This window comes from Carassius carassius, chromosome 7 (genome assembly GCF_963082965.1).
Source record: "Carassius carassius chromosome 7, fCarCar2.1, whole genome shotgun sequence".
NCBI classification, from domain to species: domain Eukaryota; kingdom Metazoa; phylum Chordata; class Actinopteri; order Cypriniformes; family Cyprinidae; genus Carassius; species Carassius carassius.
Window position 1 is genome coordinate 6,468,547 of NC_081761.1, and position 72,089 is coordinate 6,540,635.

At 36.3% G+C, this 72,089-nt stretch overlaps 4 protein-coding genes and 1 long non-coding RNA gene across 11 annotated transcripts; 2 read left to right on the forward strand and 3 right to left on the reverse strand.

Moving 5' to 3' along the window:
• Positions 1-11,219: 11,219 nt before the first annotated feature.
• Positions 11,220-13,867, forward strand: LOC132143004 (uncharacterized). Its single transcript, XR_009434153.1, has 2 exons — positions 11,220-11,536; positions 13,578-13,867. It is a non-coding gene; the product is annotated as an uncharacterized LOC132143004 (long non-coding RNA).
• Positions 13,868-13,996: 129 nt separating this feature from the next.
• Positions 13,997-14,733, reverse strand: LOC132143003 (guanine nucleotide-binding protein G(I)/G(S)/G(O) subunit gamma-13-like). 2 transcript variants are annotated; one of them, XM_059553170.1, is made up of 3 exons: positions 14,712-14,733; positions 14,484-14,581; positions 13,997-14,206 (listed from the first exon to the last, which is right to left on the reverse strand). In XM_059553170.1, the coding sequence occupies exons 2-3, from the start codon at positions 14,579-14,581 to the stop codon at positions 14,101-14,103; spliced, it is 204 nt and encodes a 67-aa protein (XP_059409153.1). In that variant the 5' UTR covers positions 14,712-14,733; the 3' UTR covers positions 13,997-14,100. The 2 variants fall into 2 exon arrangements, with proteins under 2 accessions (XP_059409153.1, XP_059409152.1); XM_059553169.1 differs by lacking the exon at positions 14,712-14,733 and having other exon boundaries at positions 14,484-14,699.
• A 1,419-nt stretch (positions 14,734-16,152) lies between these two features.
• LOC132143266 (proline-rich protein 18) lies at positions 16,153-17,025 on the reverse strand. The gene has a single exon (XM_059553388.1). It carries the CDS (start codon positions 17,023-17,025, stop codon positions 16,153-16,155), a length of 873 nt encoding a protein of 290 aa, XP_059409371.1.
• Positions 17,026-28,024: 10,999 nt separating this feature from the next.
• LOC132143431 (ubinuclein-1-like) lies at positions 28,025-38,396 on the reverse strand. 5 transcript variants are annotated; one of them, XM_059553626.1, is made up of 17 exons: positions 37,991-38,396; positions 36,616-36,919; positions 36,052-36,153; positions 35,753-35,851; positions 35,546-35,674; positions 35,335-35,423; positions 34,815-35,238; positions 34,661-34,731; positions 34,439-34,568; positions 33,345-33,463; positions 33,116-33,229; positions 32,775-32,918; positions 32,255-32,305; positions 31,482-32,086; positions 29,970-30,207; positions 29,585-29,683; positions 28,025-28,319 (listed from the first exon to the last, which is right to left on the reverse strand). In XM_059553626.1, exons 2-14 carry the CDS (start codon positions 36,847-36,849, stop codon positions 31,984-31,986), a joined length of 1,809 nt encoding a protein of 602 aa, XP_059409609.1. In that variant the 5' UTR covers positions 36,850-36,919; positions 37,991-38,396; the 3' UTR covers positions 28,025-28,319; positions 29,585-29,683; positions 29,970-30,207; positions 31,482-31,983. The 5 variants fall into 5 exon arrangements, with proteins under 5 accessions (XP_059409609.1, XP_059409611.1, XP_059409613.1 ...); XM_059553628.1 differs by having other exon boundaries at positions 29,931-30,207; XM_059553630.1 differs by lacking the exon at positions 32,775-32,918.
• A 7,651-nt stretch (positions 38,397-46,047) lies between these two features.
• Positions 46,048-50,799, forward strand: uncx4.1 (Unc4.1 homeobox (C. elegans)). Of its 2 annotated transcripts, none has more exons than XM_059553631.1 (3): positions 46,048-47,088; positions 47,746-47,936; positions 49,503-50,799. In XM_059553631.1, the coding sequence occupies exons 1-3, from the start codon at positions 46,827-46,829 to the stop codon at positions 50,469-50,471; spliced, it is 1,422 nt and encodes a 473-aa protein (XP_059409614.1). In that variant the 5' UTR covers positions 46,048-46,826; the 3' UTR covers positions 50,472-50,799. The 2 variants fall into 2 exon arrangements, with proteins under 2 accessions (XP_059409614.1, XP_059409615.1); XM_059553632.1 differs by having other exon boundaries at positions 46,164-47,088; positions 47,761-47,936.
• The last annotated feature ends 21,290 nt before the right edge of the window (positions 50,800-72,089 follow it).

Sequence of the window (72,089 nt, forward strand, 5' to 3'; positions counted from 1 at the left end):
AAAACGTAAAAGGCGCTACAGTCAATTGCAGCAGTAAAATTGTTGATTTGAGCCATTTTGCAAGTTTCCATCATGTACAAAAGTCGAGCCCTTTAAAGATAGTCAGTCATCTCTAGTGTTCTAGGAAGAAAAGAAAGTTAAGAAGAAAAAAAAGGGCCAATTTTAAAGCACATTCAGATAACTAGCCAATCAGAAACACTATAACAGGATAAATGATTTTGTGTGTCAGGGTTAGCTGATATCAGATAGGATGACATCTTTATATAATGATAATAAACTTTTAACATTTATCATTTTTATTGTAAAATGAAAGTGGTAATATAAATGTCATATGAATTAATATAAATTAATTTTTAGGCTTTCACCAAAAGTCAGCACACCAGGAATGCCCTGCTTGCCATGTTGAATGACAGCCCACCTGCTGTACAGAGCCGAATTTTTATGAGCAGTCTCTGTTTGGACATCCTCAGCCTTCTCCTGGAGCTCATCTCCCCCAAACTGAGGCCGGTGAGTGATTTTGAACCCTGCAGTGTAAAAGAACAAGAAGGTGGCTAGCCGCACACACTGAATCCAATACAGACTGGAAAAAGCCTACAAAAACGTTTTTATATATATGTTATAAATTGCATCGTGCAAAAAGTGCAGAGTGACTGCAGTGTAAAAAATGATTTTTCAAAGTTGTAAATAAAACCCGACTATTGCAGAATGTTTTACAATAAAATACTATTTATATTTCAGAATTTCATGTCTGGGTTACTTGCCGTTTCTTTGTAATTATTTGTGAAATTTAGTAGCAATTTCTGAGGTCAAATTGTTTTAACAAAAAATATTTTTCAGTGTGTGTGCAAACAAGGTAAAAATAACCAAATTAGCCAAAATACTTAGCATCACGGTAGTGAACACAACAGGAAGTATACTTCTATATTCATTATAATTATGCTTCCTTGTAAGGTACTCAGCTGTTCAAAAGTTTGGAGTCAGATTTGTTTTTATTTTCTTTTTGAAAAACAAACAAACAAACAAATAATAAAATAAATTAAGCAGGAACACATGAAATTGACTGAAGGTGATCAAGACATTTATAATGTTACAAAATGTTTCCATTTGTTTCCAAAAATACTGTTCTTTTAAACTCTCTATTCATCAGAGCATAGTGAAAAATGTGTGTTTATTTATAAGCATATTGCAATATAAAATACACTAAATGCAATAGTATTTAGCTAAGTGTAATATTACTTAATTTTTTGCTGTAGAGATTTGTCAACATGTTTTTGCAGGGATTCATTGAAACAAACAGTACAAAATAACCGCTTTTTGGAAATGAATCAAACTGAACGAGTTCTGAAAAAAAAGTATCACCATTTCCACAAAAATATTAAGCAGCACAACCGTTTTCAACACTTCACAACTGTTTTCAACTTGAACAACAGATTGCAGCATATTAGAATGATTTCTGAAAAATCATGTGACACTGAAGACTGGAGTAATGATGCTGAAAATTCAGCTTCATCATCACAGGAATAACTTACATTTTAAAATAACAGAAAAAGGTTATTTTAAAATGAAATTAAATTTCACAATATTACCATTTTTACTGTATTTTTTAGTTTTACAAATAATTGCAGCCTTGGTGAATCGTGATATTTTTCTTACAGGTCAACCCTTATGGAATTACATTTGTTTCAATAATAATGAACGAAACTTTATAAAACTGAACGTAACTTTTTCAGAAACTATCAAAAATATGCCATTACAAAAGAAGAAAAACACTATGAAAATGAAAAAAATGAACTCGCACAAATTTAACAGGCTCTTCAAATATGCTTCATTCTTTGTTAATGTATTTCAAAGATTCGTTTTCGCTAATCGTGGATTCTAAATTCATTGCCACAGATTTCGCTTACGTTTCGCAGTTTTTCGTTTGGTGTTTTGACACAAAACCTCTCGTGGGGGCGGGGTTAACAGTGATGTACTCTGATTGGATAGTGAGCTTTTGATGGACAGGTGCTCTCTGACTGGGAAGTACAGACGCCACCCAGTGGCGCACATATTGGAAAGCTCTCGCGATGATTAAATCTGGTCTCCACCGCAAAAAATTCTTTTTCACAGATAAAGTGAAAGACATTTATTTTAAGCTCATACACTACCCTGTAAAGAAGTGTATACAAAGATTTAAATCTGACATTGATCTTACATGCTCTTTTTGTTCGAGTTCTGAAGAAACTGTCATGTCACTACACTCAGAAACTTTGGGATGATATTAGTGTGTTTGTCAACTGTAAGATTTTTCCAGGCTTCTCAGCACATATGAAAAACATTATATTTGGGTAAGCAAGCAAGCAAGCAAATTTTTATTTATATAGCACTTTTCTAAACAAGTTAATGCAATTCAAAGTGCTTGACAAGGAAACAATAGTAACAGCAATTAATAAAATTAAAAGAACAAAAAAAAAAAAAAAAAAAAAAAAGTAACATAAACCCATTAAGATACATGATAAAAATTGAATTTATAAAAATCAAAGTATGAGTAAAAATAAATAAAAATACATCATTACAACAAAGCAAAGCACAATATAGAAAGGTTTCATAAGATTTTATAGGAAGGCCTGACTAAGAAAATATGTTTTTAATTTACATTTAAAGCTATTAATGTTTTCAGCACATCTTATGTTCTCTGGAAGGTTGTTCCAGAGGTGAGGAGCATAACGGCTAAAAGCAGCATTACCAAATTTTTTTGTTCTACTATAAGGTACATTTAAAAGAAAAGAATCTGAAGATCTCAGAGTCCTTCTCGGTTCATATACTGTAATCATATTTGAAAGATAGTCAGGAGCAAGTCCGTGCAATGCCTTATAAACTAATAAAAGATTTTTAAATTCAATTCGAAATCTAATAGGTAACCAGTGTAATGACTTTAATACTGGTGTAATATGATCTCTTTTTTTGACTTTTGTCAATATGCGAGCAGCGGTATTTTGGATTAATTGTAATTGGTTAATTGTATTCTTTGGTAGACCTGTAAGAAGGGCATTACAATAGTCAAGTCTGCTAGTAATAAATGCATGCATTAATTTTTCTGTATTGCTCAGAGAGAGAAATGATCTTACTTTAGCAATGTTCTTGAGATTATAAAATGCTGTTTTAGTAATATTGCGCACATGTGCTTTAAAATTCAAATCAGAATCAAAGACAACTCCTAAGTTTTTTGCCACTTGGCTTGGGTTTAATCCGAGTACATTTAATTTAGGGATCACTTTCTCTCTCTGCATTTTTGATCCAATAAGCAAAACTTCTGTTTTATCTTGGTTGAGTTGTAAGAAGTTTTGTGACATCCAATCATTTATGTCTTTAATGCAATTTACTAGGGAATCAATTTGTACAGGGTTGTCTGGAGACACAGCTACATACAGCTGTGTGTCATCTGCATAACTATGAAAAGAGATACCATGCTTCCTGATGAGTTGACCAAGAGGTAACATATATAAATTAAAAAGTAGTGGTCCTTAAACTGATCCCTGAGGAACCCCACATGGTACTTTATAATATTCAGACAAGGTATTATTAATGGATACTACAAATGTTCTTCCACTAAGATATGATACAAACCAATTTAAAACTGTTCCAGATAGACCAACAAAGTCACTTAATCTATTTAAAAGAATCTGGTGATCTATTGTATCAAATGCTGCACTCAAGTCAAGAAGCACCAGAACTGAAGGCCAATTTCTGTCAAGGTTTATGTTTATATAATTTACTACTTTAATAAGAGCGGTCTCTGTACTATGATATTTTCTAAACCCAGACTGAAACATCTCTAGTTTCGAATTATCATTTAAGAATGTACTCAACTGATTAAAAACTATTTTCTCTAGTATTTTACTTAAAAATGTAAGATTTGAAATGGGTCTATAACTACTAGGAGTTAAAATATCTAAACTCCCTTTTTTGTACACAGGTTTTACTAGGGCAGATTTAAGGTCAAAAGGGAAAATGCCAAGCTGCAGGGAGTGATTAACTATCTCAAGGATATCAATAGATATAGAATCAAATATACTTTTAAAAAGAAAGGTAGGAATAGGATCAAAGGAGCAAGTAGATGGTCTCAAGTCTGTTACAACCTTTCTTAGTGTCTCAACATCAACCAAAGTAAAACTTTCCATTTTGATAATATTCTCTACACTTAATAATGAAGGGAACATAATTGACTTATTATTATGTATTGAACAGATTCCTGATCTAATATTTATAATTTTATCTCTGAAGTACCCGGCGAACTGTTCACATTTCCCGTTTAGTAACTCAGAGCTATCAATTTTATGATTTATTAGTGAGTCTATTGTGTTAAATAATAATCAGGGGTTATTAATGTTTGCATTTATAAGGTTTGCAAAATAAGCTTGGCGCGTTATAAGAATTTCTTTATTATAAGTGTTAAGATTTTCAATTAATTTATTTAAGTGAACTTCTAATTTAGTTTTACGCCATCTTCGTTCAGCACTTCTACAGTCTCTTTTAAGTTTCATAGTCTGATTTGTCTTCCAAGGAATTTTCTTTTTTGTAGTTAACTTTTTAGTTTTAAGTGGAGCAACAGTATCAAGGGCTGATCTCATTCTATTATTAAACTCATTTACTAAATCATCACAGGATGCTGGTAAAATGTTCCTTTCATAACTATTATAATGCATTGTGAGATTTTCAGCCGTTTCAGAAGTAATATAACGTTTTTTAACAATGCGTTCAGTTGCATTTAGTGCAAGATGATCAATACTCTTAAAAAAGACACAAAAGTGATCAGATAATGCAAGATCAATGACAGATGTTATATTGATATCTAATCCATATGTTACAACTAAATCTAAAGTGTGTCCACATTTATGGGTGGGTACATTTACATGCTGTTTAAAAGACATGCACTCCAATAGTTCCAAAAATTTTTTAGCTCTAATGTCTGATGAATTGTCAACATGTATGTTAAAATCCCCAATTAAAACACAGTTGTCATAATTCATATGAATGACAGACAGCATATCAGAGAAATCCTTTATGAAGGCGGAGATGGGTAATTTTGGTGATCTATATATTGTCACTGCACTGAAGACACTCCACTGTAGACGAGGTTGAAAGTTTAGAAAAATAGCATTATATTCAAAGGTATTAAATGTACCAAGGTCAATGTCCCTTCCCTTGAGGGTTTCTCTGTAAATAGCTGCTGTTCCTCCACCCTTTTTTCCTTTTCTAGTTGAAAATGTATAGGTATAGTTAGGTGGACATGTCTCAATCAGTGTGGCAGGTGCATCTGTGCCGAGCCAGGTCTCAGTAAGAAAAACACAGTCCAAATTATAATCACTAATAAGATCATTGATACAAAATGATTTGTTTGTTAATGCTCTTACATTAAAGAGAGCCATGTTAATTTCTGTTGATTTAATTACCATGTGTGTTGATGGACTAGACGTGCGAATTTTCAATAAATTATGCATATTTGTTCCCACTGTGTTTCCTTAGCAGTGTAGTGACGAACTGAAATAATAGGTTTTATGAATTCAACAGTAGTACATTGGGTAGGTAGTCATGATAAAATATGTTGTTCAATATGACGTGCAAGCATCTGGGCGCCCCTGTGATTTGGGTGCAGGGCATCTCTCTTAAAGAGCGCAGGACGGCCCCAAAACAGATCAAAATTATCTATAAAAATGACTTTGAATTTATCACATGTAGATTTTAACCAAGTGTTTAGGGAAAACAGACGACTGAATTTTTCAATTCCCTTGTTGTAAGTAGGCAGTGGACCTGAGATAGCAATATTTTTCCCTGTGTTAGTGAGAGAAGTGAGCATAGATGTAAAATGTTCCTTTAAAGTTTCAGATTCACGGCATGAGGTATCGTTGCTACCGACATGTACTATAACAGTGTTTGCAGTTACGTGTTTCCCAAGCACATCAGAAAGTTTTGCGTTTATGTCCAGTACCTTAGCTCCGGGAAAACAATGGACTGCTGCTTTAGCTCCGTGAGAAGGGAGTGAAAGACCTCGGACGATGGAATCACCGATTACCACGGTGGAGGCAGGCATTGTTGTTGAAGATGAAAAAGATGTAGAAGGTAGAGCGATGGGAGTTTGATCAGGAGGTGAGTCCTGACCCAGCACGCCAAAACGATTTGCCAACTTCAGTTCCTGAGGTGGCCGAGTTTTGTATGCCCATGCCGGCTGATCCAATCAGTACAGTAGAATTAGTATCTTGAATTTTTAACGTCGCGTTTAAAACGCCGTTTAGTTCATTCATTCGCTGCAGCTTCGCGTGCATTTCAATAAGTTTTTCTTGCAATTCTTTGATTTTGTCACATTTTGAGCAAATGAAGTTTTCCACAAAATCCTCTGCTCTAATGATTAAAAACATCTCACAGAGTTCACATTTTTGAGCCCTCTTGTCCTCACTGGGTACTTCCAATTCATTGGCGTCAACAAGTTGCGTTTCTTTCTCCACTGTGGTTTCTGCCATCTTGGATGTATTATGTATTATGTATTATGACTCTGACCCCACAAACGAAAATATTTTGTTATTAATAAAAAAAAAATTCCTAAACAAATTTCACATTCACAAATGCAAATTCTCCAACTGTAAACCTGACTTCTCTGTTTTCCTAAAAGAAATGGAAAACTATTTGAATGTAATCTCAGTGTCTAATAAGAAACCTATAAGGACTGTTAGATTTTCTCTGCCTTTGATCTCCTTGTTTAATTTTGTTTAGATTTTGGCCCTCTTTTTATTTTATTTTTGTTTTGTGGTGGATATTATGTGATGTATGTTTATACCTTTGTATGTTTTTGTTCTCTGCATTTATAAACATAGAAGAAAAAAAAAAGCTCTCGCGGTGATTTGTATGCAATACGTCGTGCCTTGTGTTACTAAATATATAAATAATATCTGACCTTCAATCGTCTCAGTGAAGATGAGCTTTCAGGAGACAGAGACAGGGAGCGGCGTCATCTTCCTCCTCCGCTTGTCCTTCAGGCAGCTTGAAGTAAGCTTGTGTTACTGTGCAACAGTTTGTTGCGGGTTATTATTGTCATTCAGTAACACAAGCTTACTTCAGGCTGCCTTGAAGTACAAGAGCTCATCTTTACAGACTGAGACGATCGAAGGTCAAATATTATTTACATATTTAGTAGTACAAATTACAATCACGAGAGCTTTCCAATATGTGCGCCACTGGGTGGCGTCTGTACTTCCCGGTCAGAGAGCACCTGTCCATCAAAAGCTCACTATCCAATCAGAGTAGATCACTGTTAACCCCGCCCCCACGAGAGGTTTGTGTCAAAACACCAAATGAAAAACTGCGAAACGTAAGCGAAATCTGTGGCAATGAATTCAAAATCCACGATTAGCGAAAACGAATCTTTGAAAAACATTAACAAAGAATGAAGCATATTTGAAGAGCCTGTTAAATTTGTGCGACTGAGTTCATTTTTTTCGTTTTCATTGTTTTTTTCTTCTTTTGTAATGGCATATTTTTGATAGTTTCTGAAAAAGTTACGTTCAGTTTTATAAAGTTTCATTCATTATTATTGAAACAAATGTAATTCCACAAGCTCTCAGCTTTACAGCACTAGGGAGAAGCAGCAGCTCTATGATTTGATTGACACCATGATCAACTATAACCTGATTTATAGACAGGACCGCACACCAGAGGGACAGTACACTTGTTCTGGAGCCATGAGTACATGCACATACACAAACAACATTACCCTGATCTACAGACATATTGTTCTGTTGGCACTTAAGTTATGCAACTCAGACTTCATCATAAGAATACACAATAACACACACAGCGCTGAGAGATTCTGTATGTGTTTACCTGTTCATCACGATTTATGAGAGATTAAGCTGCATCTCCAGATTATTGTCCCCCCCCCCCTTCATACTCTTCTAATTTTTTTATTATTCTTCGTCCACTGTTTCACTTTGGCGGTTCTCTCAGATGAGAACTTGGAGATTTTGTGTTACTTGCCTCATGCATGGATGCACATGCTCATCACTTAAGTATTTACAAAGACCTACAATCCTCTCTGTGGCTTACCGTGTCCTACCACTCACAATGATTGATGGGAGTGATGCTGACAGTGTTCACAAACAAGCTTTGACAGTCATGTGTGGAGCACTTGCTGCTGAACCTTTAAAAGTCTTCTTGGTGGAGCTAAAGGTGGATAAAAACCTGGAGTGAGAAGATAAGCAAGGGAACAATTTGAGCTATTGGATTGGATTTCAGACGGTGAGTTCAAGCTAGAACAGAAGACGAGCATCTCTATTCATCCTGTACGTTTGCCTCTTATTCACTGAGCATTCAAGTTTTTCAATGTTTGTTTTTCTGTAAAACAGACTAACCTAGTCTAGTAATGGTCGATTCTGATATGGCTAATGTCTGATAAAATGCAGATGCATACATCCACTATGTTAAAAAAGTAGTTTTAATGTTTTTAAAAGCAGTCTCTTATGCTCACCAAGGCTCCATGTATGTATGCAGTAAAAATAGTAATATTGTAAAATAGTATTAGTTTTCTATTTCAATATATTTTCAAATTTTATTAGCCTAATTCCTGATGAATTTTCAGCAGCCATTACTCCAGTCTTCAGTTTGACATGACATTGTGTGGTTTAACATTTTGTGGAAACCATGATGCACTTTTTCAGGATTCTTAATGCAATTAATGCATCCTTTCTGAATAAACTAATTAATTTCTTTACTGTTAATTTCTTACTGTTTTTAGTTTAAAATTTTAGTGTTTTCTATAAAAATACACAAAATGTAATTTTATGTAACAAAGAGTAATACTTACTTAATTCTTTGCTGTAGAGGTTTCTATCAGCGTTTGTTTGTTGTTGTTCTGATCCCAGAATCAGTGTTTTGCGTTGAAACAGACAGTTCAACATAACAGCTTTTTGGAAGTGAATCAAACTGAATGAACCATATGAATAAGCCGGTTAATTGTATGTTGATAGTATTGAACTGAAATGAATCTGACCCTACTAGTTTAGATTAGATATGGCAAATATAATCTAGACACATAACATGTTTCTGAAGTTTCTTACTTATATACACGTGTGTTTGTGTTCTCTCTGTGCTTGGTGCGGTAGAATCATGCAGCAGTCGTTCCTGCAGGCCCGCTGCGAGGAGACGCTGGTCACCTCGGATTGGGGGATTCCTCTGCTGGTCGCCCTGTTGCTGCTTCTGCTTGTTTATGCCTTCCTGTATCTTCCTGCCATCTCTTATCGAGCTCTGCTTCAACAAGTGCTGAGTAACCACACTGAAGCCATGCCACTGGAAAATAACAAGACAGACTGAGGATGGTACAATTCCCATGCCAAATGTTGAATGAGAGTGAAAGCTAACTGCATTTCCATTGCATTTAGGAGAAATGGTTCAGCATTGTTAACCAAGAGGAGGCCTGAATGGAAGAAACATTCACATCTCGCTTTTGTAAGCATTTCTATATATATATGTGAAGTCTTCTTTTATGTTTTCATGTGAGATGCAATGGCATATCGGCAGCATAGAGATATTGAAGTATCTGGCATCCTTTCATTGCTGTCCTGTTCTCTTGAAATGGAAGAATTATTTTATTTTAGTGTGAAAACAAACTTGTGAACTGCTCCATATTGCTCCACAGAACATTCTCCAACTGTCCTAGAGAAATGACTTTGTGTACGTGACCAGGAATACCCCGCACAACTAATCCTGCTTTTGGATTTTCATCTGCCTGTGTGTATTGCACAGATTGTTTAATTTACTTCTGTGTTTACTGAGTGTTTCATCTTCTGAGTAAGGCGGATTATTGAGCTCACCCGCTTTCCACTTTTTAAACCATCTCATCTTCATTTATATCCCTCCTCATTAGATTCCCTTGTTTGGGTTCTCTTTGGAGTATAATAAAATGTTATGCAAAGGTTCATGCTGTCAATATATTTAGCTGTTTTCATGGACTTGTCGTACATTAAATGACCTGTGTGTGTTTCCACAGTAATGTAGAAGATGTGGTGCATTTTCCGGGTTTGCCTCCGCGGAGACAGTTAACTTATCGGGTGAAGCAGCTGATTGCCAGGGAGACATGACTGGAGAGGATGAGGAGGGTGGAGAAAGCTCAGCAGAAACGAAACCCACACAAGGTCAAATTTACACACACACACACACACACACACACACACGCACGCACGCACGCACGCACGCACGCACGCACGCACGCACACACACACACACACACACACACACACACACAGCCTGTGCACAAATATGCACATTTAAAAAGAGAATTAAATCGGTTATATGAGGGTTTTTTTCTGAAAGTTTGATGCTTTGCTTTCAAGTATGTTTTTCTTTATTTTGTATGGTTGTAGTTGTGTGTGTGTGTGTGTGTAACTAATACCCACTCACAGACACTTGTTTCACCATTCATTTGTAGTGTAAACTGTACTTTTACATGTACTTTGATCATTTTCAGTTTGACTGAAATATCATGACATTGGAAATGTTTACTGTTTTGTTTTTTAACTATAGTTGTACTTGTCTAATTTTTTGTGGTGTTGAACTAACAGACATATATAATATAACTGTATCTTGACTTCATCTAGTATGGACACTAGACAGCAGTGAAAGACATTTAATATATTTAATCCTTTATGTATTGTCATGTATACTTAGTTAGATAGATGTTAACCCCTAACAAAGGTTACAACTATACAGTGTACAATGTGCAGAGCTGTAGACAATCATGTTTTAATAAACAGGATTGTGCAGATTGCAAAGTATTTGTTCTGTGTGTTCAGGCAGAGGCAGTTAATAAAGTGCCAGAGGAGAAGAAAACAGAAGTGAAGAAACAGAGCAGCAGGAACCATCAGCAGAGGCTGGAGAACATTGTTAAACAGACTGTGGTAAAGCATCTATATTAAACCATCTTAAATCCTTTACATCTGTCCTTAAACCTCCTATACTCAGAAAAATCCCAAATAATTTTCCTTAGCAAATTCAATACTGGAATCTGAGATTCACAACTTCATTCTGGCATTGTGTGAAATGACTATGACTAACCAGTTTTATATTATTGCAGATAATATTTACAAATTAAAAAAAAGAGATACAAATGTGTAAATATTATATGCGTATATATGTGTATATATTTTATAAAAAAGTGATTGCAAATGAGCAAAATAAAGCAATATTTCCATATTACATTACTAGTTTAGATTATTAATTGTAACCTAATTTAAAAGCCAAAACAGAGAATGTTTGTTTTTGCTTTGAAGTATTTCGTAAATTCTCCCCTTTATCCATTTTACAGTGATTCTGTGCTACCAGGTTATATGATTATCCTCATACTGCTTGACTTATGCTTCAAATCCAAGATTAATTGGGTTAATAGTGGATCAGGGTCGAAGTGCTCACACGTGATGACTTGTTTATTTATCATTTCCATGTTTATAGCCTGAATTGGATTTCTTTGGTCGAGTCATTGTACCAAAGGAGAAGCCTGTGGTCACCACTACAAGTGTGTTGTTGTTGTTTGTGTTTATATATATATATATATATATATATATATATATATATATATATATATATATATATATATATATATATATATACAGTACAGACCAAAAGTTTGGAAACATTACTATTTTTAATGTTTTTGAAAGAAGTTTCTTCTGCTCATCAAACCTGCATTTGTTTGATCAAAAATACAGAAACAATGTAATATTGTGATATATTATTACAATTTAAAATAATTGTTTTTAAATTTATTATACTTTAAATTATAATTTATTTCTGTGATGCAAAGCTGAATTTTTAGGATCATTATCACATGATCCTTTAGAAATCATTCTAATATGATGATTCATTATCAAAGTTGGAAACAGTTCTGCTGCTTAATATTTTTTCAGAACATGTGATACTTTTTTAGGATACTTTGATGAATAAAAAGTAAAAAAAAAGAAGAAGTTATGTTTTTAAAATATAAATATTTTGTAATAACAATACACACTACTGGTCAGTAATTTTGGGTCAGTAATTTTTTTTTCTTTCTTTTTTTTTAATAAAATCTATACTTTTATTCAGCAAGGATGTGTTAAATTGATAAAAAGTGATAGTAAAGAAAATATATTATTAGAATATATATTATTAGAATTTTTCTTTTATTTTGAATAAATGCAGTTCTTTTTAACCTTTTATTCATCAAATATATTAGACAGCAGAACTGTTTCCAACACTCATAATAAATCAGAATATTAGAATGATTTCTAAATGATCATGTGATAGACTGGATGTTACATGTGACACTGAAGGCTGGAGTAATGATGCTGAAAATTCAGCTTCGCATCACAGGAATAAATTATTTTTTAAAAGTATATTCAACTAGAAAACTATTATTTTAAGTTGTAATAATATTTCACAATATTACTGTTTTTTTCCTGTATTTTTGATCAAATAAATGCAGGCTTGATGAGCAGAAGAAACTTCTTTCAAAAAAATTAAAAATAGTAATGTTTCCAAACCTTTGGTCTGTACTGTATAAATTAGGGCTGGGCAAGTTAACACGTTACTATCATGTTAATGTATTAATTGATTAACTCCAACAATTATTTTATTTTTATTTTTTATTATTATGAAAGTCCATTGCTCACTGGCTCTATACACATACAGACAAATCATGGGTCACAGGAGGGAATGCTCCCGATCAAAGGCTAAGAATCAGCATTCACAAACCACTGTCCACTGTTATTTTTAACAGAAAAGAATGCAACGAGCTCTTAATCACGACTTTATAAGTTGGAAATAGGACGTTTCCGATAGCACGTGACGACAGCAGAGAAGCGCTCTAGCTCAACAGAGTGGTTTATTATTTTGAGTCATATGGGACGTGGTAACACACGTCCCTCTCACAATATTTTGCTTTACACATCTATTGCTTTTGCTGCTCAGAAATATTTATGCAATCATGCAGCACGTACCAAAAGATCTGCACTCCGGCGCGGATGGTGCTCACACTCACTGATCTATATATAACTGAAACGCGCTCTTGCCCACCTCTTCCAACCGAGACAGGGACTGCTAAATGGAACGATCACACTAATAAAACGAACTGGGCTTTGGGGGTCAAACATGCTCTGGCACGGTTAAGACTGCCTATATTGTCAGTGATAAATAGCTTGTTTTATATTTAATTTAATTACATTAATGTTATTAGTTGAGATTTAGGTTACAATAAATATTTTAACTACTACTATGTAAAAGGAACACTGCTGTAAAAATCACTTTATTTGTTTAAAGTGTTTGCAAACCAAATGTTATTACACTTCTGTTCATATAGCAGTAGGCCTACTTTTAAATGAAAAAAGTGCACAATACACTACTTTTGAATGCATTATTATTTATGTGCATAACAATGCGATTAATCACGATTAAAACTTTTAATCGTTGCCCAGCACTAATATATATTAGATAGATGCTTTTCATAATTTTGTGCAATATATCAAAATACAAGTCTTCTGTAACTTGAATGCTAAAAATGAACTGATCTCACCTTCTTGCAGGTGAAGATGGCAAAGGAGCTGGAGTGGTGCATATTGGTAAAGCCATGGGTAACAGTGACATACATATGGTTTAGTTTCAATGAAGGTGTGTCAAATGCAGTGAGCAGAAATGTTTACATTCGGGAGTTACTTTAAAGTGATATGTTCAAGAAAGTGGATGAAGCCCATGTTCATTTACCACCTTAAATCGATACATGAAGAACCCAAAATGTTCTGAACCTTGTACTATAAAGTTAAAAAACAAACCTACAAATCTACAATATGTGAAAAAGAAAAAGCACTGGTTCCTCTTTTTGTTGTTGTTTTTTTATTGTGTCCTTGTATAGTTCTTACACTTTTATAAATAAGTTTTCACTAAATAACAAGATTTTTTTTCTTTTTTTCATAATGTCATGGCATGATAAGAGTAAACAAGAAAGCAGATTTTAATTAGCATGTTTGTCCTAGTCAAAGTAGGGCAGTGTAACCATGACTGTGGGTGGAGTCACTCCTGCTGCCATAGTGATGAGTGACAGCTCCTGCACTATATTAGAACACATTTACTTGACTCCACCCACGGGTTGTCCTTCAGTACATCTGGATTCAGAAATGGATCCTCGTTCATTTTCTCCTCTATCCATTTGGTTAACCTGGAAATAAATGTATAGCAGGAGCATAGAACTTAACACACACAAATATACCCCATACTTTTGATATTTTCAGAACAGATGTATTCAGATTTTTATACACAATGCTTATATGTGAATACCATCTATACAAATTTAAAAAATGAAGTTTGCATTTTTTTTATCTATTTTTTTATTTCTTCAAAATTTTATGACAATTGTTTAAGGTTTACAAACTCCTAGTTGTAAATCACTGTTTTGAAACAAACCAAAGCAGTAGATTTTTAGGTTTGAAACTCACTCTGGAATCGTGACGGATGTTTTGTCTCTGTTAAACTGTAGCTGCTGCTTCAGACTGTCCACATGATTCTTCAGCTGAGTCTCATCTAGCTCATCCATCTGTAATACCATTGATCATGTTTGTTCTATTGTTACGTCCAAGTCTCAAAGATGAATTATGTGTAAATAATAGCTTCGTATTTTTATTTCAATATAAAGTAATTGTATATAAAATATACAATTGGCCTACCGTGCAAAGTTAAGTAGCTTGTTAAGTAGATTGTCAGGAGTCCTCCAGCAAATAGCTTGAGTTTGAATGCTTTGTTCCACTTAAGAGGAGGGTGTTTAGTTTTTTCCCTTTTGTAAATTTTATGGTTTACACAAATGAGATTAAGATACACACCTATTTTTGAGGCTATGCAGCATTCAGACTACTTTGTTAATCAAATGATCTCTCTGCGTCGTGAGTTGTAATGGGAGGGATGTTTAACTCACTGTATATGTAAAATACATGCAAACTGCCCATTTGGCTTTAAATAGCAATTTCTAGTCTTTTCCAGAGAAAATGAACTACAGAATTAATGCTGTGATGTTATCACGAGACTACTTGTTGTTTTACATATAGAAGTCACTTGATAACATCCATAAATGTTATTTAAATGTCCCCAAAAGTCATTATCAAGTCAGTGTGTTTGCCAAAAGCTTACATTTTATAGTTTTTTTTATTGAATTGTAGCTGTAGCATTTAAACAGTAACTTTTACAACAGTTGTCTTGCTTTTGACATTTAATTCTAACATAAACTGCCATTCAAGGGTCAGTCAGATTTTATTGAATCGATCCATCATAGGAATAAATTGCATTTTAAAATAAAGTGTTTAAAAGATTTTTATTGTAATAATATTGCAAAATGTTACTGTTTTTCGTATTTTAGTAAATGTAATCTAAAGCAATTTGCAACAGGGAACATGTTGGAGTAGCTCTACTTCCTGTCATGTCTACTTTGGATTGATGCAGTAGTAGAAACAGTAGTGTTTGCTGTTTGTTTACAAGTGACAGCAACTCTCTGCTAATGACATCAAGAAGTTCTACGAGTGAGCGATGTTTTTAGTTGCTAAGTCTGTCTAAATCATGTCCCTTAAGCCACTTATAGTAACAGCAAAGTCCCTGTAATGCACAATGTGTCCACAAGAATGGTGATAGACTGATATGTTAGCCAGACCAGTGACTTCATGACATCATGCATTTGACAAATGGGATTTAAATTGCATTCAAGCAATGCATTTTAGTTTTAGTTCATGCATTCGCTGGGAATCAAACCCATGAACTTGGCTTTGTGGGTGCCATATGCTGCAGCATCAGCCAATAATTCTGTCCATTAACAGGACATTTTATTTTAGTCCGGTCTGAAATATACCAGTAGCCTTGACAACAAATTTTCAATGTCATTATGAAATGTAAACATTGGACGTTCAAAATTGTTTACAATAGGTGTTGCAATTATATGTACATCTCATTTTCTGCCATTTAAACTAAGTAAAAATCAGCTATAAGGCACCCAGCTCTTCAGTTGCTGGGATGGACATCAGCCACTGCAGGACGCATATCAATTGACCACTACTTAAAACTACCACCTTTCTCAAGTCAGCACAAGTAAAAGGTCACACAGCGTCCGATCTGTTAAATGCTCTTCTAGCTGATTTTGTCCACTCTACCCAGGACTGTTGCTCCAGCAGTGTTCTTGACCCCTCGTAGCCATTCAGAACATTTCAGCACAACGCTCTGATCCACACTCTCTTTATCTTCCTCATATTCCACGTCATCGTATCGGTGATGCTCGTTTAGAAGAGAGATCTTCAAAAGTGGAATGTTGGATCGAGAACCTGGCTTGGCAGGCAGACGGTCTTTCTGGTGTGGTGCTGTTATGGTGCCGCGGATGGCACGGAGCTGCTTCTCACGGCTACGTTTCTGCAGGAGTAAGGTGACCTCAGGAGTCAAGTTGAGAGAGAAGTTAGATTCACTATTCAGTCCATGGCTTGATCCTGATGAAGTCTGTGGACTAAAAGAGTTTGTGAGAATGTTTGTTGCTGAAACATTGCCAGGAAATGTCTTCTTGCTTGAGGATTTCACTGAGGAGGTTGTTGCCAAATTGGTTGTAGAGGTACTATTGCCAGAAGTACTTTTCAAAGAAGTTGGTGTCGAGGAACCCAAAGGATCAGCGGGTCTTGAGGTCATAATCCAAGTGCTTTTACCCTCCATCCTCAAGCCAGAAGGGGCTCGGCTGGTAGGTAGCTTACTTTTGTGTGGTGTGGCTTTCTTGCACCGTTCCTTCACGGAACTTCTCTCTTCCACGGTCTTGACCAGAATGACAGGTGATGGTCCTGAAAGTTTCTCTTTGCCTGAGCTAGGAAGACTCCGTGGTCTTGTCACAGGCGGGAAAGGCATCTTCACCAGATAGAGCAGCACATAGGACAAGAATTCGGTTTTGGAGGTGTAGCGCGACAGAAATGGGACTTGATCTTTTGCATGTTTAGGGCTACCTGTTATTTCCAGAGCCCCCAACATCCACTTCTTTCTTCAGACACAGCCACTGCAGAAATAGCATGAAGGAATAGTTTAGCTCTTTATAGGGTGTTTGGAAAGGGGCTTGGCAAAGGCATGATGTGCGGATCCTCTGAAGAAGGTAAGCCTAACACGTGCAGCTTAGAGTTGCATAACGGACTGAGATGTAAACATTTACTGCAGTACTTGCAGTCTTGCTGGACTGTAAGATTGTTAGGGTAATAATAATCTAATAATAGTCACATTAGTTAAACCATCTTTTGTGGTACAAATGATGATAAAATACACAATCCCTACATAGCTGACTGCAATAAAGGGTTTGGTGTTGTGTATACATTGCAATTTAAGATTGAAAAGACAGGCCTAGAGTTCTGTCCATTACTGTAGATCAAAGTGCTTGTCAAGCACTAGTATGTGTATCTGATCCACACGTGTCTAAGCGTTTTCCCAATTAAAGGATTTAGGAGTTTACAGAACCTAATCTGTTTAAGAGGTCACGTAATCTTTCTCACACCCAGTCTATTACTTTATTTTCAGGAAAAGGGTCTTTCTCCATGCAGAAAGATTGTCATTAAAACCTGATTATGACAGCATGCAGTAGGTTATTCAGGAAAGTGAGGATGTCATAACTTGTCATAAATCAGGCAGGAGAGTCTTTTGTAGGCAATGATGTCAATTCATAGCTCTGGATAATAAATTGATCTCACTTTTAGGAGTTGCAAAAAAAAAAAAAAAAAAAAAAAACTACTACATTAGGCTGAGATTCAACCTGAATGATGATAACAACACAGAATAATGTGAATTCAGTAGGCTAGTGATCATCAAATCCTTTTAACAGTTTATATTACAGACTTTATGTTTAAGTCTTCCGTTTTTTCCAACAAAATCTTTTCTCTCTAGAAACCATGTCAGTTTCAGTTTAAATTATTTTAAGTTAAATTATCAGCATTATAAACATTGAATACCAACATGTGAAATTAAATTAAGAAAATGCCTCAGAAAAACTGGATAACAAATATATAACAGGATTATAAAAGCTTGACAGTAAACTTTTTATTGTTTTATATTAATGTCCATTAAAGCAAGAATGTCAACAAAACAACAGTTTTTAGAGCCAGTGTCTCCAAAACTGTTTAATTATGACAGACAACAATGCATCATAAGATCGTCGTGTTTGTAGTGTGTTCCAGGGGCTTAAATTATACAATATATATTTCATACCTGGTGGAGTAATAGTAATAAATGTGTAAAGTTGCATAAAAGGGAAATACTCACAAAGTAGGCTAAACTTACCTCAAATTAGTACTTAATGGTTTGATTCCACAACCGATAACATAAAACCTATACAAGACAATACATCATTTACTGTAGGTGTCATAAAATGTAAATTTGACTAATTTGAGAAATTTTCTATTGTGCCTCTAATTTGGCTGAGATTTAATCATTTTGGATGCGTAAATTCAGATGTGATGGATTCTGATCTGTATAAAGAGTCTAACCATGTAGGTGAGTGCACTTTTCCATGTCACACACTACTCCCCCTCACTCACAATCACCATCCTACTGGTAAATAACTTCCCACCCATCCCAACTGCATGGATAACTGAGCTGATTTTATTTTTTCTTTCATAAGTTATAGACTCCAGAGCTATGACTAAATCCACCAGTGCCATGCTGGGCACTTTATGAATCTACTCTCCTTGAGGTGAGTGTACTGTTTGTCCTTGAGGAATGAGTACTGTGAATCACCAGAGATGTACAGGGACCATCTTCACTGACTGCGAATTTCCCCACAACCTTACTGGCCATATACCCAGCTATGTAAACCAGTACACTTCCATCATGGTCAAAAGCAAATGCTGCTGAAACTGGTGGCCTCATCTCATGTCACTCAGCAGGTCCAGGACGTGTTTTGGTAGGACACACTCACATCAGACTCCAGCACAGCATCTCTGTTCTGGAAAAACAAAATACAAACAAATATTAATCAAACGATCTACCTAATGATATATATGTCACAAATAAAATTAGACGTTTTATGACCAGATTAAGTGCAGGCTTATTTACAGATGTTTGCATGTGATATATTTCTCCACTATTTTAATCAGGTGTTCCTTAAATTTTTTTCCCTCTCTGTATATTTTATATATCACTGACTCATTATTAAAGGGGTCATGAACAGCCTTTGTTTTTATTTTGTGTCATTCTCTGAGGACAACTTATAATGTTATCAGTATTTTACATTAAAAAAAAAAAATCAAAATTTTTAAGTAATAGGCTATTTTCTGTCCTGTTTTTACCCCCCCCCCCCCCTCTCTCATTAGAACGCTGTTTGAATAGGCATGATGGATTGTAAACTCGGAAGTAAACACCCATTGCTATGATTGGCTAAAAGTTGTGTATGTTTGACAGTGTACATTCCTCATATATGGGCACTGCAGTGATTTAGGTCAAAAACACATAAATGTCGGCACCGATAGCCTTGTGGGCAGCCAGCATGCGGACATACAGCACCATTGCATTACAGGCATCCCGAGTTCGAATCCTGACTCGAAGACCTTTCCTGATCCAGCCCCCTATCTCTCGCCCACATCACTTTTTGTCAGTTCTGATCTGTCCTGTCGTAATAAATGTGAAAATGCAAAAAATAAATCTAAAAATTATACATGTATAATTAATAAAATAAATATCAAACAAGATACAAAGCAATGGTGACCACGTAATGAAGTTACTCACACTTGTGACATTACTGTCAGATCAAATAGAGTCGGCACAAATGTTGTCTTAGTTTCAAACTTTTTGAAAATCCTGCGTCGAATTGTGCCTTGTTTATAAATAAATGAGCAGTAAAACAAGTGAAGTGAACAAAGGACCAAGTTCTTACTGATATGGTCTGGATCCTTCATTCAAAATAAAGTTCATTCACTCCTTCCTAACAATGGGATCAGAAAGAAGGCAATGCAAACAGTTTTTCCACAACTTGGAACTGCACAACATCTGGTCTTCAAAGCTTTACCTCCATTTATAATTATTTACACTACATTACAATCAGTGGGCGGGGCTAACTAGGCAGTGATGTAGAAGCAGGTTTTGATCTTCTGCAGAGGCGGTGCTTATCTACACTATTACATCATAGAGTAAACATACCAAAAGTTGCCATTTTGGCAGACTGCTCTCAGTATAAGCGGTTTTAAGTCTAATAAAAAAGTTCTGAAACTTACATAATGTTTTATAGTGCAATGTCCTCTTATATGTCAAATTCTTAAGGAAATTTTGGTTTCTCAGTTCATGACCTCTTTAACACCAACATGGTCTTCTTCAGCCTATTCACTTACCTCATTTTACAGTGTGTTTTTGCTTTTGGCATGTCTGTATATATTTGCTAGTCTGTTAACCAGAGTGAAATTCCTTGTGTTAATACATAATTAGTGACAATAAACCAATTCTGATTCCGAGATGCCTAGACCTCTTTTGTTCTTGAACATAGCTGGTCCTGGCAGAGTACTTTCCTTGACCTATCTGACTAACAAGTCGAGGATGACCACAAAGCAGTCCATCATCCCTTGATGGATAATAAAATACAAGTTATTGTAGCGTAAATACAGTACATAGATTTTTCACAAAATAAAAACATCTGAAAACAAAAAAAGATCACTTACCATTATGTCAAATAAGTAAAATAAGATATTTTGTGTGTGTAGTCAAGTGTATAGTCTATTGGCTGCTCCACCTATTCAGCTTTGGCTTCCACATTAGCAGTGAATGGTGGATCTTCATATACGGTGCCTGTTTCATCTACTCTACAGTCAGTAGTCACTCTAGCACTGCTGTGTTCACCAGTAGTCTTCTCAATATCGTTAGAGTTCATAAGCTTCTGCAGTGTCAGACAGATGGCATACAAAACACTTTAAACAGCAGCCTGTTGCACTTTGGACTGGCATGTAGCAGAGACAAGAAGAAAGCTTTGTCCTGAGTGGTCCACTGAAAACCATGAGCCTTCCGCTGAAACATATGTATCTGTGCACTCACAAAAGCATATGCTTTGGCTGGTAAGAGTTTCTTCAACTGCTTAATCCTTATTAACACAGGCCTTCCTGGTCTTCTTCATCCTGTTCACTTCCGCCATCAGTCTGTACACCTGTACCTTCAGACTCCTAATCTTCATCTTCAGGGCAAGTTCCCTGGCAGAAGCTTCAAGGCCTGTTGGGGGCAACAGTGGAGTCAGTGAAATCGAAGGTCTTGCTCCATTAGCATCAGGAGAGGTAATATCGGTCTCTGAACCAGTGGGTTGTTGAACACTGTCAGCAGTGGACGAGCCTATATTTGGAAGGTAAACATGACTTTTTTTACCTGTAAAACAAACATACATTTGGAAAGTTATTAACTGTAATCACATTGCAGGAAAAGAACGAGTGGTTACTTTCACATAAAACTGTCACTAAACTGCTGCGAAGACAAGGAAAACACAGGAAAGGCCATTCATTCTATAACAAGAGAGGAAAGGTAAACCATAAGCCAGTATATTTAGTCTCAAGCTTTTTAAGATGGATTTTGTTAACTTCTCTTTTATCACTCAAATAGGCTTTGCAGGTAAGTATAAATATGACTACTACATGTATTTGATTCAGTGCAGAGGTCATTTTTCTCTCTTTAGATACGTTTTATTGTTTCCAGACATCAAAAACAAAAGAGAAATATGTATATGTTGTAACAGTAACCAAACCCCCAAAATAAGAACCATAAGAAACATTTACACACGTGCAAAAAAGAAAGGTGGGCAAGTACCAAACTTTTGAATGGTAATGTATATCAAAAATGTTCAATAAAATAATAGTTTCAAACAAATCAATACAAGTGCTTTAGTTCCAGATTCCCTCTTTCACCGCAGCCTTCTGTTCTTTCAGATACTTCTTCCTCCGTGCCTCCTCCTGCGGCATATACAGTACACAAGCAAGGCATGAATGTGCACAATAAATAATTCAGTCAAACAGCCTATTACTGTGAGAGGGAAATATCTTACCTTGGCTTTTTCAGTCTCTTTTTAATAAATGTTACCATTTAGGTTTCAGCTTCCTCTTGCCAGAAAATGGTACGACCTGGCAAACGTTTTAGTATGATCTTTATAAAATACTAATACTAAGTAATGGATGGTCCTAAACGATACAATATACAACTCATTTATTTAGCACAAAGACTAACAATAACATGGCTGTCCTAAATATGGATTTACAATCAATATGAAATTTTAAATCTCAAATATGAGAGAACAGTTAGTCGGAAGAGACTGCGTACCCTCTCTGAATAAACAGCGGGAAATAATTTGATCGATGGGTATTTTTCTCCTAAATGATGGTTTACATCATTGGCTGTAATGTCAGTTTTGGCAACGACAACATCATCTTTTACACTAAAATGTCCAGCAAGCTCCTCCCACAGTGGAAACAGCACAATTTTCACTGCTCCACAGTGGGTCTATTTAAATATACATTGTTCAAAATGCTCATGTTTAACTTGTATTTTGATATATCTGGAAATGTCAGAAAACACAGGTATAATCATACCTCTAAATTAATTTACAAATATTTGATTAACACAGATTACTTGAAATACAGTGAGCTGTTAGTGTAGACCAGGGTTATTCAAATCTTGCCCTGGAGGGCCAATGCGGTGCAGAGTTTAGCTCCAACCCTGATCAAAGTCACCTGCCTGTGATTTTCTAATGATCCCAAAAACATTGATTAGTATGCTCAGGTGTGTTTGACTAGGGTTGGAGCCAAACTCTGGCAAGATTTGAATAGCCCTGGTGTAGACACACAAACTTGATCTCAAGTCGAGGTGTTCTAACATTGGAGGTACTTCGAGAACAAGACAATGACATTTTTATTATGGTTAAAAGCCACTTTTCCAAAGTTCATCCCAACCAGCTCTTTCACTGGCTGCATGTCCCAGTTTTCAGGAATTGGCTCACTTCGCAGTTTAGGCTATAAAACACAAATTATACAGACCTTTTGAGTTCTATACATTATATATTACAGTTGCAGAAATACTGAATTAATTATATACAGTTTTAAATTAAACATAACAAAACATTATATATATGATCAAAATTATAATTAAAAATTATAATTAACAAACAAAATTATTTTAATATATTACATTAATTAAAAACATTTTTTTTTTTTTACATTTGTGTGTAATTCAAGTTAAAATACAGTGTTCTAATGAAAGTATAAAAAGATAAAAAGCACTTGCTTTATTTCTCTCTCTATACTTGGTAACTCTAAAACAGAGCTCTAAAAGAGTGTGCGCCTCAAACTGATCAGTCCATAGCTCACTCACATCAATCATCTCAAAACAGAACCAAACGACAGAGTTTAATAAAAAACAATATCATACAGCATTTCTGTGGACGTTTCTATTGTTGGCATTAATGTGTACCATCATTTTATTTTATTTTATTTTGCAGTATTTTACGTGGTTGTGAGCTTTCCTGTAGTGGTTTTAAAAGGCTGGTATATCTCTTCAAATCCTTCCTCAATTTTATTAGTAAACCCCTCTGAGTTCAGGATCTTAGATGCTGTCTGGAATGAACCTATGAAGGAACGAGGTTTTTTATTTTTATACATCTACTATATTTCATAATGCCTATATATTAAAATATACATAAAGAAGGTTACAATGTCATTATACTCGGTCACAAGCTCCATCTCATAGAGTCTGATGAACTGAACAAGATCTTTCTTCACTGTGGCGCTTCCCATCTCAAACTGCTCATCAGGTTCAGACTAAAGAAAATGATGTACATGAATGAGAGAGACAATTCATCATGTGCTGTAAAAAGAATCCAACTTATTGTTTTAGGACATTTTAGTAATATGTGGAGGTAGTGAAATTCGTACCTTCCTGATGAGAAGAACAGCATCTCCACTGATTTCATACTTGCTTAGGATCTCATCATGTCCTGTTACTCCAAAGGGCAGGTCAGCAATGTCAGCGGCTGTTTTATAAAACACTTTCACTATGCTTCCTCAAGATCCTGTAGTGTATAAAGAATGAGGAGCATCATTAATAGTGGGTGATACAACAGTAGAAAAATAAAATAAAACAAAACATCTTTGGTGTACATGTCCTTCCTTTGAACTGATCCTTTTGATCAAATTTGGAAAACATTTAAAGATATTTTAACACTTTTTTTCATCAAATTTGCAAAACGTTTGTAAAGACATTTAATGATGTAAAACGGGTTTAGTTATGACTGATTCATTAATGAATCCTTCATGTGAAGGGTTTCTTTAAAAAAAAAAGATAAAATAATAAAATGCAAAACATTTATAGTGATATTTTAATGCTTTCAAATAAATTTTCAGTTATGACTGAATTGTGAACGAATCCATTTCAACTTCTTTAAAATAATTTAATAAACATTCATAATGATGTTTTAATGCTTTAAAATCTTTAGCTACTATATAAATGTTGAATTAATTAATTATTTACACAGATTCTGTTAAAATAATTTGATCAAATTTGCAAATCACTCTGCTCTATACGAGAAAGCTTGTTTTCCTGTTTTTGACAAGATTACTGAAAAACATGATAATATATAATTCTTTTTTTTTAAATTGGTAACAAATTTATATCAACAATTATAAAAACAAAACAATCTTATGGCTCAATCATGAATCATTTTCAATTTTCCAAAACAACTGTAAATCATTCCACTGTAAGAAAAAACCCCATTATAAACAGCAGTATGTAACTAAAATATATTTTAAATGACAAAAATAAAACATGATGCCTTACAGGACTTCTGCAAATACGTGACTGTTTCTCAAATGAATTCACTGAATATAACTGGGTAAAATGACAGATACACTAAATAAAATTCCTGAGTTACCTTAAATAATCCCAGCAAAACAAGCTCATCTTCACCTAAATATTTTTCCAGCTGTGTGAGATTATTGATTATGTCAGTGCTTGGCTCTTTTCTTTTTTAAGCCATGTTATGATGGAGGTGGAGCTCTTAAGAATTGGGGGAGGAGTCACAAAACAAACATTATGGAATACTCAAACTCTCTGTATTTGAGTTTGGAAAGGCACCTTGGTTGGTAAATAAGGACAGAAAGTTGTCAGTGCACATATTTTAACATTACCAGGACAGTACACAGGGGTGTTTTTGTCTCCAGACAGGTACAGCCATAGTGATGGTATTATTGTGACGTTAAGGGATGAAGCAGGATCTCCTTTTTCAGATCCACTCCTCCCACTCTCACATCAGACTCTGCTTCCGTCAGTGCATCAGCTGCTTCTCTAAACTCAAGGATGGTGCCAAGGGACTGGACAGAGAGAGGCGCATCTATAGCAGGTAAAAAAAAAAAAAAGCTGCAACAGTTTACTCCATGTTGCAAATACACACCATAAATGTACAAAAGGACCTTTTGTTGTAGTCCCAGATGTGTTGACTCTTATTTACCTTCCAGTCTTCTTTATGCACTTATGTGTCTTCATTAGTAAGTAAAGAGTCATTCAGCAGACACTTTTATGCAAAGCAACAAACAACCCCACTTAAGTTAAATGACTGGCTCAAATGCACAATGGTGATAGCTCACAGTTCATTTCTTGTGGAGATCGAACAAGCACATTTCCAATTACCAGCCCTAAATTTAAGCATAACACCATTATTAATCTGGAGTAGGTTTGTTTCTTTGAAATTCATGTTAAAATCTCTGGGAAACCATCTGAGGAACCTTAATAAAGAAAAAAGTAGCCTACTGTTATATATTGATTTGTCACCTCATGGAGCTGGACTTATGACAGGAAAGCCATAAAAACCCACATGCAAGAAGATACACTTACAGAAATGGACCAGTAGCTTGTTGTGCTGTTTAAGAGCTCATTCAGAATTGCTTTTTGTCAGCCCTAGAATGTCTTTGTCCTCGAGGATTAAAACAGAATCACTCTCCGCAAGAGCTTCGTGTCAATACACACCTTCATAACTCCCTTCTGAAGCTGAAACAGACTCTCTGACCTGTGAGTGTGTGAGAAAGTATGAAGCGCTATTTGAAAGAGGCGTGTGTCTATAGCCCCTTTCACACTGCCATTCCGGCAAATACATGGGTAAAGTGTTCCGGCAATTGTTCCCGGGTCGCTAGATTTTGCACTTTCACACTTCCAGTGATTACCCGGGATATGTGCGTGCTTTCACACACAACCCGTAAAGATCCCGTAACGACACGTGATATCAGTGTGTACTTTGGCAATGGACCCTTTACAACCAATACAAAAAAGATGTTACACTAAAGTTTGAACTCCATTAAAGGGATAGTTCACCCAAAAATTAAAATCTGATGTTTATCTGCTTACCCCCAGGGCATCCAAGATGTAGGTAACTTTGTTTCTTCAGTAGAACACAAAACAAGATTTTTAACTGAAACTGTTGCAGTCTATCACTCTTATAATGTAAGTAGATGGAAATCACGGCTAAAACATGCAATAATAATAAAAAAAAAAAACTTAAAACCAAAATCAAACCTTGCGGCTCATGACAAAACATTGATGTGTAAAGACACAAAACAATTAATCTGTGCAAGAAACTGAACAGTATTTATATAGTTTTTTTTTTTTTTACCATCTTATTCACGCAATATCCGAACTCTTCTAAGTGTGTTCTCAAGCAGGCCATGAGGCGTCGTTGTCTTCTTACTTTATGGCAGATAGCAGAATTATAAGTGCATTACCTCCACCTATCTCTAAGGTGGAGCATTGACACTACTAATTGAGATTGTAGATAGAGTGTGAAGTAAGTAATGCAAGTCTGCGACCTGCCATAAAGCAAGAAGTTGACGCCTCATGCGCCGGCTTAATAACACGCTCAGAAGAGTTCTAACAGTTCGGACATTGCATGAATAATCCAAACTAATATTTTACTAAGTTTTATTATTTCAAAATAAATTTGTTCTGTGGCCACATTATAATTATTATAATTTAAATGCTACTTGACTGAAGAAGAATTTTTTTTTTAAATTTAGTCTTTAGCACATCTGCATATTTAATTAAGGATTCATTTATCCGTTTAGATTCTTGGAAACGCATTAAACATCTGCTTTGGTCAGCGTAGGAGTTGTCTTTAAAGCTTTCATTATATATTTTTAGGTTACTTTTGTTTAAATGTTGCAACTAGTGTATAGGTTAAGAAAGATTTTACAGATTTACAGAACAGCTGTGCATGGTAATGTTCAGATATACTTTCAGTCAGTATCTCATCTGATTTCTTCAGGAGAGGTCACATATGGTGTAGAGGTAATTAAACAACAGCAATTTAACATCCGTTTTGCTGAGCTCTCTTCCAACTTTGCATAGACAAGAAATGAGGCTTGACAAAACTGTATTCACTCTCAACATTCATATGTACAAAAATGTAGAGAAAAAAGGCTAAAAAAAAAAAGAAAATCTGACCTCCAACAATAGAATGTCAACAATACAATATTTTAGGAAACTTTATTTCCACAGTATACCTTCAAATATTTAAATAAGTCATTTTTCAATGTGTTCAAAAACAAAAGCGAGTGCATGTTCTCTACAGATATTGCAGCATTTCTCAATAACTCGGCCACTATACTTAAACAGCCCTGAGATCATTACACTGGCATCATTTTCATCACCCAGTCCAACAACAAAACAAGAAAAAGTGCAGTCTCTAGCTTTGACTATTACAACAGATTCTGAGCTCCTTTATATTTTCATTGCAAACATGTATTTAAAAATAACACTGTAGTTGAACACTGAATTGAATATCATTCGTTTCATTTAATAAATTGAATATCATTCGTTTCATTTAATAAATTAGGATCGTGGATCTTCACTGGTAGATCACCTCTGAGAGAGAGAAGGTATATGAATACAGAAGAATTTACAGAAGATGTATCCGCCTTAGAAGTTGAACGTAAGGGTGAATATCACTGCACTGAGGTCACATGGCTGTTCATAGCATTTAAATTATAATCAATACTGTGAAAAACAAAAGACTTTGATTATAGTCCTCACGTCCATTCTCAATAAGTGCGTTTTTTTCTCTCCAAACAAACATTCATTTTGAAAGAGATTTGATTCTAAAATATACAAACAAAATGTCTCCTAATCTGCTTTTTAAATTAGAATTCAAATCCATGTTCAGTTATATCAGCTCCGTCTTCATAATCTTAATTTTGCTTTAGGTAACAGCCATCATTCATTTCATTCTAATGGCCATTAATGTAGTTTTCTCCGAGCGTTTAGACCATCTGTGTGGATCTGGCTTCCATCTGTCATAAAACAAAATGTTATTTTATCTCTCAAAATAACACTAATGTGATTGTTCAATGTAATGCTGGCCTAATTTAAGCAAATCAACATGAAACGACACACATGACACATTTTACTTTTATAATTTCACAATTCCTTCATATGATTTCATAATTTAAAATATGGGAGGGCTTAAATTAATTCAATAAATGTATTGATTTGGAAAATTAGTAATACATAGTAAAACCAGGAATATGCATTACACAGTTATTCAAATGTGCAAATGTATTACAAGTAATTGGAGTCCATTTGGATTTCATGTTGATTTTAAAACACTACAAAACTAGAACAATGACATCATACAGTCTACGTTATTTTGTTAAAAAAAAAAACACACACACACACACACACACACACACACACACACACACACACACACACACACACACACACACACACACAACCAAAAAAAAAAAAAAAACTAAAAATGAAATGATTGGTTTATTATATAACCAAACTGTGTCACTTTGTATATGTCAACTATAATGTAATTTATTATTAACAACAGTGCTGTCCACCAATATTGGCTCCCTTGGTAAATATGAGCAAAGGCGGCTGTGAAAAGAAATCTGCATTGTTTATACTTTTGATCTTTCATTCAAAAAAATTCACAAGATCCGAACCTATCGTTGAAAACATTTATTTCATCATGAGATTTTTTTTACCCACTTTCAATTGTTTTACTTCAATGAAAGTTTAGAATTTTTTTGAATGACAGGTCTGAAAGATCAACAATGCATATTTATTTGCACAGCCACCTTTACTCATATTTACCAAGGGTGCCAATATTAGTGGAGGGCACTGTATATGAAACTAGAGATGATCAGCTAAACTAAAACTCAGATTCATGCATTACTTGTCACACTTCAAATAAAGTTAAAAATATAAACTCAAAACAATCAGCTAAAGAAAAAAAAAAGATATATAAAGCAAGCAAGCAAACATCAAATCAAGAGCTGCACAATATTGGAAAGATTTACATAAAAAAAATGTGTATATATAATTTTTCTTGGGGAAAACTTGAAAAATTAAGATTGTTATAAATACATTTTTTAAATGATAAATGTTGTAATAATAATAATTATTATTTAAATAATACTGTAAAAAAAATATAAAAAGTATAGTTTTTATTTCAATATTTCGCAGCCCTAATTGAGATGAACATGAGCAATGTGAGCGCGTTTCAACTGTCTCAATGGGCTTTCCCAAAGGTGTGTAAAGTTACCTAAACCAAAGAGCCATGGTGTTAAAGAATGAAGAGGAGCAGGAGAAGAAACAGGGACAGACAGAAGATGAAGCGTGCTAGAGCACAGCATGGAGTTACCTGAAACAGGAAAGAGAGGAGGAGGAAGAAGAAGAAAACACCAGGATGACAAATGTAACATTACAGGGATGGAGCAAAGTGCATTAAACATCACACAAAGATTATGAATTTATTAAACCCCTGTATGTAGTTAAAGGTGAAGTGTGTAGTTTGAAATCCTAGAATAGTTATGGAATCAGTTGTTTTGTGCAGTAATTGAAGCATAAATAACACACTCTACCTTTAAACAAACAGAGATGATGCTTACCAAGTTCTATGGTTATTTTCAGGATCAATATCTGCTCACCGTGTGCGAGACCATGCTGAAAAGTTCCCGTTGCTTGGCCAGGAAAAACAGCTCCATTGCAGGCCTGAGGCTGTCCAGGGAGATTGGTGCCAGAGCTGAGCCCAGGGAACGGGAGAGCATGCAGGGGGGCAAAGCTCGGTAAAACACCCGGCTGTACTGTGGTGGGGTAAGAGGATGGAAGGAGCGATAGAGAAGGAGTGGGAAGCGCTGGGTTCCCACAGGAGATCTCACCAGCTGCCTGAAACACAAGCAAAGAAGAATATAAGTTTTATTCAGTCCAACTATAAACAAAAGCTTTTAAAACAAATCCCTTCCCTCTTAGGCTATATATATATATATATATATATATATATATATATATATATATATATATATATATATATATAATGAAATAACAAAAAATAAATATTAAACTGTAACTATGCTTCCACTATTCGAGCTCGCTGATTGGTTTAAGAATAAAACGCCAATTTAGATATTTTTGCTGCATATGCTACAGAACAACTAATTCAAACATGCATAAATGGCTGTCAACATGTTCCCTCCTGACTGCTTGCTCCGCTGACTGTCTACCTGCTGCCGAGCTCTGCCTGGTTTTCCTGTTTTGCGGAGCGTTGCCAGCCCGAGTTATTTTCTGGTCATTGCCAGTTCATTCAATAAAGACAGTTAACAATCTAGCTTTTGAGTACTAAATTATTAACCCAACAATAGCAGGGTCAGTTCATTTTTTTGCAGTGGGCCGCACAAATATACAGTATGTGTTTGGTTGTGTGGGCCGCGAACTGAAAAAGGTTGGGAACCACTGCCATAGGGAATCTATGGGCTATCTATGGTTCAAGAGGAAAATGAGAAACAAGAGACCAAACAATGCAGATGAGCTGAAGGCCACTGTCAAAGAAACCTGGGCTTCCACACCACCTCAGCAGTGCCACGAACTGATCACCTCCATGCCACGCAGAATTGAAGCAGTAATTAAAGCAAAAGGAGCCCCAATAAAGTATTGAGTACATGTACAGTAAATGAACATACTTACCAGAAGACAAACAATTCACTAAATGTTTTGTTTTTTATTGGTTTTATGAAGTATTTTAATTTGTTGAGATGGTGAATTGGTGGTTTTTTGTTAAATGTGAGCCAAAATCATCAAAATTAAAAGAACCAAAAGACTTATGCATTTAAATTCAGTGCACACAGACTGAATTAGTTTGAGTTTCACAATTTGAGTTGAATTACTGAAATAAATGAAACTTTCCTTGACATTCTAAATTATTGAGAAGCAACTTTAGATTTCTGAAGAATTGTGACAACGAAGACTGGAGTAATGATGTAGAAAATTACACTTTAAAATAAAGATGATATTGAAATAGTTTTTTTTATTATATATATAACATTTTAAAGTGTGTGTATAAGTGTGTGTGTACACTAGATGTAGATCATATACAGATTATATGATCTACATCTAGGAAGCAACCAATGTGTGTCTTTTTTGCATTTTTCTTTGAAATAACTTACTGCTGCCATTGAAACTGGTGCATCACCCACTGAGGTGGTAGTGAGCAGCCTGGCCACTCCCTGCACCATGGATGGACAGTCCCCCTCAGCACCATCTGGCGGCGCCACCAGCGTCAGTTTTGGAGTCACCCTCTCTCCAGTCTGGGGCCGCTTTGAATCGGAATCCATAACAGACCTGGTCCACATCATCTGGACCGACCCAGCTCCCTCTGCGATCACTGGACTTCTCTGAGTGCTGGTCTGATGGTTCTCAGTTTTATCACCTTCCTTGTGGTTCTGATTAGATGGATGGGTGGAGAAGGTGGCAGATGTTTGTGTGTTTGATGGCGTTTTGGCAGTGGTGCTCAGCGTGGCTTCAGGTTGCATGCTCACAGGTACACTCAGGCGTTTGCGTTTCAGTGCTGGTGGGCCCTGAATTTCTGGGTGCTCAAGGGCAGTACTGACCTGTGCATTCAACATTTGAAAAAGCAAGGTTTAGGACCAGACTTCCACCTATATTTTCCTAAAGAATGCGACATGCAGCGGTGTACTCTACGGCTGGGGTTTGCAGTTTTTTCTGATGTACCTTTTTTAGTTTTGTTGTACCTATTGGCTTCTTTCTTGCCCTGTAAAATCAAGAAAAAGGGCAATTTATTAACAAGAACTTTGGTTAAGTTTACACGTTAATTTGTCTTTTCTGATAACAGTTAGAAAAAATAATGACAAATTTTCCTCAGAAGGGTTGGATAAATACAGTATCTAGGAACTGTGTAGTAGTGTAGAATCATACTTACACAACACCTGTGATGTGGCCATGTGCTTTTCGGGTTTCTATAAGCAGAATCCTATTAAGAACAGGACAGAAATTAAATCAAATTATTAATAACGATTAACCCCAAGCAAGGTTTCATAATGCCTGAACACTGATGTTTGATTTTTTTATTATTATTATTTGCTTATCTGTGAAGCAAAATATCAGATTTTTTTTAATGCAGATTCTAATGCTTTAAATTGATCAAAAGTGACAGTAATAGACAAATGTTGTTCATTTGAACCTTCTATTCACAGAATTCTGAAAACAATGTATGACAGTTTTTAACATTAATAATAAGAAGAATTCTTGAGCAGCAAATCAGCATATGAGAATGAATGAAGGATCATGTGACACTGAAGACTGGAGTAATGATGATAAAAACAGACAAGTTTGTTTTGAATTACTCGTCACTTGTAAATGTAAATGAACAACTTTAACTTGGCCCTAGAGATTTCACTTATGTCCAAAATTTCAGAGTATTAATAATTTACTTTGTATACCTGGATTGCATCCATCCTTTAGGCCAAAGTGGTTTAACATCAGCCTCTAGGAACACTTTCAGATATTCTTCCAAACTAGAGCATGTGGGCGACTCCGAATCATAAATAATCATCTTCAAATTGACAATCTCAAAGAGTAACTCCCTGTAAAAGTCCATTCAGTGATATTTGTTTATACTGATGACCAGTGCTTACACAATTAATTAATAATATTTAATCTTATTACAAGTTCTGGTATTCATTAAATTCAAAGACTATGTAATGAGAATGTACAGCATTTACTAGTAGCAATCAAGAGAGCTTTAATAATCACACGCGCACACACACACACAAGACCCGACCTGATCTCTTCATTCCATCTGAACCTCTTGCGAGGCCCAAACACTCGTTTTCCACCCCTCTCCTCTTCTTCTTCTTCAGAGCCATCAATCCCCCTCTCTTTCTCAGCTTCGAGTCTTAAAACACAAAAAGAACATACAAATTAAACCGAAGTTGCATTCTAATAGAAAACTTCAAACCAATTAAAGAGTCAGTAAAATAGAGTTATGCATATTAAAAGTGATTGATTACTTGGCAGCTCTGGCTTGAGAGTGAGCTTGGCAGTGATTCTGGAAACGGGTGATCTGTTCTGGCATGGACCTGGCAACTGCATTCTCCAGCTTCTTCAGCAGCTCCTGCAGCTGTTCATCCTGATAACACACACGACCAGCACAACACGTACAGAGACATTTAACTGGAGTTCAGTTACACACACATTTAAATGTTAAGTGTTGGTAAATACAAAAAACATTGAAAGTAGTCTCTTATTAGGGAAGTTGTGGCTTAGTGGTTAGACAGTTTTACTTCTAACCCTAGGGTTGTGGGTTCGAGTCTTAGGCCAGCAATACCATGACTGAGGTGCCCTTGAGCAAAGCACCGAACTACCAACTGCTCCCCAGGCGCCGCAGCATAAATGGCTGCCCACTCCTCCAGGTGTGTATTCACAGTGTGTGTGTGCACTTTGTATGGGTTAAATGTGGAGCATGAATTCTAAGTATGGGTCACCATACTTGGCTGTATGTCACATCACTTTCACTTTATTCTCACCAAGGCTATATTTATTTAATCAAAAATAAAGAAAGACAGTACTATAGTGAAATAACATTACAATTTTAAATAACATATACACATATATATATATATATATATATATTATAAATTTTGTAATTTGTTCCTGTGATGCAAAGCTGTTTTTTAGCATCATTACTCCAGTTTTCAGTGTAACATGATCCTTCAGAATTCTAATATGCTGATTTGCTGCTTGAGAAACATTTAAAAGTTTTATCGATGTTGAAAACAGCTTAATATTTTTGTAGAAATGTGACAGTTTTTTTCTGGATTCTTTGATGAATAGAAAGTTCAAGAGAAAAACATTTATATAAAAATAGAGATTTTTTTTTTTTTTTTTTTTTTACTTTTGTACCATGACTTCACATTTCCATTCAGTGCGTCCTTGCTAACTAAAAGTATTAATTTATTTCAAAAAGTTATTGACCTCAAACCTTTAAACAATATATTTTAAAATCTTTTAAAATCTATTATAAAATTGTATTTAATTTTGATCGATTATGATCAAAGTCATGTCACTATGCTGAAGGCTCATGCAGTTTTGTAAGTTCACAGACCTGCTGTAGACTGTGGAGTTTTTTGACTCTTTTAACCAGAGTGCCTTTGCTACAGGACAGCTGTGATGCCAAGTATGAGAAGATTCTGGAGCGCACTTTCCCACTTAGCTGTTTAGAGTTCACCTCCACACTGAACATACAAAGAGAAAGAATCAATATATTAGATACAAAGTATGCGTCGCAAAATGTTACCCGTTATATAATAAATGTAATGCAACTTACTCTAGTAGAACACTGTTGAGTTCTGAAGACAAAATCTCCAGCTTGTTTTGTCCTTCAATTTTCTTAACAGCCTAAACAACAACATAAGTAATGCATATAAGAATAAGTTGCATATTCCTGAAAACTACTCTAAAGTTGTAAGAGCAAATAATACCTGGGAAAGCTCCTTAATGTGTTGCTCTAATGTAGGTGGCAGACCATCGGGAAGTAATGTTGTGGGTTTCTCAGTGACGGACACTACCAGAGCCTCTCCGTTATCTTCCAGGCTTGGAGAGCAGATGTTCTGCGGCTCCCCTAAGAGTCCATCTAAGTCAAAGTCTTGCTCTGCTGCTTTGACCGCCTGAAGGAGGTCATCTGCACTGGCAGAACCAATGAGTGTGAGAAGAGGGTCAGCTGATATGGGCGGTTCTTGAACCTCAGCTTGCACAGTGTCATTGAGAGCATGCAAATCTCTCTCTCTATTATTGAACATCTGCAGCTGCTGAAGCTTTTCCCTGTGGAACTTCTTCAGCATCTTATCGATACTTAGTGGCTTCTTATTTTTCTTCTTCTTCGCAGATGATTTGTCTGGTGGGGTGCTGAGAAGAAGGATAAAGCAAACAATGAGGGCATTTAAGAAAGAATCAATGAAAATTAAGAGTAGTAAACATTGTAATCTATCCGGCAGCAAAAACCTTTTTCTGGCTTCGTCCTTAGTAAGCATGTGTTCCTCTTTCTTTTTCTTCCCAATCTTCTTGTCTTTTCCTTGCTTAAGCTTTCGCTTCTGAGAAAGGAATCAGAGCAAATAAGATTTAACAATGTATGGTGTCTTAATCTTTTGCATACAGCTGAAAAAAAACTGTACACAACAAACTGGCACTGCAATTTTTGCAACAAAGGACACACCTTAGGTTTAAAACCGCTGTCCTCAAAATCATTCTCGTTCTCAGAGGCTGGGCGGAACTGCAGAGTTCCAGAGTTGATGTAGAAGCCTCCGTATCTGGTGGTGAGACAAGCTGGGACAAGCTCATCATACTGCGGCATGCAGGGAAAAAGACGACTTGAGTAAAACATTCCTAATTTGATATAGGCTATCATCTGGCCTGAACTTACAGCCTCAGAGTTATCAATGAATGAATCCGATTCATCGTAACCAAAGCCCATATCCACCAGATCCTGTAACCTGTCTTTTTTTCTTTTGCCACCTCCACCCTAAACAAGAAAAGGGTGGATGTTAATGAATAGCTTTAAACATGCACACACAAAACACTAAATTTGACATAAGCTTAATCCTGTTGAATCACCATATGCATCAGCAAGTGCAGTGACCTTTGAAATGTACTTTTTTTCCATTATCCACAGCACTAACATGATAAAGCTAGAAATATAATCTTGGCAGAATTCATACTCACGTATTTTGCATCAAACTTTTTTGCAAGCGCCTCCAGTTCTTCTCTCTCCTTGTCCTCAACCAACTCCTCTAATGTCTGTGGTTTCTTTTTCTCAGTGGTTTCCTTAAAATGAGAAACAACTGATTTTCCTACATCCACCAGAACTGGTTTTATCCTCAAGGACTCGTAGGCACATTGATGAAAAACTCGAAAATTAATTAAACTGAATACTGGTCAAATACAAATATCGCCTGCTGAATTCAGTTAGATAATGATTTATAGGCCTACATATTAAAAATTTTACTTAATTCGAAATTTAAACAACAAAGTAGATGCTTACTTTGTCAACACTGCTACTTCTGGATCAAAAGCAATTTTCCAAGTGAGTATTTAACTTTTGACTATTTCCCCACAAAATTCAAAAGTGTTCTGATTGAAAGTTGTTAAATACAAACTCAGAGCATTTATATTTTGCAGTACTTTTATTCTTGCATACTTGTAAACAGTTTTGAAATGTTGTCTTGAAATCATGATTAACACAACAAGTGAAATTCAGAAAATAAATCAGTGCCAATGCTTGTTTACTTTCGAGCTGATCAAATCCAGGTAGCTAAACTCCGGGCAGCGTTGTTCATCCGACTCGAAGAGTTTTAATTCCACTCTTGTCGCAGGATGCGGAGGTGGGGGCGATCCAGCCGCAGGCGTCGGTGCAGGTAAACCCTGTTTGACAGGCTGGTCACCAGCATTGGGGATGGTGGGAAGAGGAAAGCATGCATTGCTTGAGAGAGCGGTGAGATGAATTCTTCTTGGAGCGGCCATTGCTCAGACCGACAGCAACACTCCACGATTCTTCCCGAACAGGTGCGCGTTTGGTTGATTGATTATGAGCCTGTGAAGCCAATTGAACTAAGTGTTACTCTCCGTCCTTAAAAGGTACGTGAGCGCACACAGCGTTTATCTCATGCTCCTGGAGCCCTGCACTAAACAATTTGCACGTTTCAGCTGACAAAAACTTTTCATGTCTGGAGTAAGGACAAGGGGAAGTAAATAAATAACGTTTTGGTTGCTGTTATTTTTGTAGAGCAAGCTATTTTTAGGTGACGCAAAACATCAATAAGGTGTTTTGAATACGAAACTTGAACAAACTTACCTTGGTTTTTTAAAAATGATTTAAAAGCGTAGTGTAAATACAAAAATAAACAACAACGCTACATTTGTCGGCCTTTTTTATATCATATGTGCCAACATCAACAACCAAAAATGTGGCAACTACCAAAAATGTAACATAGGCCTACGTAAATTGTTTAAAACAGAAGAAAACCACTTTTGTGTTTGTGGGGTTTTTTTTTTTTTACCTCACGAGAAACTATGCTATCAACAGTTTTTACATATTAACCCACATAAGAAAGTACGAGCTTTTAGTCTTTTAAAAGCGCTCATATTACTAATCATATTACTCATATTTTTAAGTATACCCTACGAAAATTAACCATGGTTTTATTGTAGTTAACGCGTAGTAAACATGGTTTTAGGCCTAAAGATTACCATTTTTATAACCATAGTTTTACTACAAATAAGGTTACCATTAAACTAGTGTAGCAAAACCATGGTTAATTTGTGGTTACCACGGTTTAACTAGTAACCATGTTTTTTTTTTGGTTGAACTTGTAGTAAATATAATAGCTATATTATATAATACCAGTTTAAAAGTGATAGTGAGGGCTATTTAAAACGTCGCATGACGCCATGACGCATCTGCGGCGTAGTGGAAATATTTGTTTTATCAAAAACCTTAGCATAAAATATTTAGGACTTAATACATTTTAGAGCGTAGTTATGCTTGCTGGGGCGCTAACGGGAAGCTATATATCTGTGTGCTTTACAAAATGTCTTCTGGAACCGGTTTGGGAAATTACTGATAGACACTGCATCTGTAGAAAAAGCTAGAAATAAAACATACCACGGATGTTTATCCATGTCATGTAATGGTGAATCGTTGATATGCTGTCTTGTATGGCATATTCTGACGAAGTCTCCAACATCCAGTCTCTCCGAAAGCGTTCGTTTCATTCTATCTCCGCGGCCCTCGGTGAATCGCGCAGCCGTTTTCACGCCAGTAGTCGAATACTCTCCATAAAGCATTCGCTTGAGTGATCATGGCAATGGGGAATTTTCGTTTTCAGATGCAAAGCGCAAATAGAAGACGGTAGGCCTATCTCCAATATGGATTAGTCGATGGATCACACTGGCGATCACAAGGCTATTTGTTCGATGTAGTATTGACGATCAGTTATAGAAGTAGCGATACATTTTTACTAGAAAAATTTCATCACTGATATGGACACCCACAACTATTTCCAAAATCACCGTTCGCAGCTCTCATTGGGTGGACCACTGCCTAGTCAGTCTAGTCGTCATCATCCTGCGCCTGAATTTTTAATTGGGAAAGGAACATTATTGTACTGTTAAGTTAATAATGTTGTCTCACGTTTTTACTGTTAAACTGATGTATACTAACAGGTGAGGTTGGAGAACAATAGCTTACTAATAGACTGTTACTGCCGAGTTAATGAAATCCTCCTTTTTCTCATTTGCCATATCTCCATTATAAATCTCGTAACCAATACGGCATCGTGAACTGTTCTTAACCTAACATCAGGCTAATTGTACGCTACTTGGATTTAGATAATGACCACAGTGGTATCGTGCAAAAGCAACACATTGGCGCTGTCCATGGTACTGAATGGATACCGTCAGTTTATGTAGGCCACTGAAGTTAAGATATCCACCACTAAATACTTACATATAAGACCGCTAGATCCATGCACTGCAGGTTAAACTGTATTTGTATGTAGTGTTTGACGTGGTTGGTCTAAGATGCTGTTTCACTCAAACAGAAGAAGCTGTCTCTCTGTCTTTAAATATTCACATTTTACGATTTGAAGAATCATACATTTAATAATCATTACATAAGAATTAAGTTATTAAATACGAATCTTTATAAATATCTGTATCATGTAAAAAGGTTCAGTTTAGACTGATTTTGGTCCAGTCCAAATTAGAAAAAAATGACTTCTGAGTTGACATTGATATTAAAAAAACGCTTTTAGTTTGAAGGCTCTGCTGTTTGGTTGTGAAGGTGACCAGAAGATGGCAGTAGATTTCTTAAAACCGAATGGAATTGTTTTTTCAACTTCTAATTTGGGATGTGGGTGTCAGAACACATACAGAAAAGTCTGTGAAAATGAGTCACATTAATAACTTTTTGCATTTCAGGTCTTGATCTTTACCAGATACAATTTAGTACTTTTAAATGGTTGTAATTGTATTTTTTTAGGCTAATTCAAATGCAGTGACTTTTAAAGAGAAACTGACATATTGATAGGTTCTAAATTCCAAATAATAGAGATAATCTGGAGCTGAGGTCATGCTTTGCAACAGACAGCCTATGACAGAAATGTGTAGAGACACTTCATGCATCTTAATAAGGATTTATGTGGAAGTTTTTTGCTTAATATAGTGCAGTAGTTCTTAATTCTGGTCCAGCACGCATATTTTGCACATATTTTTGTTGATGAGAGAAACTTTTGATGTGGTTGCGCACCTGATTCATCATCACCACCAACCAATGCCTGTCTCTCTAATACTATGATATGAATGATAGACCAGATCGGTTTAGAGCGTCAAGCCATTTCACACAGATTAAACAAGCATCAGGAAATGGCAATAAAGGCAGGCCATTTGATCGACTTTATAACATTGTTGTTCGGTCTGCTTTTCGTTTCCCCCAGTGGAGATTTCTAAGCCCTATTTAGCTACATTAAGATTCACCTCATCTTCTTCTCTACGGGCGCTCACCGTGGAACGATCCTCTCATGAATCGAATTTGACAGTCACAAAGGCGTCATAATTGCAGTCTGTCTCATTCCATTCCATGTTAACATATCACAAACTTATTCAAACGTAATTCGGGACGCATATGCTTTCGCTATCTCTCTCTCTCTCTCTAGCAATTATAAATGAATTTCACGGTGTAGGCTTTTAATGCTAATAAGATCCCCCTCCCCGCTGGCTTGCGAACGCACGGGCCAGTCTCTTTGACAAACAGGGCACGAAAACCCGTGTTGTGCGAGAGAGACATGTATGGCCTTAGAGAGAGAAAGAGAGAGAGAGACAGGGAGAGGGGGGGGGGGGGCAGGATCAGATTGCATCTCTTTTGTTTAACCAGACTCCTGTTTCAATGAGCTAATGGAGCGGAAGAGTTTGGCGCCCCGCGGCATGAGAAGGCCGACAGAAGCGCAGAATTAAAAAAGGTGTCAATAAATGTGTGAAAGACAATGAGCTAAAACACACACGCTTTATTGGGAGGACAAAGAGGGACAGATGGAAAGTGAGGAGGGGGTTCCGACCAGTGACAGGACCCCTCAGCGTTTCATCAGAGCGCAGAGAGAGTAACAATATTGTCCCGGGATGATTTAAGGCGCTCTGGGACTCGGGTCCCCAAAGTGAATAATTTAGTCCTTTTATTAACTTGAGCAAACATGAGCTGTTTTTAATTAACCAGTTAGATCAGAGCACTACGGCCAAATGCATTCACCAGTGGGTGGTTCAAGAAAAAGCTTAACGTAAAACAAGTTTGACTTTCGGTATAGAATTCGCTTCAAACTGTTTTGGTCAGGATAGTTACTCCCACAGCTAATTGTATTCTTATGCCACATTTTAGCAGAATAAATGTGTGCAGTACTATCATATGGTGTCATTGCTATAAAGTCTATCAACGATATCATCATAATTTACTGAATAGGCCGATCTAAAGTTTAGGGAGGATGATTCGGATCACCACTAGGAAGCGCTGTGACTACCATTGAGAGTCCCCTGCAAGTAGCCTAATTAAGCAAATATGCATGCGTTTAATTGATAGGCTCTGTCGCACAATTTACACCTCCTTTAATTTGCTTACTGAGAACCATCTTTTTGTACTGAGCAAACATCGTTGGAGAACAAATTATTGAAAAATAAAGTTTTTAGTATTGTTACAATATTTATATAAAGTTTACTTAACTATGCTTTTGCGTTATCTTTCATTTAACCCAGCGAGGCTGAACGATATTTTGTACACAAAAAAATAATATTTTTCGGTAAATAAAAGTTAAATAAAAGAAAGATTTTTAGAAAATAAAAATCAGTCTTTCTTCTTCAAAATTTCACTTAAATGTGTCACCTGCCGCTTCTTTGTTATTATTTGTGAAATGTACTGGCAATTTCCCCCATTATAAAGTTTGGACATAATAAATCTTTAAAAAGATTTACACATTTTGGGTGCCTCACAGACACACCAAGATGAGGTCTGAGAACCTCTAGTAATGAGCTAATGCTATGATGATTATATAAATAAGGTGTCTTAAATATGAAGAACCCCCAATGTTCAGTTCTGGGGTAGGCTACTCATGGATAAGACTAAGTTTTGTTCTACAGTGTTTTTGGAGGAGGCCAAGACAAAAAGCACTTCTGGAAGACAAGGGGTGGCCAACGAAGGTAATTCATTAAGCAGCAGAGTTAACCTGCCTCGCCTTAATTAAAACATCTTCGCTAGTTTACACTGTGGGTACTGGGGCGTCTCTGGGGTTTTGGGTTTCCTTCACGCAGCAGATGGCCGCGCCGGCCGAAAATAATAGTTTACGCTCCTCCTCCTATGCTTCATTGTACCAGACCCGAGCAACCGTGATCCCGCGAGCCACCGGGGGATTAGAACGGCGTGGATAACAAAGAGATATTAACTATTTAGGGCCCTCACGAAAGACCGCAGTCAGTGCACATCAAGACCCTGATTATATCCAGGCGATGACATGAGTCACGTGACGTGTAGGAGATTTGTTTATTTAGAGAGCGCGAGAGATGGGTGATCCCGAGGAATAGTCTACCTCGTTATGTCTCCCAGCAGTTCTTGTAACCATCAATAAGCCTTACTGAGTCAAGCCAAGTCACCTTTATTTATAGAGCTTTTAACAATACAGACTGTGTCAAAGCAGCTTTACAGTATCAAAATAGGAAAATACTGTATCAGTGCAAAAGGACAATAGTAAACACTCAATTCTCGGTTAAAGGCAGTTCATCATTGAATTCAGTGATGTCATCGTCCAGCTCATTTCAGTTTAAATAGTGTGCTCAATCAAGTCGACCATATCGCTGGAAATGAAGTGTCCAGAAGTTTAATCAAGCCAGAGGCGACAGCTGCAAGGAACCAAAACTCCATCGGTGACAGAATGGAGAAAAAAACCTTAGAAGAAAACAGGCTCAGTCGGGGGGCCAGTTCTCCTCCGGCCAGACGAATCAGCAAAGACAGATCAAAAAATATAACAGGGAAGTTTATCATTTAACCCTTTATATCATTTATTATAATCTTTTTTATTATTTGTTATTTAGGCTATTAATTCTTTAAAAATTAGTTTTTGTAACCAACTTACAAAAAAGACATTATGTCGTCATGTAAGAGAGCACTCCTTTAAAACCCCTTTTATAAAAACTACGTATATAGCCTATACATATATATATATATATATATATATATATATATATATATATATATATATATATATATATATATATATATATATATATATATATATATATATATACACACACATACATTGTGGGGACCAAATGTACCAACAAGGATAGTAACCCTAAACGTTTCGATATAAATAAGGGAAAAAGTTATTAAAAATAGTAAATTATGTTTATCTAACAATTCAAACAGGTTTTCTGTAAGGGGTAGGTTTAGGGTTGGATTAGGGGATAGAAAATATCGTTTGGTCAGTTTAAAAGTAATAAAAGTCTATGGAAAGTCCACACAATTCACAGAAACAAACGTGTGAGTGTGTGTCTTTTTTTGTCGTCTTGGACGTCCTTATTTTGTCACTGATCCTTGTCTTGCGTTTTGACACCCTGGCCCTCTCTAGTACGTTAAGCTAACCTTTATAAAATCACAAGACGCTAGGTGGCGATAAAGGAATGATTTCTTTTTCCACATGACAGCTGAAGTTTTTGACAGCTGTAATACTTGTGTGCTTGACCATCAATGAAGTCCTGTTACAGGTCTTTTCTGCTCATTTTCCTCACTTTTCATGGAGATGGATGATCAGTATGCTTTTAGCACAAATGCGAGCGCATGGGCACAAAGACACAAAGGAGCGCGCACTCCTACGTGCAAGTGCTACATTAATATGTCCTTCAGTTTCAAAGTGATGAACGGGGGGAAATAGTGGACTGTAAAAATATGTAAATTACCCTTACAAAGGCTCCGAAAAATTGGCGTCATCGCCATTGCTCAAATTATATCATTACTAATGTTTTGAAAATGGTAATCTGTTCAGTGGATTTCCCTGGGGAGGCAAGTAAATTAGTTCTATTTCCGTGCATACCAGCGCAAGGCAACGGGAAGCGACAAGCACCTTCGATTCGCTGATTACAATTAGACAATCCCTGCTCGGGGTCTGTCAAGCATTGATAATTTTTGGCATATTAAGCACGTTTTAGCAAAAGGTGATAAGTCAGTTTTAATTGAAATGAAATTATTACTCTAATAGAAGTGAGTTATTGTTATTAAAAGCATTCCATTTTGCACTACCTCATAAATGCAGACCAAGGTAAGATTTCTGAAGGACATTGTAGGTTAAGGCTGAGTAAAGTAATTTGAAGTGGAACTACGTTTTTTCTCTTTCTCTCACTCTCTTTCAATCAGGAATGCAGTATATTAAAACTCGGAATCAATCGCTTTTACTTTCTGCTTTCTCTGCAGTCAGACCAACAATTGCAGATAATTAGTGCGCGGGAAAGTTTTAATTGCATGATTATCTGAGCGGGATTAGAAGGAAATTTGCCTGGTGGGATAGCCTAGTTTCCTACTAAAACACCAAACTCTGTGCTTGAGTGAAGCACAAACACAGAAAGGAAAAACATTTTACACTTTAATTGGTTCCGTTTGTGGATCAAATGACTAAATTTACGTTTCACACTCTTAATTATCTGTGCATCGACTAATGTGCAGTTCAGTTTTGATAGCTACAAATTAATTCACATTAAGTTAATTTAGTAATTAAGACTTTCAAAAGAAGTATATTGATTTTAATTAAAATGTTTTATTCGAGCCTAATGGTTAGTTATGATTATCGTTTAAAAGTTCCTTGTTTCAAGCTTCAGGGTGTTGAGAGTTTATGAACAGCCAAAACAGCTTTTCATCTTTCTGACTGAACTTTCTATTGAATTTAACAGGCTACATATAACCATATAAACACGTTTGAACCCTTTAACTTATTTAAAATGTTTTTATTCATAAGTGTAAATATGAAAGTATTATGAAGTGGTCTTAATGCAGTATATGCAGAATGGATAGATCATATTAACAAGCGAATGAAATCTTCAGGAAAAACATTCAAAGTGCTTTGCATTTAATTTTGACACGTGTTGATTCTATATCCAGATTTGTTTAATATAATATCGCGTAAGATATAGGCCTATAGATAGCGAAAATCTGATAAAAGTGGAAACGCACTGAACCCTGGCCCTGGCGTGGCTTGCGTACGTATTATTAACAAGTTAATTAAAGCCTGCACATCTGACACACTCACTGTCGGATTAAAAACAACGGGCGCCTTGCAACTCTTCGCAGGGGCCTCATGTCAAGGGTTGTCTACCCAGGAGGAGCGTGCGTCTAGCGGATACCGCTTGCTCAGAACTTGAGGGGTGCCCTTTCAAGAAGCAGTTTTCTAAAAGCAAACGACAAGAAGCCAATTATTGAACTTAGATGTCTGGGGAGGGGCAGAATGAAACGATTTCCATAATTCCTGTGTGCGAAGTGATGAAATGTTTGGGGATAAAGAGTGGAGAAGAGAGATACAAACCAAGTAACATCAAACGCGCGCTCACGCAGGGAATGTGTGCTTTGAAAACGACTAGCGCATGTAGAGAGGCCTTTTTTATTTTCTTTTTCTTTTTTTCTTTTTTGGAAAGTGCTGGTTTGAAATGAACACATTGAAATGCAGGCAGCCAGCCAACAGACTGCGAGGTCAAGTGACGAACGGATTATATGCTTCTTCTTAATAATATTAATTAAACAATTTGCATGCTAATAAGGTAACAATTATCATGCCTCTCTGTTGAAAGATTTAGGTTATTACTACACGCCATCCGGGTGCTGCTGAGGGTCAGCGCAAGCGAGCGAGTGGTGAGAAATTTCAACTCAAATTAACATTCTGGCAGCTGGAGAAATTGGATAAATAAAGTGGAATTAATTCTCGGTAATGGAGGAGGAGAGCAGGGAGAGAGAAAGACCCGTGTACTTACTTTATACATGAACAGGATTGATTACTATCCTGTATTCAGTACCATCTCTCTCCTCTCTTTCTCTCTTTCGCTCACACACCACACACTTTCCCAGTTTTAAATAAAAAGGCCATGAGCTGGACATTGTTTACATTTAACATTTATAGAGGCAAGGGGGTCTTCATTATACATAAAAACTTAAATGTTTACAATCATTACAAAATCACAGTCGGATGAAAGAAGATATATTTATTTTAGTTTACATTTTGTTCTGGATACACCGTATACACTCACGCGCAATCATTCACACATTATTTCTTATGAAATATTGTCCTTTACATTTAAAAAAGTCGATGTTTTAGCCATTCTTTTAAATGTGAATAATTTTATTTTATTGATTAATATGACCCTTTCACACACCACAGCGCCCTCTTTTAGATACAAATGATCAATGGAATAAAAGCATAGGCTAATTGATTATTTGCACGAAATTGCTTAAACATTTTAGTGATGTCAGTTTTTTTTGGACTCAGGGGCCAAATAATCTAAAAGCCCTATACTGAAATAGCCTATAAAAACACGTTTGAAAACACGTTTGTTTTCATATAGCTTCCCCCTCACAGATATTCTATCAGACTCGCTTTTGTTTCCACCTTATTTTTTCATAACACCAGCCAAGATCATGGCCACAGTAATCAGAACTGTGGAAATGAGTTGAAACGATGCGAAGCGCGCTGGCGTGTAGATATTAGAAAGGCTGAGGTGCTTGTAGTTTTAAATTCATCTTGACAGCTCGCAACAGGGTGGGTGGTGATGCATGCATGCTTCGTCCGTTCTAGGATCACTCTATTCAGGGCACGATGCCTCCGCGTAATATGAGAACATCATTTTTCGCATTCGCCAGACATTCCTTGAAAAGTAGCTGACACGGGGTACATGACGTTTTTGGTTGTTAGTATGTGCTATTCTGCTTTTATAAAACCAATGTGACGTTTAGAGCAGAAAAATTAGCTATTGGAACAGAATCATTATGTTTTTATGTAGCTGCTGTTTAGAATGTAGTCGGGGAATCAATCAATTTGCCGGTTTCGCCTCCTCCCTCTCGCCTAGTTGTGATGTCTCATGTCGTGTTGTGACAGCGCTGGTATTGTTTATTGAGGTGGATGTCAGGTATAATTAGCAATCGATATGGAAAACGTTTGTGTCGTGGCTCTGACGTCACCGAAGATTAACGTTCCTTATTGGTCGCGAATTCCCTAGCGCGAGAGCTAGTTATTTGGACAAGAGGAGAGCTGATGTTGACAAAGTAGGAGAGAGCGAAAACCTCGCGCGCCTGCCTCGGTCTCCTTATTCCTAAATCGGGAGCGCAAAGCATGTCATCGCCGTCCGTCTCTTCACGGCTGCTGCATGCGCTCTGAGAGAAGAGTTGGAGCTCGTTTTGGCCAGACAAACGCTTCCCTGATTCCGGAGATGCAATGATGGATAGCCGGATCCTCGAGCATCCTCATGTCCAGTTTGGAGGCTCTTTGGGAGGCATGGTTGGAATGGGTTTCCCCTATCACATCAGTCACCATCATGTTTTCGATATCTCCGGACACCAGCTACAGTCGGCGGCCGCTGTACCTTTTTCTATAGACGGATTACTTAACGGATCATGCTCGGCGTCTGTTGCAAACTCCAACCCAATGCTGGGATCTGGTTGTGGTGTAAACGGGGATAGCCAGTATAAACTCAGCGGTAAGTGAATGGTTATCCGTGAAGAATATAGCAGGCTATACAGTTTGTCAATAGTTTTAGGAAAATATATACTCGAGGCCTCTCGTCAAAAAACATGAAATGCTTTTTTTCCCCTAGCCAACATTGCACACTTTATAAATAGCTTTGTTTCACTTTTATGAGTTCAAGTAAACTGAAAAGTAAGACGATTTTACTTGGACAGATAATACACTGATAATAATGAAATGTCAAATTATTCTCATGATAGCTACAGATTATTATCGTGTGTTCAAGTCCGTTTGATTTATGTTTAAATTCTATTAGCAATTCTGGTCTTTGTAAATATCAGGATTATTAAATAGCTACTTCATAAACGTCTTAAATATTGTGAAATAAAATGCGACATTAAACAATAATACCATTGTATTTTAAGAATCATATTACTAGCATTCAAAAGGATATTGTGACCTATATTTTTAAAAGTAGGCTACAAGCACTATCAGCCACTGCACTTGTGTGACATTTTATTGTAGAATTGTATTTGACAACCATTGGGTTGTTGTTAAATTGTAATGTTTTAAATAATTAATGTCAACAAAATTGTAAGTATAAAGTTCCAAGTAGAACTGCTGGAGTGCGTATGTGCATGTTCATGTTTGCATGCGCGTGTTCTGACAGACTCTGTGGTCCTAGATGCTGGAGACCTCGACAAGGAAAGCCCTGGCTGTAAACGGAGGCGAACGCGTACAAATTTTACTGGCTGGCAGCTGGAGGAACTAGAAAAAGCGTTCAACGAAAGCCATTATCCGGATGTGTTCATGCGCGAGGCTCTCGCGCTACGTCTAGACCTTGTTGAGTCACGTGTTCAGGTAAATGATGGTTTGTTATTGTCATAACAAAATCTTTCATTGACCTTTATTATAATGGCCTATTTATTATTAATCAGTCACAGTATTACCTATAGCCACGCTTTATGTATCATATAGCCTACTTATTTTTTTTTTAGTGTTAGCTTTTTTTATGTTATATTTGAAATGCTAAAATTTTAAATAGGCCTAGTTATTTCTTTCAAATGCATGAGAACAGGGTAGACATTTTAAAATAACGGTAAAGTCCACATGATAAATGTTCAACCAATAATTCAACAGAGTGATTAGCATAACATTTATATTCATGCTGACTGATCACTAGCCGAACAGTAAATGCATGTTAATTCTAAAGCAGATTATTATAAACAATTTAATAATTTCATTCTGCAAAAATGCTGACTGATTTTTAAAAATGATAGCCTACTAATATCACGTTTTATTGCCTAATATAATAAAACACCTTTATTAATCTTTTAGTTAATACAATTACTTGTGATCAGTTTAACCAATTCTTACTAAACATAAATAGGCCAGTGGGCTGTAAATAATACTGTGTATACTGTGTTGGACGTGCAGCCTTTGTCTGCATTTTCTCTTTTTGTAGAAACTCGACGCTGGAGGAGAAGCAGTCTTTTTGGGGGAGTTAAAAGCTTAGCTTTCTATTATTCTTATTTCTTAAGGAAGATTAGCTTGCGTTATCGTTAGGCTTGTGTGCTCACAGATTTTAACAACATTAACATTTTATGTGTATACACAGCTATTGTCATGTATAGCCTCGATGTCTCTATGTTAGTATGCGTCTTAGCCTGCTGGTGGATGCTAACTCTCGTGTTATCAGCGCTGAACAGACGGCAGTCGCCATGTGAGGGGCCTGGGTGTGAGGTGCGAGCCTGCTGCTCTCTGCCTCTTCTGGGCCAAATCTGTCCTAGCGCTTATACGCGCCTAAATGAACTTTAGGGGAACAGGCCCAAATTAGCCACGCAAGAACCAGGCTTAATTGAAAAACTGAGAGTGAGCCATTACATTGAATCAATTGACAATTAAGACAAGCGCATCTGTGGCTGTGGGCTTTATGAAATATGCTTCGATGAAAACATTTTCCCTGTCCAAGTCGTGGCATATTATTGGAGAGCCTTGGATGTATATCAAATAGAAACACAAGACGACCTAGCATCTTGTCAGACTGTGAGACTTTTCTTTTTTTTAATGAGAAATCGGCTATTGCTGTTTTATTTAATTGAATAAATGCATACAATTAAATATAAAGAAACCATTCTGCCATTTGTGATGTGTAAATGATAATACTGTGATAAAGAATCGAAGTACTTGTAGATTTCAGATGCATTTATTCAAACTTTTTTTTTTATTTGTCATTATAATTTTGACAGTCAATGTTCTTTAGCCTACATGAGTCTGATATATGTCTTGCATGTAATTCTGCTTAATTTGTTGTTATTATAATGGGCTAATAATAACATGTAACGTGTAACAAGGACACCTTAAAATAAAGTGTTACCCTACCTGCTTATGAAACTGAGTAAAGAATTCACAACCTTTTCTGTTTAGGTGTGGTTTCAAAACCGGCGAGCTAAATGGCGCAAAAAGGAGAACACGAAGAAAGGGCCCGGTCGACCGGCTCACAACTCTCACCCCACGACCTGTAGCGGCGAACCAATGGACCCAGAAGAGATCGCACGACGGGAGTTGGAGCGCTTGGAAAAGAAGAAGCGAAAACAGGAACGCAAGCTGCTGAAATCTCAGAACAAGCTCTTAGCAGGTGAGCTCTTCCACACACCCGGATCTGACAGCGACAGTGGAGTATCGCAGAGCACCGATGGCGAGTCCACTCCGCACACTGGGCCACAGCCTAGCGCGCACCGACAGCAAATAGAACATATGTGTGACCAACATCCACGCCACCAAAGAGCCGGTGCAGTCAACGACACAGCGGAGCCCATGGACTCCACGCGGAACTCTGCACTGTGCGCCGCGAACAGCATCACACGCGCCTCCACGCTTCAGAAACTCAACCCATTTAGTGTGGAGAGTTTACTAGCCGACTCAAGTCCAAGGAGAAAAACTACCCTGGATTTCTCTCAGTTACCGCCGCAGCGACCACTGGTCGGAAAAGGCCATTTCCTTCTGTATCCCATTACCCAGCCACTGGGTTTCATTGTGCCACAGACAGCGATGAAACCGAGTCAGGATTCAGGAAACTCGGGTCAATACTGTTCCACGACAGACACCTCAAACCAGAAAAATATCAGTCACTTGTGCAAAGACACAGGTGCCACAAACGACGAGCTGCAAAGAGAAAGCAAGAACTCTTCCATGCAAAATTCAAACACAAGCTCAGAGAGATGTTATGCAGAATCTAATTCGCCGCAAAATGAGTTTGAAAACGACTCCGAGTCCACAGTCACAAACTCTAGCCAGAAAGAAAGCATCTCTCCTAACCTGTCTGAATATTCAGACACGAAACCCCGCAGGTCTGCTGACACAAATACAGATGGAGAGGATGTTGACATGGACTGAAATGTAAATAGGGCAGAAGCGGTGGCGCCAAGTGACTTGTCACAATCCCAAAGCTGATAACCATACGTTTTTGTATACAAGACTGTTTGAATTTCATTTTTTATACTTTTCAAAAACGGATATTCTTGATTCAGGTGAACTGTCGGCTTAAAATGTATGTTCCAATTCTCTGCGAACTTGAAGGAAACAAGTAAGCTGTGAGCAGCAGACAAGAACAACACATCCTCAAACATTGTATAAATGATAAAGTATCGAAAATATTTATATATGTAACATTTTCATAAGTAATAATAAGAATAAGAATAAAAAAATATTGTGAAAGAAAAGACCTTGTATTGCTACCTCAGTGCTTACAGTTAGCATGTCTATTTTGTTTATCGCTTTGAGAAGCTGCTGTACAGCAGGCTCGTGTTTATTGCTTTAACAAATTCATTCATTCAAAACCTCCAGTTAAAATGAGGTCTCACGCCGCGGGCGGTAGGACCCGGTCAGCTCCTGTGGAGTTTTGATATGAAAGTAATTATTTTCCCGGTGGCGGCTGGGAGGATACGTTTTTTTTCTGTTAGCCTGAAGGGTTATTATACATTACCGATTCCTGCGATATGAAATCACATAAACTTCCAACAATAATAGAATTAGCATGAAAGGCTGGCGAGTCAGATTGAAATGGGGAAATAATAGCCCAGGCAGCTGCGAGCGTACGTGTGAGGATGTGTGTGTTTGTGTGTGTGTGTGTGTGTGTGTGTGTGTTTGTGTGTGTGTGTTTGCGCACATGAGGCAAGCCTGGGTGATTCGCTGGGTGGAATTTTCATGAGGCGCACGGGCCTGTCAGGGCACGCGTAGGCGGCAATATTAAGATAGATGTTCGATGATATCCCTCATTGTTCTGTCGCGTACATTGATGTTCCTGCCTTATCGGCCTATTGATCATTTGTCGCTCTATAAAAGAGCAGCCCCTCTCTCTCTCTCGTTCACACACACACACACACAACTCTCTCTCTCTCTCTCTCTCTCTCTCTCTCCACACACTCGCACTAGACCAATTTAGTCTAATAATGTTACCCACAGGGTCAAAAACTCATGGCACACTGAAGCATTTGCGCTGGAAAATATTAGCATAAGTGAATTAATAAATATACGGTGATCGAAATGAAAGGTGGATGTCTAAGGAAAGACGCACCCAGCATGGGTCTGCAATGGATTTTTCCCTTGCCTATACTTCTTAAAGCGAAACCTTTAATTATCACATTTCCAAAAAGATTTACTCTGTACAAGTGTGCAATATTATACAAGTGTAAAACCGCCACCCCTTCGGTCATCTTCATTGAGCCCCTGCATTTGCAAATAAATGAAAAGTAAACGGAGGGACTCGAGCTTTACCCTATGAATGGCATCTTCCAGCCTTAATAACATTTACATAATTTCTTATTTCGGGTTACTGCTATTTGCACTGCATGAGACCTAGCTTATAGGAAAAAAATAATGAGAGAAGCGAACATCTCTGGGGGGATGCGCTACTTCAGCGAAGAGAAACATAAATGTTTTAGTGTAAGAAATGAGCCTATAGCCTATTTACAGTGGCATATTTTCTATATGAGCTGATCCTGAAGGTCCGACAATCCGTCATTACAATGCATGAATCCAGTAAGCACTAGGCACACTTTATTAAGACAAACAATGAATTGATTTATACTAAATGAATTGATGATACCACGGGCTCTCTTCAGCTCTGGTCCGGCCCCCAGTGTTGTAATCTAGTCTTGTGGACGTTTTGAACTCGGCTTATAGATTCAGGGAGTAAAAAGTTTTCACTTTGAGCCCTGAGACTCATTATATACGGAGAAGGGAGGAGTGTAAATTGTTTTTACGCTATTATCTGTCCGTAAGCCGCAATTTCTCTTGCTAATTACGAAGGTGTTGCTTCTCATCGACAGCCGGCTGCTGATTTTCAATTTAACTGATCATCATACATTCATTTCTCCGCATGATAAATCTACAAGGCCGCCATGCCCTGGGTACTGAGTGGAGAGGGGGTGGTGGGGAGCGTGTGGCTGTCAGGGCGAGTTAATGGGGGAAGTGTATGCGCCAATGAGTGCGGATCAGGCAGCTAATTTACCACCTCCCGTAGCCTTCTATCTCCGTATCTCATTTCCTCTTTTCTCCTGGGAGGGATTGCCACCCTAGAGCCACCTGCACAGACAACGGACAACGGGGTTGTCTTTTTAAAATCCACCCATTAAAACCTTAACGTGGATGAAGGCCCACAACATTGTGTTTTGAAACTAGTATATCATATCAAGTTTCATTAATGCTGTTGAGTTTCTCATTTAATTGCATGTCACAATTTTAATTACAAGCAAAACATTTGCACAGTGAATTATCAACGTAAATTCTCGCTCTTGCTTTCTTTGGACAGACTGTGGCCTTTAAACTGCAAAGGCGGAGAATAAGCTGTATGCAAGGCAGCATATAGGTAGTTGACACATAACATGTCCAAGTTATGATTTTTTGTTAATATTTATGTTAATGTTTAAGAAAATGTGTACATGAAGTGTAGCCTATTAGTTTTCATCAGCCTTCAAGAGTTAATTATATTTTTGTAGGGCTACGTTAAGTGTCCTACTAATATTCCACAAAATCTCAACCTCTCAAAATTAATGTCATTTATATCTACCATTAAAACGCGTATTATTACAGACTGTTTAATGATGCACAAGATATTATGCAGAAATAAAGTTATGAAAACTAATATTTTAAATATGAAATTATGAAACTAGAAACGAAGACAACATGAAATGATAGAAATATGAAAATAGAAATGTTACATAATTATAATAACAGACAGCTACAAACTACGAATTACGCATCCCAGTTACACAAAAGCCACGCTACAACAGATTCGCCTTTATAGCGCTCAAAGCTGGCATATGTTGCATCACATTTACACTGAATTTGGAGCAAACACAAAACCTGCTCAGCTCACCTTTACTTTTGGTATCTCCTGAAATAAATGTGGTATGACAATATATACTTATGTAAATAATGTTACTACTTACTGATCTACCGTTTGCATTTTTAATGCGTCTGAAAAGTTCTTAATGTAACAGGAAGTTGCCTGTTTAATGTACTTTGTAAGACTCACAACAATTTGTTTTGGGATCCTTTGAGTGGGGGTGGGCCTGTGATGGTACACCGCTTTAGGGAGTAGCGCACAATTTCCTCGGTCGTGTCTTTAGGCCTCGGTAATTTGGTAGATAAATCAAGCACGTTTTGGTCTCAGGTTTAGACGTTCAAGCTCGGTGATTGATTCGGGACCCGCGGTACTACAGGGTCACTGACAGGCTGGATAAATCAGACCAGTTCAGCGGTCGACTAATGAGACCAGATTATTTTTCAACAGCCTGAAACGAGCGTGAAAAATAAGATCTACCTCATCCCGAGGTGTCAAATCGATTCAACATCACTGTGCAAATACACACATTTGCGCACGGATGGGTCCTCATTGTTTAATTGGACCTAAAGCACAGGTAGGCTATCATATTAAATTGTCACAATTAATCTACAAGCATGGCACTCAATGCGCAACAAAAGAATGTTTCACTTAATATTCTGAGGTAGCCCAAAGGCCTAGGCTTTGAACATGCCCTTCAGATGGTTGACTAATGTGAATTAACATTAAGAGTAGGCTAGCTAAGAGAGGTGCGTTAGAGAAACTAATGTTTGTCTGTTCAATATAAAATTATTGAGATTATCCTTCTAAAGTGCTTCATGCATCTGCCAAGTTTATATATATATATATATATATATATATATTAGTTTAGGTTTTACATTAAGCCGCCCACCCCATATTACACATTAAAAAAATAATAATAATAATAGCATTTTCTTATATATATATTTTTGTAACCAAAAGAAGTATCATTGTTTAACTTTGCGAACAGAAATCGCGTTCCTCTGAAGTGGTAACGGTAGCAACAGTACGCACTTCCAGTATCGAACGTTACATATAGACACACGTTACATTTTCACAAGCCTAAAACCCTGATAGTGAGAAGAAAAGAGTGACAGAAGACAGTAGTAGCCTCCACTGTGAGCGAGACGGAACTGAAAGTCAAGTCGATTGAAATAATTCATTACAGAAACAGAATAGACATTTCTTCAAAACAGAATGATCCAAATTACAATTTAAAGGCATAATATTCCCATAGGCTAGAATATTATAGACTATTTAATATTTCCATATTATCTTAGTTTATTTATTCGATAAATTCCAGGGAAGAAATACTTTTTGTGTCGAACATCAGGCAAATGGAAAAGGCAAAACGGTTAAATCGTAAACAATTGAATTAAGGCATCGAATGTGATGCATTGCAAGCAGTATTGCAGGTTTGCATTAATTGAAATGTTCGGCTGGTATGGTCTGATTTTGTTTTAAATCAATTCCATGGGTGTTTCGTTGCGATAAAAGATGATAAATTCTAGGTCCTATATGCAAGGCTCTTTTACACTCCAACAACGCCCTACCAGTTTTCTTCTCCTCATGAATTAATCCCATTTAATAACTGTAATCAAACCAGTTTATATCAAATGTAAAATGTTTAAGTCGTTATTTAGACTATAGAGCTATACTTCTTTAAATGGACCCCCCTGCCTTTTGAGTGGGGCATGTTGGTGTTGGTAACGATCTCACACCCGCGATTCTGATTCTCCAGCCTCATTCTGTTATTATCACCTGACCAAATGTGTTTCATTAAAGCCTCTCCAATTTTAAGAATGACTCCCTGAGAGATGGTCACACACGGTTAACCCTGTATGTACCACACACACACTCTCTCTTAAATAAATGTAAACTATACGTGAAGGGACCAATGGAATCCAAAACATGGATTTAAAATGTCAAAGAAGATAGTGAACCAGTCATCTGTGAACTTGTTGAGGTGTTGGCACAGAAGGCATGGGGAGAAGTAGCAGATTGGCACACACTGAGGCTGGGCTATCTTTATTTTGAGCCAGGGGAGTGCCAGGACAGGGCAGAGCAGAGCAGTTGGGCCCAGTCTTACACACACATGCCCACTATACCCCTTGCCTGGCATCTATCACCAGGAAACCATGATCTACTGACCTAGAGATGAAGTTGGGGAAATCAATGCAAGGCAACCGGGTCAGAGAGATAGAAAATGAAAAAAAGGACAATGAAAGGGAAGAATGATCCTTTGACAAAATATATGGGTATTGTACATTTAGAACAGTATACATTGCATAGTCTTGCTCTTACAGGAATAAATGACATCGTAAAATACATTAAAATAGAAAATAGTTATTTTAAGTAGAAAAAATTTCAAAATGTTACTATTTTATGGTATTTATGAGCCTTGGTGAGCATTTAAACTATGATAAAAAGGAAAAAAAAAATATTAATGATTCCAAATATTTGACTATAAATATACATTTTGTCTTACAAATTTAATATATAGTTTGTCAAGAGGCTGAAAATGAAATAAAATTAGGTGTTTTAAATTGAATTAAAAAATTGACGCAACTTCAAAGATGAAATATTGCATGTTCAATGGCTTTATTTGTGTTCCAGTTTTCATGACCAATTGAAGCACAATTAAAAACAATATATCAGTAAATTCTCTATTAAACCGAAAACATAAAAAGGGGCTTTTAAACAAAGGACAAGCTGTTATGAAACAGCTTTTGATACCAAACTTCAAAAGTCATTATAAGTTATGTCACTGCCATTTTGAATTGTAAGAAACAGGGTGAAATTAGTAATTCATTATCTTTATTCTGCTATGAAAAAATACACCTTATATACTTTAGGAAGATAGCAAAGTCAAAATGTAGTAAAACAGGGATGATTATTTAATATCACAGTGTATAACATATAAAAGTTGTTATCAATTTGATTATAGAATTTTTTTAATTAGCACTGGCAGGTCTGCTTGTTAAATGGGCATTCCCAATACAGCAAAAACAACGATTAAAAAAAAAATCACATTAGACCCAATTAATTAGTTTTAATTTCATTCTAAATGCACTGAAGTGCTTGTTAAATGGAGGATGAGGCGTATTAAAAATGCCAACCTCCGCTCACACACACATACACTCAGAAGGAATGGTAAATAAACAGCTTAAGCCTACTTTCCGGTGGAATGGGCAACAGACTCCCTTGGTGGCACCCGGCAACCATAATCTGGCGTAAATAATGACATCTCTCTTCACGGCTGCAAGCTTTAGCCAAATTAAGATACACAGGCTCACACATACACACACATGCACAGAGACAAAGAGCTCCAGCCAGTATCACTAATTATTTACTTTGGGTTGGTCTACACTGACCCCCTGGCCACACCAGAGCCTGCCAGGACCAGCAGGGAGAGACGAGTCAAGCATCTGCTGAGAGAGAGAGAGAGAGAGAGAGAGAAAGAGAGAGAGAGAAAGAGAGAGAGAGAGAGAGATTCAGTCTGCCGTTCGCTTTATTGAGTGAGATTTCAGACCCACAGGTGTGTGTGATTGGATGAGGACAAAGAAGTCTGAGAGTAATCTTTTTTTTTCTTGCTAAAATGGTCATATTCAAGTTTGGGTTGTTTTGTGATAAAGTCTCATTGGCTGGTCTGAAGTATTTGGGTCATAATCACGGAAAAGTAAACCTGAAGAACTTTTTTTTTCATAAAGAACCTTTTGTGCAATGGAAAGTTACCATGGACGTTAAAGGTTCTCAATGGAACCATCAGTGGCCAAAAAAAACTTATTATTTTTAAGAGTGCCTATAATTCATTATGAGAACTTTCGGTTTAAATGCAATAATGAATTTATTCTGACAGAATGATAAGTTTATTGGTCATATGCTAACAGTAAAGTGGAAATTGGTAACATTTTTACTTGCTATATCCCGAAAATCTGTTATGTTGAGAGAAATGTAGAAATTTTCACAAAGCAATGATTGATATTTCATTACTATAACATTCATTTGAAGGGGAAAATGAGGCAAACATTCATTGATATTGCATTATATTATATTTCTTGTAATCCATTTAAGCAAAAACTATGAAAAGAACACACACACACACACACACACACTTACTTTGGCTCAAGTCCATGACTTATAATGGGTTTTAAGCTGGCATAACTCATATGCTAAATTAAATAGTGTCCATTGTTTCCAATGTTACATTTGACAAATCTTATTTCAGTTTCCATTTGCTTTGGTGCGGGCCAGTGGGCATAGTCTTCCTGCAATTAAAAAGGGTTTGATGTGAGCTCTCTCTCTCTCTCCCCCCCCCCCCCCCCCCCCGTCCCTTATTCCCTGTCTCTTAAACTTATAAGAGCCAAAGAACAAGAGAAAAACACAGTTTAGCTTGATTTCAATTATAGTGTTTTCAAGCAGTGACAGTTTGGAGCTATGATGAACTGTGATAAACAAATTCAAATGCATCTGCTAAAAATGGCATCTCTTTGAGGAAATGACAGTTACCTTCCAAATGCACGAGGGGAAGGAAATATCTCTATTCTGTGTTCTTGGAAAAAAATAAAAATAAAAGCTCACCCACTGCTGTTTAAATCATAAATAATCATAAATCTGCTTTATTAAATGCAGACTACTATTATAATTAATATTACAATTAATATACTATTATAATTAAGCCAATGTTATTATTCAGCTAAGCAAAACTAATTAACCTATAATCAAACTACATGATTAATATAGAATATGCAAATGATTCATTACTCACACACATTCAAAATATTAATGATGAAATTATTATGCACTTGCTGTTTTTAGTGATTTATTAATATGAATGAAATTAAGATTGAGCATAAAAAAGGAAAAAAGGTCAAAATCTGCAGTTTTAAGCCTAAATAATAAAGTGTCTAAAAAAGCATTTGAGAAAATAGTGTTTTGTGCTGACATAGTTATTGGTCATCTGCTGTGATGGACACACTGATCAGCCAATAGGACTGTGTCTTAATTTGAGCAACTATGAAAAAAATACTCAGCAGACTAGGCACCTAATGACAACTCTCTGTCATTTTAACAGCTAACTTATCTATGTTTACATGGTTATAGTCTTAGCACGTTTCATTTTTTACCTTTAATTATCACCAATCCTGTATGCTAATAGCTCTATAACAGGAGCAGTACTTTTGGACTTCTAGGCAAAGCACTCCAGCGGTTCGCAGTATTAGGCGTGACTAATGTCAGGTTGAACTCTGCTCAGGCCGCTAGGGTGAGCAGACACAGTAATAACAGCCATAGCTCATTTAGTGTGCAACTTACCAAGGACATCGAGCTAGCACACACAGTTACACTTCTTCACATACACAGACACGTGCACTCACACATTTTATATGCGTTATCTTTGCCAGTTGTGTTTAGTCCCTAAAGGTTTCCAGGTTTCGGATGCTATTTCCCTAAACACCGAGTGCTAAATGGGAGCTGATGCATCTTCCAGAGACTGTGAACGAGCTGCGTGAATATTTAACACTAAACAACAGAGAGAGCGAGAGAAGGAGAGACAAAGAGAGTGAGGAGCCTCATTCAAAATCAGTTTTGTCCACAGATTCTGTCAGGTAAGTCAAAAATCAAATGTCACCGATCCGACACACACACTCCAGCACAAACAGATATTGAAGGTAAAACGCCAGTGATTCCATTTCCTCTTACCGCACAATTTCTCCTACCTTTTCAAATCAAATTGATCCCAAGTTAGGTCACACACACACACACACACACACACACACACACACACACACACACACGCACACACTCAAAACCAACACAATAATTGAAATATTTTCAACCTGATTAAGCCTAGCACCCCGGGCTATGCCAGTTGCTATGGCTCTGCGCCTTGGTTGCTAGGGGGAGTAAATCATGGTGCATTATTTGATTTTTGTAATAGATATGAAAGCTTGATTCGGCCGATTAAATGTCTCCCCGTCTAGCACCTATAAGACCTGAGGCAGAGCGTGAGTGAGTGAAATAATGGAAAAGAAGTGGAGATTTGATATAGCTTTGAAATTGCAATAAAATGGTATGGGTAATGAGAAAAAAATTCTAAAATAAATTTAAAATAAATATAAATATTATATATATATATATATTTATTATTGCAGTTACAAACAATCATTTAGTAATAATATATATATATATATATATATATATATATATATATATATATATATATATATATATATATATATTTCTTTTTTTTTTTACATATAGTGTAGACCTGGACTAGTTACACTTTTTATGGTGGGTTTATTTTTTAAAGTCATTTTGAACATTTGAATATTTTGAAAGGGATTTTTTGTTAAATGAATGAATTAAAATGTATTGTTTTAAACATATAAAACAACTTATAAAAAAAATTGACAACTTAAAATGACAATAAAAACATCAATTTACACCAATTCATGAAAAATACACTTGTCCTAAGATCAAACTTTCAATTAAAATGATCCTAATTCAAGAAAGTTAGTTTGAAACCAAGAGCAAACCAATGCTGAAGAAAACACACTTCTTGAGTAACTGGTCTCCAAAACCTTACAAGTTACTGAATTACAAGTCCAGTGTGACAACTAGCCCCGGCCTCCTCTACTATTCTGTTTTCACACCCTCAGATTACAATGTTACTTTACTGAACATGTTACATCATTGAATTTTGCATTATGTCTCCCTGAGCAGCTTGTACATTATCCACATATTGGATCAAACTCTTTATCTGGTTAAAATGCTCCACACACTGAGTTACATTTTCCTCTCCCCAGTTTTATTAGCTACATTATCTTTTATTGTCTGAGTGTTGCATTATAACAGTGGAACTTTGTCATCTCCTAATAGACCAATATATCTGTCAAATGATTTTAATTGGCCGATATTCTATTAAAAAACGACTTATATATAAACCACCATTCAAAAGACTGTGGCCAGTATAGGATTATATTTTTGAAACAAATTAATAGTTTTATTCAGCACGGAAGCATTAAATTAATCAAAAGTGACAGTTAAGACATTTATAATGTTACAAAAGATTTGTATTTCAAATAAATGCTGCACTTTTGAACTTTCTATTCATCAAAGAATCTTAAAAACATATAGCGCATATCATGAGCATTATAATTTCTAAAAGATCACGTGACACTGAAGACTGGAGTAATGATGCTGAAAATTCAGCTTTGTATCACAGGAATAAATTATATTTGAAAATATATAAAAAAAAACAAAACAGTTATTTTAAATGGTAATAATATTTCACAATATTATCATTTTTACAGTATTTTTGATCAAATAAATGCAGCCTTGGTGAATAAAAACATCACTTTCACATATTGTTGCATTTCCATCTATGCCCTTACAAAGCACCCTATGCAATAAAATCAATGCATTTATGTAATTTTCTGACATAATGTAAACCATCCATACTTGGCTTTACTTCAAATTCATGATTGATTCTTGATGATGCATGTCCTACACTGTCCACACCTATCTGTGTCCTAATCTCATTTGTCTTTCCTTGGATCTCATTTCATTTTTCCCAGAACTGTCTGTGAGAGGATGTGCCTTCTGTGGACTTTGTGATGTCCGGTATGATGCCAGGAACGTTCAGCAGAAGGAAGGGGCAGGAAGGGCTATTACAGTGACACCAGTGCAGCTGTTACAGACGGTGACGACAGCGAGGTGTGATTGGCAGAAGTATAATTGCATTTTAAGTGTTGATGTGCATAACGTGTAAATACCTGCCTGGAGAGCGCGTGTGCTGAAATATACGTTTGTGCGTGTACTAATTAAAGCCTGACATCCAGCTTTGTTCATCCTCTATGATTCTAATTAGCAATGAGCTGTGCTCTCAAAAGACAGTTCTGAAATACACTACACAAATCACTATAATACTGCTGTTGACATGAGAGGCAGAGAAAAAGAAGCGAAGGAAGAGTGTGGGAGAGAGAAAGAGGGAGAGGATGGTGTGAAAGCGGGCTTTGAGAGATTAGAAATTTACATATCTTAATAGACAACCACATACTCACATTCTTTCATCAGGAAAGTCCCAGTGCAGCACTGGAATTGTGGGTAGTGGACTGGCAAGGCAGAGAAATTGATTGTCACACACACACACACACACACACACACACACACACACACACACACACACACACACACACACACACACACACACACACACACACACACACACACACACACACACACACACACACACACACAAAATACTAACTACAACATACAAGAAAAGACCAACTCTGGGCTGATGGAATAATTAGCACTTTGGAGCCAAGCAGAAGCATTATGTCTAACATAGAAATAAAATTTTATTGTCATATTAATTTTGTTAAAACAAAACACACACTTTCACAAGTGATAAATAGTAATGGGAGAAAAAGAACCTACATGACTAAGCTAACTATATGTAAAGTAGTTGCAAAAATATACAGTGGTTATATTTAGTTACATTATTATTTTCTATTGTGCTAAGCTGTGTATTTTACCATTGTCTTATGCAAACAATTTCTTATATATCTGTGCTAGTTTCACTCATAATAAAACAATTGAAACTGAAATCCATATTTCATGTTCATATTTCACTAAATGCATTAATTGCAAGTAGCCTAATGTACAGTCAGCTGATTATTATCACAATATAATATAATATAATATAATATAATATAATATAATATAATATAATATAATATAATATAATATATTACCAGGATAAGTATCTGATTATATTATATTATATTATATTATATTATATTATATTATATTATATTATATTATATTATATTATATTATATTATATTATATTATATTATATTATATTATATTATATTATATTGATGCATGCTAAAATAGGCTCTAAACACCACAAAACTTGTTGTAATGGTACCGTAGAGTATACAGTACTGTAATATAGTACAGTACAGTACTATATATATATATATATATATATATATATATATATATATATATACATACATAAACATTATTTATGTACCTTATTGTAAGTTGTGTAGTTGAGAAAGTGTCTGAAATCAAAACAAATATGCACTTAATCTATGTACAGAAACATATGATCTATCTGGAATTATTAGTCGCCTTTCTAGTGTGTGTGTGTGTGTGTGTGTGTGTGTGTGTGCATATAAGTCTAGCAGTGTCTGACACTTCCCTCTCCTCTGGAGAATATGACCTCTTCCCCAGTCTCACTCAGTAATTGGCTAACTAATGTGTAAAGAGGGAGGAGGGGATGAAACTGAGATGAGCATAATGTAGGACAGCATGTTTCAGAAGTGCAACCAGTGGTAATGCAGTATTCAATTTCAATTGGCGCTTGAGCTTCATTTCTGAATGTACATTGTTCCTGGTTAACCCTGATTAGCTCATTGAGCGCTTGTCGATGCGGAAAGAAACTGATGGGAGCGTTTCTGTATAGGTGTGTGCTCTCGTGAGCGTTCTCAGAACATGAGCTCTAAACTGTCTTGGCAGGTGTTGATTGGAGGTCATTGGTTTTGCTGTAGTCTGGACGCTCAGATCAATAAAACACTCCAATCTCTTTATCTACCACCTAACAGCTATCAGAGAGTGAAAAAAGAAAAGAGGGCGAGACAGATACAAAACACAGAGAGAGGGGGCTGGTTTTTTTGTAGTTGGTCACTTACTGAAACTGGATTACATTGAAACTATAGTTGGACGTGAGGTGATATCTGAGTCACCTTTGAATAACCAGGATATAGAGAAGTTTTGTATTCATGCCATTCTCCCTATCTGTTTTGTTCTTAAATTAAAGTTACAAAACATTGACAAAATTTACTTTGTTAAAGGAATATTTCACCTGAAAATATACTGTATGCTTCTTGATTGAAACAAGTTTGGAGAAATGTAGCATTACATCACTTGCTCAACGGATCCTATGAAGAGAATGGGTGCCGTCAGAATGAGAGTCCAAACAGCTGATAAAAGCATCACATAAGTAGTCCACATGACTCTAGTTTAGCAACTAATGCATTCTGAAGTGGAACGCTGTGTTTTTGTAAGAAACATCCATCATTAATAAATTTCATTTATACACATCCCTGATTTTATCATGACAATTCATCAGTGCATGTTTCTTAAACTAATGAATTGTCTAATAAAGAAACCTAAACTCTCAGCATCCTTTTTTCCTGTTACACTCATACATATGACTATGTAAGTAAAATGGGAAAATATTTACCTTAAAATTAAAGAATAAAATTCATACACTCCAATTTAGTATATGTATTTTTAATTTATACAATTAAAACTACACCGTGGCAGGCCGAGGTCGCATTCCTTGCTATTTCTTACTCAAAAACATGCAAAAGAAATTATTATTTTGTGCACGGTGCTTTGAGAGAAAGTAGCCCAAAGAGCATGCTTGGATACACACTTTGAAAATCAGTCAGAAATTGTAGGTCATGCAATCAATGCACTTTTATAGGCATGCTATTTGAACACACATTTGATTTTCATATGATTTGGGATGCGCTAATTCGCATCTTGCACATAGCTGGATAGTATGTAAATTGGGACGCAACTAGTCTCTCAAAAGACAGCCGACGTGTAGATATGGTTTCTGGGTAGCGCAAAGGAAATCGGCTTGGCGTTAAATTAAAAGACGACTTACAATGTCAATCATGTACACACACGTGTGGGCACTCAAATGCATGAATGACTTGATCTGGATGGTTACACTCATGCATTTTCTACTTTAAGCGGTGGCCCCGGGAGTAGATCAGGTAGAATCCAATGAGCAGTAAATGATTGAGACATTAGAGCTGCCTTTCTTTAGCTCTCACTTGTTAGAGTCCATCGAAACAAACTGTCAGATTAGATTACTCTTAACCTGCTCTTAACTCCACATGAGTGTGGGAGAAGAAAAGAAAGACTGAAGCAGAGGAAGAATCAGAGCAGGAGGTGAACGAGAAAATAGCTATATAGGTAACTGCTGGTTAGCATGTTAATTTATCAAACAATGATTGCTAAAAGGCTCTAGTATGTTTAAATTTAAATGTTTAACATTTTTAAATTAAAACATAAAAGTTCAAAGCGGCATCCAGTTTGGAATTAAGATTTTTTTTAATGTTTTGATATTTAATATTGTAAATATAAATATAATATAATGTAATATTGAAATATTTATTTTTTAGACTTAATTATTACCTTCAGAAATCGTTTAGAAATATAAGTTAAAATATTTGCTGCTTTTTATGGAAACTGTAATAGACAACTTATCCAAAAATAAGGCTTAATTACAATAAAAAAATAAAATAAAAAATTCAATACAATAATTATTTTACTAATATATATATATATATATATATATATATATATATATATATATATATATATATATATATATTTCAAATAAATGCTGTTCAATTAACCTTCTTTTCATACCCCCCCCCCCCCCCCCCAAAAAAAAGATCCCAAATGCAACAATTCTTTTTTTTTCAATACTGATAATTATAAGAAACATTATTAATAATTGATCTCAAATAATAACCAAGCATGAAATCAGCATATTAGAATGATTTCTGAAGGGTCATGTGACATTGAAGACTGCAGTAATGATGCTGAAAAATCAGCTTTGCATCACAGGAATAAATTACATTTTAAAATATATATATATATATATATATATAGATTATTTTTTTGTGAACTTTTATTTTAAGGTAGCAACGTTAAAGTAAACTTCAAAAAGGTCATCCATATATAATATTCTGCCTTGTTCAGTGAGACCATAGTTGACAGATCATTTGCGGACCTACAGTACAACAAAGCCCTTCACTAGGGTCCCTTAAACTAAAGTAATTCAAAGTTATATTTGCCTAATTAAAATGGTTAATTAAGTGAAAGATCATATCATTGTCCAATTTTCCCATCTCTAAACCACTGAGCAAATCAAAACACTAGTTTTAGTTATTTGTATTCTGATTGCTTGTGATTAGTAAGTATTAACTGGAAGTTGGAAAGTAAAATCTGCCACACTTGATTGATTGTTGATTTGTTACTGAAATTCAAAACATGCTGCCAAAGTTAAACACCACATACTACTTTACTTTTGTATTAGCAATGTATACATAGCATTGCAAATACCTCAGCGTTGTTCATTGTTATGGTTTGACACTTTTCCTAAAAACAACTATTTGATATATGTCCCAAAAGGTACTTGGAGTGATAGCCATGAGAGAGAGAGAGAGAGAGAGACTGTATTGTTGGAGTGAAGCACAGGCACTTAAGTTGTTTGATGCGCTATAAGTGTGTAAGTGAAGCACTGGGGGCTAAAGCTGTTTTTTGATGTGTATAAATTGCACCTCTTTGATGTAGCTGCTGCTTTTTGAATCCCGTTTGATAAGCTTGTCAGTCGGCTCATCTGCAGTAATTACTGTCAGTTCTCATATTCCTGTAGATGAATAGACTACGCAGACTCGTGAAAAGAACGTCATTACATTTATCAATGAATCAATTAATCCGCAGTTTAATTTATGAAACACATTTGGTAATGTTAATTCCCTCAGAATCAAAGTAGGTACTTGGCTTTCCAACAAGCTTTAATTTGACTGCCGTGTGTCTGAAATCCAAATGCAAAAGACCGACTGAATTGGCATTGGTCAGAAAGGAAGAACAAAAGTGGAGATAAGCATTGCAGCCTTCATTGTTTCAGTTCCCAGTTTCCTCTATATTGTGGGATAAACTATATTGCCATAGCAATGATTTAAAAGTGCATTCAAAACGTTTATTGTTGTTTTGGCATAGTCTACTCACTATTGACTGGATGCTGTCTTGATTTGATTCAAAATCCTTTGATGTGCCCATTGGTAGTAAACTAAACACATCCCTGAATCACATATGAAGTCAATTATATACAGTTGCAATAATACTAAATGTTATCTCCATTAAATAAAATACCTCTTATCTCTTTCAAGAACAAATTGAGTACACTTATGGTGTTTAACATGCAAATGCTTCAAATTTACAGCAATTTGAGGTATTGCAATTATCATTTGGCATCTTGATGCATAACATATATTAGAGCCGTCGTGATGACTTAATGGCATTAAAATATGCATCTTTGTTAATCATCGCTTTTAACAATGAAAACAGTCTTTTTTTGCAGTGGAAATGTATTGACAACTTAAGAGATTTTAGAATCTTCATTAATGTAATTTAATGCATGCATGATTCAAGTAAAGAATTATCAAAACAAATGTACTTTTTATATATACATACATTTATATATTACTCTTTAAATGTTTGAGGTCTGCAAGATTTTTGAAAGAAGTCTAATGCTCACCAAAAGTGAATTTAGTTTTACTTTATCAAAAATAAAGTAAAAGCAGTAATATTGTAAAATTAATGTACAACCCGAATTCCGGAAAAGTTGGGACGTTTTTTAAATTTTAATAAAATGAAAACTAAAAGACTTTCAAATCACATGAGCCAATATTTTATTCACAATAGAACATAGATAACATAGCAACTGTTTAAACTGAGAAAGTTTACAATTTTATGCACAAAATGAGCTCATTTCAATTTTTATTTCTGCTACAGGTCTCAAAATAGTTGGGACGGGGCATGTTTACCATGGTGTAGCATCTCCTTTTCTTTTCAAAACAGTTTGAAGACGTCTGAGCATTGAGGCTATGAGTTGCTGGAGTTTTGCTGTTGGAATTTGGTCCCATTCTTGCCTTATATAGATTTCCAGCTGCTGAAGAGTTCGTGGTCGTCTTTGACATATTTTTCGTTTAATGATGCGCCAAATGTTCTCTATAGGTGAAAGATCTGGACTGCAGGCAGGCAGTGGTTTTGCATTGTCCTGCTGAAATAAACAAGGCCTTCCCTGAAATAGACGTTGTTTGGAGGGAAGCATATGTTGCTCTAAAACCTTTATATACCTTTCAGCATTCACAGAGCCTTCCAAAACATGCAAGCTGCCCATACCGTATGCACTTATGCACCCCCATACCATCAGAGATGCTGGCTTTTGAACTGAACGCTGATAACATGCTGGAAGGTCTCCCTCCTCTTTAGCCCGGAGGACACGGCGTCCGTGATTTCCAACAAGAATGTCAAATTTGGACTCGTCTGACCATAAAACACTATTCCACTTTGAAATAGTCCATTTTAAATGAGCCTTGGTTCACAGGACACGACGGCGCTTCTGGACCATGTTCACATATGGCTTCCTTTTTGCATGATAGAGCTTTAGTTGGCATCTGCTGATGGCACGGCAGATTGTGTTTACCGACAGTGGTTTCTGAAAGTATTCCTGGGCCCATTTAGTAATGTCATTGACACAATCATGCCGATGAGTGATGCAGTGACGTCTGAGAGCCCGAAGACCACGGGCATCCAATAAAGGTCTCCGGCCTTGTCCCTTACTGGAGATTTCTCCAGTTTCTCTGAATCTTTTGATGATGTTATGCACTGTAGATGATGAGATTTGCAAAGCCTTTGCAATTTGACGTTGAGGAACATTGTTTTTAAAGTTTTCCACAATTTTTTTACGCAGTCTTTCAAAGATTGGAGAGCCTCTGCCCATCTTTACTTCTGAGAGACTCTGCTTCTCTAAGACAAAGCTTTTATAGCTAATCATGTTACAGACCTGATATCAATTAACTTAATTAATCACTAGATGTTCTCCCAGCTGAATCTTTTCAAAACTGCTTGCTTTTTTAGCCATTTGTTGCCCCCGTGCCAACCTTTTTGAGACCTGTAGCAGGCATTAAATTTTAAATGAGCTAATTAAGTGGATAAAAGTGTAAAATTTCTCAGTTTAAACATTTGCTACGTTATCTATGTTCTATTGTGAATAAAATATTGGCTCATGTGATTTGAAATTCCTTTAGTTTTCATTTTATTAAAATTTAAAAAACGTCCCAACTTTTCCGGAATTCGGGTTGTATATATTAAAATTTTAAATAACTGTTTTTTAAAAGCCATTGCTCAACATGGGTTATATAAAAATGTAAAAGTGTTCATTGCAACTTTTGATCATCTAATGCACCCTTGCTAAATAAAATTTCTTTAAACACACACACACACACACACACACACACACACACACACACACACACACACACACACACACACACACACACACACACACAGGTAGTGTACCCTATAATATCACATTATATTAGTCTGTGGAGTTTATGACAATTTTATATACATTTCAAACTTAATATGCTTTAACGCGTACATACATAAACTAATCATGTTTGAATTTCATAAATGACAATTTTAATTTTGCTTTGTTAAATCTGCAGTGGCTATGCATGTGATTAAATGTGGTTGTGTGTGGCTTTGAGTACAAAATGAAATCTTCTGATAGACAGTGGCAGCTATTGATTTCAGAGCTCAGAAGGTGAACTCATTGTGATCTTAATCATAAAACACATTTAAGATCAGATATTACTGCAGATATTGCTAGCTGGTTAGGAGGTTTCCTCATCTTTATATAATATCAAATCATATTTATTAACATATAAACACAAAGGTATTGACTTTTATTTTACTTTATATTCTATTAAAAAACTTACTATTGTTATTTTAAAATGTTCTGGTATCTTGTGTAAAACAAAGAATTACACCCAGAGTGTAACGTTAAATTAAATGTACAACTTTAGAATTCAAAATACTAAAATAGTATTTTCTTGTCAAATGTACCCCAATAATCTTTTTTTTTTTGTATAATGTCTAAATACATTTCCTTCATATTGATTTATGCATAAACACACACTCATAAACATACAACTGGGATGCTTCAGATCAAATGAGCTCTAGTCATCCATCATACTTGCCCTTGTCAATCAATCACCATGAGTGACAGCTGTGAGCTTTCTCTGTTCCCACGTTATCCGCCATTCCCGGGTTTAAAGTCTAGTGTCAGACTGAATAGGAGTCACTGTAATGGAAAGAGAACAGAAAGATATAGTGAATCTCCCTTTCCATCTGACTTTACATTCAGCTGACCTTGACAGTGCTCTCTCTCTGTAAAGTGGAAAGAGATTGCTGGGGCCCCTGGTATCCAGGCCAATCATCAGGGGGCTAAACACCCCTGCGCCCTCAGAAAAATTCCTGTTTAGTTTCCGATTACAGAGATTCTTGCATTTTATTCGCAAAGACTCGGTGCTCTGGCAAGCCGAAACGGCGGTCTGGATAACTACCCATTATCCTGCAGTCCCGCTCCACCGGCTCGGCCAATAAAACCCCAATCTCCCCCTAAACAGTGGATATGTTAGCGTGAGTGTGTGTCACTCCTGCTATAGGCTTTGCATTACAATTCTCAGTTTGTCTGTGAATGTCTTTGGCTATAATAACGTAATTGATGTGAGAGAATTGTGTGTGTAATCTAAATGATTGTGGATGGGCGATATAATAGCAATATGATAGCCGCCTTTCCCTGACTGCTGAGCCAAATAATACTGTCACAGTGTCATGTTAGCCCTGGGTAAAATGGGACTCATAAGAGACAGCAATTTCCTTCCACTCTCCTCCAATGTCGCTATAAAATCAATTAACCATCACGACTGACCTTTCTCTCTCTATAAGCTTTTAGATCATCACACGCACAATGTAAAACTGACATTTATATAAAAAAGAGAGGGTAAGTAAATAAAGAGATAAAAAGGAATGGTAAAACATAACGTGGGGAATTCAGTGAGCAGTTGCACGCTTATTCGCAATCCAGTTTGACCAGGTACTAAATGTGCAAACACACCTGCTTTTTATTCAAATTGGGCTCAATATTCAATTCAATTCAATTCAAGTTTATTTGTATAGCGCTTTTTACAATACAAATCGTTACAAAGCAACTTTACAGAAAATTATGTTTCTACAATATTTAGTAGTAGCTAGTAGTTTGTGCACGTTTGACAGGATTTTAGAAAAATAAAAATAATAATAATAATACAAGACGTAGTCAGCTAGATGATGAACTATCAATATTATTAATTAATAGTAATTATAGGATGCAGTCACACATGTAGCAATAATTGTTAGTTCTGTTTGTTGATTCAAGGTTAGCATCATCTGGGGTCCTCTGAGGGTCAGCATCATCTCTTCTCAGGTGTTCTGGATCCAGACTGGAGCTTGTGTAAATCCTAGTTACCACGGGATGTAAATCCCGTGGCAAAACATAGAAACAAAATAGAGACATCATTAGCATAGCTGCTGATCCAACAAAGTAAAATTAGTTTAACCCAAGCTAAAGAATAAAAATGCAGATGCAACTACACTCACAATTTAAGAGATACATTATTCGAATGCTTGGCGAAAGAGATGCGTTTTTAATCTAGATTTAAACAGAGAGAGTGTGTCTGAACCCCGAGCATTATCAGGAAGGCTATTCCAGAGTTTGGGAGCCAAATGTGAAAAAGCTCTACCTCCTTTAGTGGACTTTGCTATCCTAGGAACTACCAAAAGTCCAGCGTTTTGTGACCTTAGGGTGCGTGATGGGTTGTAGCGTGGTAGAAGGCTAGTTAGGTACGCAGGAGCTAAACCATTTAGGGCCTTATAGGTAAGTAATGATAATTTGTAACTGATACGGAACTTAATAGGTAGCCAGTGCAGAGACTGTAAAATTGGGGTAATATGATCATATTTTCTTGACCTGGTAAGGACTCTAGCTGCTGCATTTTGGACTACCTGTAGCTTGTTTATTGACGAAGCAGGACAACCACCTAGAAGTCCATTACAATAGTCCAGTCTAGAGGTAATGAAAGCATGAACTAGCTTTTCTGCATCAGAAGCAGATAACATGTTTCGTAGCTTGGCAATGTTTCTAAGATGGAAGAATGCGGTTTTTGTAACATTGGAAATATGATTTTCAAAAGACAAATTGCTGTCCAATATAACACCCAGATTTCTGACTGTAGAGGAAGTCACAGTACATCCGTCTAGTTGCAGATTGTAATCTACAAGATTCTGTGTGGTGTTTTTTGGTCCAATAATTAATATCTCTGTCTTATCCGAATTTAATTGGAGAAAATTATTTGTCATCCAATCTTTTACATTTTTAACACACTCTGTTAGCTTAGATAATTGGGAAGTTTCATCTGGTCTCGTTGAGATATATAGCTGAGTATCATCAGCATAACAGTGGAAGCTAATTCCGTATTTTCTAATAATATTACCAAGGGGCAACATGTATATTGAAAATAGAAGGGGACCTAGGACGGATCCTTGTGGCACTCCATATTTTACTGATGATAAATGAGATGACACCCCGTTTAAGTAAAAAAAATGGTAGCGATCGGACAGGTAGGATCTAAACCATCTTAGAGCCTGCCCTTGAATACCTGTATAGTTTTGTAATCGATCTATGAGTATGTCATGATCTATGGTGTCGAACGCAGCACTAAGATCAAGTAAGACTAGAAATGAGATGCAGCCTTGATCTGACGCAAGAAGCAGGTCATTTGTAATTTTAACAAGTGCAGTTTCTGTGCTATGGTGGGGCCTAAAACCTGACTGAAATTCTTCATACAGATCATTTTTATGCAGGAAGGTGCTCAATTGAGCAGACACAACTTTTTCTAAAATTTTAGACATAAATGGAAGATTTGAAATAGGCC

Bases quoted from the DNA above. Each gene is read 5' to 3' on its own strand.
- LOC132143003 (XM_059553169.1), bottom strand. From the start codon at position 14,593: ATGGTATTACAGATGGATGAGCTAGATGAGACTCAGCTGAAGAATCAT. The intron at 14,207-14,483 runs GTGAGTTTCAAA...ATTTATTTCCAG, and splicing joins ACATCCGTCACGATTCCAGA to GTTAACCAAATGGATAGAGG.
- LOC132143266 (XM_059553388.1), bottom strand. From the start codon at position 17,025: ATGTTGGGGGCTCTGGAAATAACAGGTAGCCCTAAACATGCAAAAGAT.
- LOC132143431 (XM_059553627.1), bottom strand. From the start codon at position 36,849: ATGGCCGCTCCAAGAAGAATTCATCTCACCGCTCTCTCAAGCAATGCA. The intron at 35,675-35,752 runs GTAAGTTCAGGC...TGCATGCCGCAG, and splicing joins TCATTGATAACTCTGAGGCT to TATGATGAGCTTGTCCCAGC. The intron at 32,919-33,115 runs GTCGGGTCTTGT...GGACTTTTACAG, and splicing joins AGATGGAATGAAGAGATCAG to GGAGTTACTCTTTGAGATTG.
- uncx4.1 (XM_059553631.1), top strand. From the start codon at position 46,827: ATGATGGATAGCCGGATCCTCGAGCATCCTCATGTCCAGTTTGGAGGC. The intron at 47,089-47,745 runs GTAAGTGAATGG...GTGTTCTGACAG, and splicing joins TAGCCAGTATAAACTCAGCG to ACTCTGTGGTCCTAGATGCT. The intron at 47,937-49,502 runs GTAAATGATGGT...TTTTCTGTTTAG, and splicing joins TTGTTGAGTCACGTGTTCAG to GTGTGGTTTCAAAACCGGCG.